Below are 72,089 nucleotides of genomic sequence, written 5' to 3'. Positions count from 1 at the left end.
TGCAACCCAGGACCTTTATGACAGCTTTGCTAGCCAACATAGGCTGCCCCATAAAAGTAATTAATTTTCACACAGCGTGGGCAGAAGTTGTGACAAAATCAATGCTGTTAATTACTTAATGAGTGGTGCAGAGGTGAATGACATAAGACCAGCCTGTCGGATATGCTTATCATCAGGCAACACTGGTAATTAAATTTATTTTTACAATTAAATTTCATCTTTGTATATATAGCAAAATATTAAGTAGAGTAAAACATAAAAATGTTCCAACTTGACAGTAAAAAGATCAGACCTAAGTTTCCATTAAACATGGGGAAAATGTCTCATCTTTACATTTTCCTAATTTCAGAGGTCCCAAGGTCAAACTCTGTAAACCAACAATTTTCATGTCTCAGTTTTGATATTCTATCTCTTTGATGACAAACTTATTGTAGACAATCTCTAGGAGTATAACGATACCCACAATAGTGAAACAATGGTGAATTTCCTATTCATTTTATCTCAAAGCTTTGTATCCTGTAGCAGTATGTGTGTATGTATACATGTATGTGTATGTGTTGAATATATACATACACACACACACATATATATATATCTGCACATGTATTTTGACCCTGATATTATCCCTCTCTGGGTAGTTTTCACAGATTAATATTGTCTAATTATCTTATGCAGAGGCCACTGCTGGATGTAATTAGGGACTTCTTATGTGCTCTGTAGCGCATATGTGCACCTGAGGTAATGTACAGTCATATCTGAGGGACATTGTGACACTGGCTTTTATAGATGTCTCTTAAATATCACTAAAGGCTTATAATCTCTGTTTCAATTTAAACATCCTCAAAATGTTATTCTAAGGTAGAAAACATATTTCTATTATTTTCCTTTAAAAGATTATTGTTTTTAAATATTAGTTGTTATGAATAAAATTATTCTATTTTTGTGGAACAATTATAAGCAATGTTCTTCTTCACAATCACAACCCCCCTGAATTAAGTGAGCGCTTAGAAGACAGGTGGTTTTACAAGTTTTCCTGACAGAGCACTCAGTTCTGAGGGGCCTCGCGAGAGGACACTGAGGCTGAGACAGAGCAGGCAGCCTGCCTGATGCCTAGCAATGAAGCAAGACAGAGCCCTCCCCACACACAGCTTCACGTTCACAGACTGTTCCAATTTTAGAGTGGTTTGTTTTTAAATTTAAAAAATGTATATTAATTATGTTAATTATTATTATGTGTGTGCATATATGTCTAAATGTAAGCTTGAGAGAAACTTATTCTGAGACACAGATGTATTACGTAGGTATTTCATGTTTGCTCAGAAGGATTATGAATATGTGTAGTATGTATATATACTTACATATATGTATATGCATATATATAAATATATATAGAGAGAGAGACAGACAGAGAGAGTGTGTATACTCATGCCTCAGCCTTAGAGAAATGGGTTTGCATTTAAAAAAACAGATTTCATTAGCATCATCATGGGAATTTGAGGGTACAAGGTGAAATGCACATTTTAGTCATTGACCCTAGTAGGATTGTGAACCAGTGCTTTTAGGTCTCCCAGAGAGAGTGCCCTCAGCACAGACATCAGTACCAATTTCAGGCACCAGTGACATTGGCACAGATGGCAGCCCAGGCAGCATCACGCTGGAGCCAATGCCCTTGCCAGGTATCAGTACCTTAGCAGTTACTGCAGGCATAGAAAATCACAGGTGGGATAGATGAGGAAATTGATAACTTGCCACAAAATGCCCACAGAGACTAATGTATGACTTGAAACAATTCCTGGAATTTCATGGATTTATTTGAGATGCGTTTGGTGGAGGCTGTAATCCTGATAAAGAAAATGGGAGTAGAACCAGAGAAATATATTTTTGTGTTTATAATTATCTATGTAGTTTTGTATATAATTTGACATTTTCCTGGTCATACCTTATTCTCTCCATAGTCTAGGAGTCTAAGAGGCCACACTCGTGTTGGAATCATTTTGTATGCATGTGTGTGTGTGTGACTATGGTCTATACAATTCTTCACATAGTGGCTATCTATAGAAGTCTAATCACAGTTTTGTTTATGTGTTGTCAATTTATTTTAAAAGGGATATCCATTAGATTTAAACAGAATAGCCACTAAGTTAACATTAAGGAAATGTTTTGTTTTTATTTTGGATTGATTGGAAAACAAGCATCTATTAAAAACACCTTTACTTTATGAATAACATACTGTATATTTCATATACAGTATTCCCCAATTTCTTGGTTCCCCAATTTTCTTGGTTTATGGTATCTTTTAACATCTTAATTTTTTTTTCAAAACCCTAGGCCAAAGGCAATACCTAACAGTTTCAATTATAGCAGTTAAGCCCAACAACTTAAGAAATAAGTATTTATTTATTAACAACGTAATGTCTATGGGTGCAGAACAATTTCTCAAACTTCCAAATCAGATTGGATCCTATCACTTGCATGTGCTTTTTTACACCGTTTTTCTCACAGTACTTGCCTTTTATCTTAGTCATCACTGAAAACCTAGTTTCACCATGATAAGACACCATAGAAAGGAATTTAGCGAGCTAATGAAGTACTTTGAGCTGGTAGTTTTTGTAGTTCCCGATAGATGCCATTGTGTTTCCCTTGAAAATTTAAAATAACTCGTCATTTAATATGACCCTTTAAAAAGTTTAAATAACTTTGTGTGGTTGCTGTGCTACCCGAAGGAGCCTTCTGTGCCTGGTTTGTGAAAAGCAGATATATTTGAAGGAAAATGACAAATACCAGAGTAAAAATACAGTAGTTCTAGATATAATGCTAAAATGTTTACCAAAATGGGAACACCGTTGACCGTAATACTTGTCATTATAGACAAAAGCAAATAAAAATTGTTCTTATCAAAGTAAATTAAATGTGCATTGAATAAAAACCTTATTTTCATATGTATAGTTCTAGGCTAACGTTTGCAAGACAAGCCTACGTTTTAAAGTTTTATCCTGTTCTCGGAAGACATTAATATATTATCTAAAACTGTTTATACAGTGAAAATGAATAAAAAACAAATAAAAAAAATATTTTCACTTTGGTATAAGAGAAACTTTTGTTTTGCCTAAGAATTATTTACTTAAGAATTGTTTTTCTAAGAATTGTTTCTCTATAGATTGAGATTTCATCAGCATAAAATTAAGCCACATTAATGATGTTCTATTTGTATGTAGCAGTAGTAAGAAATTTAATTAAAAACCCTAGCAAATAAAAGTTCAGTACAAGCAAAAAGCTATCGTTCTGTTTGTTTACAAGCAGGTGAGATAGCAAAAAATAAATAAAAAACAATATTTAATATTTCCTGAATAAGAATTAATTTGTGTATGCATTATTTTCTCTAATACCCTATTTTATGTTCCTAAAGTATTTCCAAATATCATCAGAAAGTTTCATCTTTTTATTATAGTGCTTCCTTTTATATAATGGGATGCTAAAATCAAACATGAATAAAATCATAAATGCATAGAATACATTATTGTGGTGCTAAAAATGAATAATAGTAGTATATGTGTGTGTGTGTGTGTGTGTGTGTGTGTGTGTATTTGTAGATACATATGTTTTCCCTCCTCTAAAATCATCCTTCTCTGTCTGCTTACTCTATCTGAACTCCCAAGCTCCCAAATCTTACAGCACTAAATCTTAACTGGGTATCTTGGGGCTCTTATCACTGGGAATTCTACAGACCTAGTTCCCACATTGGCAGGTAGGCTGGTCAAGGCCCAGCTGCCCCAGGTCCCTGTTCCCTCTAGCATCCCAGGAAGAGCTCAGTGGATGCACCAGCCTCGCGGTGATCATGGGACTCTAATTTAACTTCTTCAAGGTCCAGAATTCAGACTATACCTCTAGGTCCAGCAGAGGAAGTTTCATGGTACTTCCAACCAAATGATTTGAAGTGTCAGTTGTGTCTCCTAGTTTCTGTCCTGGAGCCCAGCAGTCCTGCTGCTCCAGGCCCAAACACAACTATGGATTTCTGTTCCAAGCCAGATCCATGGTAATGCACATCTTGTTTTTGAACACAATTGGTTCCTTTTTCTGTTTCACCTAAGTTTGGTGATTGAAGGATTGAAATGTGGTGGTCTACTACATTAAATAACGGCACCAACTTGACCAGATGTTTGCAGGGCAAGATAAAAAAACAATCTGGATTTTCAAGTATAAACAGAGTAAAATATGTCATAAGAAAGGCAATAAACTTGAGTTAATTTCTTATAGTTGTTCAAATAGGATAAATGAAAGCAATAAACTGGGTCTTAAATGTGGAAATGACATGAAGAAAAGAGAGGGAAGCGATAAACACAGCTTAAATATCAAGATGTAAGAGAAGGAAATTTCATATTCATAAATGACCTTCCCTCAGAATAATGATCAACAGAAAGCAAGTGCGTAGAAATTGGAAGCAGCTCAGTGAAAACTCAGGAAAATGTCTTTAATCCAATTAGAAATTGCCTGTCGTTAAAGCTTTACATCAGGCCTGGACAGAGACACGTGGGCATCTTCAGCAGGCTAATAATTTTGTCCTAATTTAAAACAAAGATAAAAAATAAATATTTGGTAGAAGAGGGAACTTCTTTCCATAAATGTTCATATTACATTAAATTTGAAATAAGAGATTAATAGCCAATAGAGAATGTGGTATTACAGTCTACCTTAACAGGCACTGTCTTGTTTTTGAGATTTTTTTCAACCACACAATGAAATGGAAAGAGTGTTACACTTTAGATAATAAAATAAGTCACTCTTTTCCAGTTAAATAGCACTCACTCTGCCACTTACTAACTCAATAACCTTTGGCATGCTGCTTCACACTCTGCCCTGGTTGCATCATCTGTAAAATGGGATGAGAATACAGTCATCTCATGGCATTGTTGTAGGAATTAAAGAGGTTAATATGTATAAATGTTTAGAACAATACATGACACATTTTTGCTAATGAATAAATATCTCCTTTTATTAATACCTGATCACAAAATTTCTCTAGCATCTTGTGTTTGATGGTCTGGACTACAGGAGCCCCTCACTACTTACACATAAACATTATAAAAATACTCAGGAGAAATCAGTCAATTCAGATGACAAGTGATTTTTATTTCTATGCTAAGGTTTTGTGGCCTGTTGCAAGAATGTGGCCAGTTATAGTTCATAGATTATATAAGGAGTCACATATAGACTCCTGAGATTCCAGGCACCATACTTCAAACTTTTTTAAAGACCTTATTTTTTTTATTTTGTTTTTGTTAACATAGTGTCTCCATTGACGGGACCTAGTTCCTGCGGCTCTGGTCGGGGTGGCTGATCTGGTTCTTGGCACCTCTTTGTGAGGGATTTGCAGCAGCTCAGCCTCTGTGTCCGCAGCCCATCTTCCTCCAGGGGCTTCTGGAGGCCGCCTCCCAACTCCGGGGCCCCCAGAGGACCCTGCCATCCAGGCCCTGCTGCCCACTTGGTGGGCGCCAGCCAGGGCTGCTGGTGAGACCTCAAAGACTATTTTTTAGAGCAGTTTTAGGTTTGAAATAAAATTGAGAGGAAGGTGCCGAGATTTCCCATATACCCCCACTTCCAAACACGTATAACCTCACTTATTATCAACATCACTCATCAGAATTTTACCTTTTTTTTTTTTTTAACAAGGATGAACCTACATTGAAACACATCATAATCACCCAAAGTCCATAGTTTACTTTAGGGTTCACTCTTAGAGTTGTACCTTCTGTGTGTTTAGACAAACGTATCATGACATCTATACCGCATTACACTATCAAACAGTATTTTCACTGCCCTAAAAGTTCTATGTGCTCTGCCTATTCATCTTTCTCCCCTCCAACCCCTGGAAACCACTGATCTTTTTATTGTCTTTATAGTTTTGCCTTTTCCAGAATGTCATATAGTTGAAATCATACAGTATATAGCCTTCTCTCAATGGCTTTTTTACTTAGTACTATGTGCACTCAGGATTCCTCCATATCTTTTCATGGTTTGATAGCTCATTTCTTTTCAACGTTGAGTAATATTTCATTGTCTGGCTATAGCACAGTTTATTTATCCATTCACCCACTGAGGGACATCTTTGTTGCTTCCAAGTTTGGGCAGTTATGAATAACGATTTAACTCCTTTGGGTAAATACCAAGGAGCACGATTCCTGAATTGTATGATAAAAGTATGTTTAGTTTTGTAAGAATCCACCAAACTGTCTTCCAAAGTGGCTGACCATTATGCATTCCGACCAGTAATGTATGAGAGCTTCTGTTGTTCTACACGCTCACTTACATTTGGTGTTGTCAGTGTTCTGGATTTTGGCCATTCTAATAGGTGTGTAGTGGTATCTCATTCTTTTAATTTACATTCCTCTGATGAGATATGATGTGGAGCATCTTTTCATATGCTTATTACCATCTGTATATCTTCTTTAGTAGGGTGTCTGTTAGGTCTTTGGCCCATTTTTTAATCAGGTTGTTTGTTATCTTATTGCTGAATTTTAAGAATGCTTTGTATATTTTAGAAGAGTCCTTTATCGGATCTGTCTTTTGCAAATATTTTCTCCCAGTCTGTGGTTTGTCTTATAATTTACTTGATATTGTCTTTCACACAGCAAACGTTTTCAATTTTAATGAAGTCCATCTTATCAATTATTTCTTTCATGGATTGTGTCTTTGGTGTTGTATCTAAAAAGGCACCACCATACCCAAGATCATCTAGGTTTTCTCCTGTGTTATCTTCTAGAGTTTTATAAGTTTGCATTTTACATTTAAGTCTATGATATATTTTGAGTTAATATTCATGAAGGGAGTAAAGTTTGTGTTTCGATTCATTTTTTTGAGTGTAGATGTCCAGTTGTTCCAGTACCATTTATTGAAAAGTCTATCTTTGCTCCGTTGTATTATCTTTGCTCCTTTGTGAAAGATCAGTTGCCTATATTTAAGTGGGTCTATTTCTGGGCTCTCTATTCTGTTCTATTGATCTACTTGTCTGTTATTTTGACAATACCAGACTGTCTTGATTACTTCAGCTGTATAGTAAGTCTTGAAGCTGAGTAGCATCATTCCTCCAACTTTGTTCTTCTCCTTCAATATTGTATCGGCTATTCTGGGCCTTTTGCCTCTTCACATAAATATTAGAATCATTTTGTTGATATCTATAAAATAATTTTCTGGGGCTTTGATTGGGATTGTATTGGATCTATAGACCAGGTTGGGAAGAATTGACATCTTGGCAATATTGAGTGTTCTCCATTATTCACATGTAGGCCAATGTTATTACAGTGTTGCTTCTACTTTGGTATCAAATAAGCTTCCCAGGCAGCCCGTTCATTAACCTGGCTCTGATTTTCATAGAGTTAGTGTGGTGCTGTGGAAAGCAAATTAGATTTGGAGTTAGGCAGATTGAGGTTTGGCTGTCTGAATTTGGGACAAGTCATTTAACTTGGCTGAGTTTCCTAACAGGATAAAAGTGATAAAACAGGGAACTTGTAATGTTTCTAAAACTTAAATGAGATAACATATGTAGAACAAACACTTTGGTGCTTGTCATATAGTATTTGGTGTTTCTACCTACCAAAATTCCATTGTCCCCTTTTTCTGGTAACAGTGTCTTGGTTTTTCTTTAAGAAACCACATCTTCACTCTCTGTTTATATGGCTCAAGTATATTGGGCTCATGATCTGGAACAATCCCTTGAAGTAACACATGTCTAGGCTGCCAGCTCAATGAGTACTATTCCTGTGACTTTTGCTAGAACTATCAGAGGAGGTGTTCCGTATGTCATGAGGTGGCCAAACTGGTAGAATGGTCATATTTTCCACCACTCTGGGAATCTTTCTGATAATGAAATCAACCCAGAGAATAAAATCAGTCTGAGCTACAAGACTAAGAATGATATCAATTATCTCTGAATGCAACTTTACCCCATGGTCTGAATGAGTTAATAAATTAATTTTTGTCAGTTTTTAAAAATGCTGTTACACTTGTGTAAGTCAGTTTTAGTTAGCTTTTACTTTTTGCAAACAGAAAGATTCTTGAAAAATACAGTAGATAATCAACAGGTGAGGGTTATCTCTCAAATATCAGAGTCCCAAAGAGCAGAATCAATATCTATTCATGGCAACAGATAATTACATATATAAATTAGAAAAAAAAATATATATATATATAACTGTAATTAAAAAAATAATGAAATCTGTGATTGTTAATTTTATGTCAACTGCACTTGGCCACAGAGTTCCAAGATATCTGGTCAAAACATTGTTCCCTGTGTTTCTGTAAGGGTGCTTTGGATGAGATTAACATTTAAATTTGTAGACTGAGTAAAGCAATGTAGGTGGGCCTCATCCAATCAGTTGAAGGCTTGAACAGAACAGAAAGGCTGACCCCCCCTCCCCTAACCAAGAGAGAGTTCTGAACTGTCTTCAAACTGGGAATTGGTTTTTTCCTGCCTTAAGACTTGAACTGAAACATTGGCTCATCCTGGGTCTTGAGCCTGCTAGCCTTCAAACTAGAACTACATCATCAGTCCTTCTGAGTCTCCAGGTTGCCAACTCACCATCTGGAGAACCCTGATTAATACAAAACCCCACTTCTCAGTGTGCATGTTCACTTAAAGTTTCTGCATAGTTTCTCCATATCTGCAAAGTTTCATTGTAAAAGAATGAGCTTCCAAAAAATAAATGTCGTGGGCATATGATGTACAGCATAGGGAATATAGTCAATAATATTGTAATAACTTAGCATGGTGACAGATGATAGCTAGATTTATGATGGTTATCATTTCATAATGTATATATATTGAATCACTATTATGTACACCTGAAATAAATAGGATATTGTATGTCAATTGTATTTCAATAAAATAATTAAATTAAATTTTTAAAAATCAAGGTTTTTAATTTTCTATACAAACATAGACCTCTTAAATAATGAATTTTTATTCACTTTGTTTCAACAATTGTTAACATCATTAAAGGTTTTTTTATTGTTAATGAAACTATAGTATGGCTAATAAAACCTTACATTAGAACAGACAGATTTACAATCCCCAGAGAAAAAGCACATATTGCCTGTAATAGGTTGAATTCTGTCCCCCAAGAAGATAAATTGAACCTTTAATTCCTGGTACCTGAGAATGTGACCTTATTTGGAAATAGGGTCTGTGATACTGTGATTTTTAATAAAAAATATATATTTGGTCTTTGTTTCTGGCACAGAGCTCCTAAAACTTTTGGAATATCATAAGTGATGACAGCCATAAAGACATTTTGTTATGTTAATGAGGTGACTTTTGGACAGACCACACCTAAGTTTGGGGGCTGGTTACCAGGAGAACCAACCATGTGATTAGAGAATTGGAACTTTCAGTGCCACCCTCTTGACTTCTGGGGAGGGGAAAAGGAAGAGGTCAGAAGTTGAATCCATCAACAATGGCCAATGAATTAATCAATCATGTCTATGTAATGAAGCGTTCATAAAAATCTACAAAGACAAGGTTCAGAGAACTTCTGGGTTGGTAAACACCTGGAGATTCAGGAAGAGTGGCATGCTCAGAGAGATCGTGGAAACTCTGTGCCCTTTCCCCATACCTTGCCCTATGTGTCTCTTCCATCTGGCTATTCTTGCATTACACCCTTTTATAATAAACTGGTAATCCAGTAAGTGAAATGTTTCTCTGAGTTTTGTGAGCCACTTTAGCAAATTAATTGAATCCGTGGAGGAAGTTGTGGGAACCTCCAATCTATAGCCCTTGGGTCAGAGGCACAGGTGACAACCTGGACTTAGAATTGGCATCTAAGTAGAGGGCAGTCTGTGGGTCTGAGCCCTTAACCTGTGGAGCCTGATGCTATCTCTGGGTAGATAGGGTCAGAATTGAGAAGAACTGTAGGACACCCAGCTGGTGTCTGAGAATTGCTTGGTGGTGGTGGGAGAAACCTGCACATTGTAATTGGAGTCAGAATCTTCGTTGGTGATCATAAGTGGAAATGGTGTCAGAATCTCAGAGTTGTTACAGATAATAATTGTATAAGTTAATATGAATTCATACTGGAGTAGGTTGGGCTCTTAATCCAATAGGACCAGAGTCCTTATAAGAAGAGGGAAGACAATCTAAAGGCAGACACACAAGGGAGTTGCCATGTGACGATAGAGGCAGAGGTTAAAGTGCTGTAAACCGGAAGCAGAACAATGCTACGGCCAGTCAGCAAACCCACAGAAGCTAGGAAGAGGCAACGGAAGGGTCTCTTTGGAGGGAGCATGGCCAGCTGACTCCCTGAGTTTGGACTTCTAGCCTCCAGAACTGTGAGGGAACACATTTCCACTATTTTAACCCACCCACTTTGTAGTCCTTTGTCACGGCAGCCCTAGGGAACTAAACACTGTGCAAATGTAAAGTGATTATTTTAATATTTGTCTATTTAATACTCTGCGTATTTTACATCCAAAGTTCTTCTATTTATACAGAAAAAGATTAGAGGACTTTTTAAAGTCATAGCTTATTTTTTAAAATTAATCTTAATATTTATTAAATTGAGGCAAAGGATAATTTTATTTAAAGCCAAAGTAAAGGTACACAAAAAAGTAAAAGTAATAATAGAGATCTAAACTATCATGCTAGTTTGTAAATTCGTAGTTCTCACAGAAAAATCGAAGCATGCCATTTTGAAAATAGTGATGCAAACATAATTACCTGCTGATTGTCTTTTCAGCCATAATTATCCTCTGAGATAAAGGAAATAACCAACTCAATTCAATTTAATTTTATATTGAGAGTTTTATACAAAGTATCCTAAAATATCTAAAAGAGAAATAAAGCAATGAGAAATACTTCATTTCATTGAACGCAGTCTTACATGAATGGAGAGAAGATCCTATCTGCAGATAAACCGACATGTAAGAAAAGAAAATCAGTACTGAAGACTGCTTATAATTTAAATAAATATTCTTGCATACTTTATTTGCAGAGGGAATATTTAGGGGGAAGAAAAGGGAATACATTTGTAACTGTAGTATGAAAGAAAAATTAAATAAAATGCATTTTGTGGGAGAGAAAGTCTTTCCAAAAATTCAGGAGTCATCCTTATTTTCCCTTTTTATTTCAAGTGCCACATACAGTTGAACAGTAATATCTTGTTGATTTCAAAATATATCCAGAATGGAGCCACCTCTGCACTGCACTTCTGTCCCAAGCCACTGTCATCTCTTATTGGATTGTCACTGTAGCCTCTTAACTGGTCTCCTGTTTCCTCTCTTACCCTCCTAAATTCTGTTAACAAAGCAGCTGGATCAATCTTGTTAAACTTAAGTCAGATCCTGTTACTCCTCAGCTGAAAACCTACAATATTTCCCCATTTCACTCAGAGGAAACACAAACACACTCCTGTGGCTTGCCACGTCCTACACAATCTGGCTCCGGGTCTCTTCTTTAAGCTCATCTCCTTCCAGGCCCCTATTCCTTTATTCTGCACAATGGTCTCCATTGTGTTTCTAGAACATGCCAGGCATAGTCCTACCAGGGTGCCACTGCATTGACTCTTTCCTCCAGATAGAATGCTCTTTTCCCATTTATCCACATGGCTAACTTCTTCTCTTCATTTGAATCGTTCAAAACTCAGTTTCGGTTATGGTTTGAATTGCGTCCCACCCAAAATCCATATGTTAAAGTCCTAACCCCCAACACCTCAGAATGTTACCTTATTTGGGAATAGGACCATTGCAGATGTGATTAGTTAAGATGAGGTCACATTGGAGTAGAGCGGGCCCCTAATCCAATTTGACTGGTATCCTTATAAAGGGAAATTTGGAGATAGACATTCACAGAGGGAAGACTATCTGAAGAGAAACAGGGAAAACACCACATGAAGGTAGAGAATAAAATGATGCATCTGCTATACAAAGAATATCATAAACCATCGGAAGTCAAGGGAAAGACATTAACAGCATTTCCCTTACAGCCCTCAGGAGGAACCAACCCTGCCAACTAGATCTCAGACTTCCAGCCTCCAGACATGTAAGACAATAAATTTCTATTGTTTAAACCATCTAGTTTGTGGTGTTTGGTTACAGCAGCCCTTAAAAACTAAGAAAGCTTCTCATTGATTTACCTTGACCTTCCTATTTTAAAATTTCTATATTGTACACCCCCACTCTCACACTGACCCTACTTAACCTGCTATGTTTTTCTACAACATTCAAAATAATTTACTCTTTTCACGTTAATTATTTGATGTCTGCTTTCTCCGACTAACATGTAAGCTCCACAAAGGCAGACTTTTTTGTTCCCTTCACAGATGTCTAGCAAGTGGTTTGAATAAGTAAGTGCTCAATATGTTTGTTAAAGGAATGAATAAATTAATACAATGTAATAGATTATTCTAGGTTTCTATATAGGGAACATTGTGAGATATTTAACCTTAGATATTTAACCATAGCTGTATAATATATCACCTTGACTTGTGAACTTGCTGTCATAATAGTTTGAAATGAGCATGAAATGCTATGGTGTAGGCATACATAAAAGGCAACAGGCTGAGGAAGAAATTCTTTTATAAAGGCTAAGTATAAAACTATCATATGTAGATAGTAAAAGAAAGTAAAATTCCTGACAGATTATTATGAGGTTGCACTATAATATTATCCATCAATAACCAACAAGTAATAATTAAATTCCTTCTAGTATCTGCCAATGCTGGTCTAGGATCTGAAGGGATAATTATAATATTAAGTCATGGTCCACGGAACCACATGTTTTTTGAGAGAAAATAACTAGTAATAAAGCAAATTACAGAGCAAATAATTGTGATAATAAGCACTAAAAGAGTTGAAACAAATGCATAATAAGGTTCAAAATCTGGGAAAAGTCATTATTGAGGAAGTAAAATTTGAAATTAATCTTGAAAAAAAGTCTAAAAGCTATGTCAAAGATGTGCTAGATTTGTTTATAATATTTTCATCCATTATATGGACCCAGAGTCATCCAGGATATTCAAGTTACACTGTATAGCTATAAAATATGACACTTTAAATGTCATATTTAAGAAAAAGGACTAAAATTGGAGAAACAAGAATTTTGAAAGCATAACATACAGTTGTGTGACATAAAATATTATACTGACCATTTGGAAATTGAGATAATATGAAAATATATATTATCATTATGTAAAAATATATTATATGTGTGTGTGCATGTGTGTGTACATGTGTATATATATGTGTCTATTCTGATCTGAACACCTCAGTGACAAAAAAGATATGTCTCTTTTGATCCATAGAGTCCATTATGTGTTCAAAAATGTATTTTGTGTGTGTGTGTGTAAGAGAAAGAGAGAGGCAGACTCTGTGACCATAAAATAGTTTTTATTCATTTATTTACTTTCATTTTGGTGTTTATGAAATAAATGGATGTAAAGACTGAGACATTAAATTCCGTCCTGGACTGAGAAGATTTCTGAAGCCAGGATCCAGGAGAAAAGATAATCCCACAGAAGTGAGCCTGGCATTTGGGGCCACTTCTCTTAAGAAAATTGCCAATTTTAATTGATGAACAAGAAGCTGAGAAGCTAAGCATGGAGCTTTAAGCAGCTATACGATACTAGTGCCACAAAAATAATGGAGTTAAGGACGCAACAAGGATACATTTTTCTGGTAAACACCAGAGTATCAACTGAGGCCCTTACTCATGCTCATTATAAATAAAGGTGAACACGGTGTAAATCAGTTTTTTCATAGACTAAAGCCCAGCTTGAAAAGATCTCAAACCCCAATTAGATTAAGGTGAATCTGAGATTACTAATGCCTTTAACCTCATTCCCTCCTTATAGCAAAAGTACATATTTCTTGAAAAAAATAAACATTATCTTGAGTCTCAATTTATCTACGTAATTTTCACATACTATCAAGCACTGAATCAAAAGTTATCAGACTTACCAGAAGATCAGAAGAAAATTGAAACCCACTAGGAAACATAGACTTAAAGAAAACAGATATTAAATATAGATTTTGATAAATGTGTTTATAAAAAGTAAACAAATATGTATTCAAGAACCAAAAAGAAAATGAACGTGAGAACTCAGTGTATGCATTTAACAGCAGATTAGACACAGGTGAAGAGAAAGTTAATGAACAGGAAGGTAGATGAGAAGTAAACATCCAGACAAAAGTACAAGGGGTAAAATGAAGGAAAATGTAGAATAGAGTGAAAGTGTATGTAGTAAGTGAAAAGTTCTAAGATATATTTAACTAGAGGAGGAGAGGTGAGACAGAATTATTAATAAGTAGTAGTCAAAGAGGTTATGTCTGAGAATTGTCAAAAACTGGAAATAACACAAAGCCAGATACAATAAATACAATAAATCCTAAGTAAGAAATTAAAAGAACACCAGATTTCAAAACAAAACAAAACAACAAGAAACAATAAAACTGTTAACAGAGATATAGAGAAAAACTTAAAAAGAGCTAGAGGTTGAGGCAGGGGGCATGGGGTGGGGCAGTAAAGGATATTTTACATGCAAAGTTACAGTCTTAGGACTTACAACTAACATTTCAACAGCAACAATGGAAGCCAGATGATAATGGAAAAATATTTTTAATTAATTCAAAGTAATTAAGTGCCAACCTAGAATTCTCTACCCTTCAAAAAATATCTTCATCCCTAACTTCTCTTGTCTTTGGAGTTAATTATTTGTGTCCCCGTTAGGCTTAATTCAAATATATTTATTGAGCTGATTTGTTTATATTCTTAATTCACCATGAAAAATCAGTTCTGTGTGTGTATTATATTTAGTGTGATCATCTATCACAAGGCCTAGCTCATCATAACATTATTGTTATTAATTATTGTATCATAACACCATTAATTGTTGTTAATCATATGTGTAAGTGCCCAACCATCTCTTAACAATGTTCCCTTTTAGAGGTTAATCTTCAAAATTCCTCTTTAAATAGGATTAAAAGGGAAATACTGATTACTTTCCGACAAGTATTTTTTTATATTAATAAATATGTACAGTAATTTAAATGAATGCATGTGTTACAGTCTTTCATTGAGTCACATTATTAGTGACCCAATCCCAGGAACATGAATGACACCTGATGTGTAGTAGCCACTCACAGATTCCCATATTCAGGAAATGGCATTACGTGTGTGACCACATAGTCTGCTTATTCAATTAGCTCCTTTCTCTAAATCCATCATCTCCACATTCTCTAAGTTCTCTACTTTCTTAATTCAATCAATGAAATCAAACTCTTGATATACATTTGTCACTTTCTAAAATTTAACTTCTATTTCTTTTTTTTTCATATTTTTATTTTTTAACTTTTCATTTTGAAATAATTTCATGCCCACAAAAGAGTTGCTAAAAAAGTACATAGCCCAGGGGCCCACCCGGTGGCACAAGCAGTTAAGTGCGCGCACTCCGCTATGGCGGCCCGGGGTTCGCCGGTTCGGATCCCGGGCGCACATGGATGCACTGCTTGGCAGGCCATGCTGTGGGGGCATCCCATATAAAGTTGAGGAAGATGGGCACAGATGTTAGCCCAGGGCCAGTCTTCCTCGGCAAAAAAAGAGGAGGATTGGCAGATGTTAGCACAGGGCTGATCTCCTCACAGAAAAAAAAAAACAAAAACGTACAGAGCCCATTTGCCTACCCAGCTTCCCAAGTGGCAATGCTTTACATAACCAAAGTACAATTATCAAAAAGAGCAAATTAACATTGATATAATACTACTAACCAATCTAGAGACTGTATTCAAATTTCACCAATTGTGTCATTAGCTTCCTTTCAGTCCCAGAATCCAATTCAGGATCACACATTACATTTAGTTGTCATGTCTCCATATTTTCCTCCAATTGGGGGTAATTTCTCAATCTGTCTCATGACTTTTAAATTATTAAATATTACTGGTCAATTATTGTGTAGAATTCCCATCAATTTGATTTTGTCTAATGTACACCATAGAAATTATGCTGTGTTCTCCCCAGTCCATCACATCAGGCAGTATCTGATGTTGATATTGTTACTGTGACATTTGTAAGGTAGGGTACTATTCCAAGGGCATGAGGTATATGAATAAAAGCATTTTGGAATGAACTCTGCAAGCTTTGGTATTCCCCCAAATTTAAGATATATTGATTATAAGATGCATCATTGATTTATACACGATTTTTAAGCAAAAAAAAAAAATCATGCTTCCAAATAAAATATGATACAATAACTCTCTATCACTTAGAAATGTTATATCAATTGAAAAATATATTTTGTGTCTTTTTAGATATTGGAGATGACGACAAAATATAAGCAGTTATAACCAAGTTCAACGACAGCAGTCAGGAAATTGTTTCACCACAACTGCTGCCAGACCAACTGTGAATGTGATTCTCCTCTCAGGTTCACGGATGCTAAAATGAGGGAAAAATATGTATCTTAGAATCAATGAAAAGGAGTAGATAATACATACCCTCCAATCAGAGTAAGAAGTCACACTTTGTATTGTAGGTGGTGGAAATCCATTAGAGCAGGGGAATAACATGATCAGAGTCAGGCTTTATGTACTGGAACATTCTACTCCCCAGGAATGGCAGTGAAGGGAAAAGTGTCTGCCTGAGTTTGGGGATCACATTGCTAAGAAAAGAAAAAGAGCACATCTATTTACATAGCTATACTATTTTACCCACAACCACAGGGCTCTACTAACAGTTCTCTGCCTTAATGTAAACATGGGGAAAAGCTGAGGCCATTTGAGAAAACAAACATAAAGAAGATCTTGAAGCCATGATTTTCAAAGCTGTAAATCATTTTCTCATCTCACAGTGTGTTGTTCCATGGATTTGCTTTTATTCCCGACACAATGATTGAATAATGAATACAATCACAATAGTAGGAAGTCTGACAAGACAATCAGAAACAATTTACAATTATGCATATTAGTTTACTAGAGTAACAGATTTTTTCCTCTGTAAAGTGAAAAGGTGCATTTTCAAAACTGTACTGTATACTATTAGAAAACTTGAATTATTTTAATTAGAGAATCTATCAATTTATGTCAAAAAAACAAATCCGTTCTATTGTATATGCATAGATTCATAACTAAGATGACTGGATAGCCCAGTTTGCCCAGGACAATCCTTATTTACACCTATTGTCCTAATATTATCAATACTTATCATAATTATCAATACTATCCCCTTTCACTCCAAATTGTCTCAGTTGGACAATAAGCTACATGGCCATTGAACTGATACATGAATTTATGTATCTCAGGGCCAGTTTTAAATTATTGGTTTAGTATATGCAACATCAAAAAACATATTCATTTTCATATTAATTCCATCCAAGTATAAAGGGCAAGAACCTAAAATTATGGGTGTTCTATCATAAGCTTCTAAAATTTATTTTTAATTTCAAATATGCATTTACATGATAAGTTTCTTATGTTAGTTTTATTTGTCATGGTTGTTTGAAGTGTATGGGATGCCTAGGAAATTTTCTAAATAATTTGAACAAATACAAAGGGCATAGGGTATATAAAGTAAGTTAACAGCGTGGACTTTCCCAAAGCATCTGAAATTTAGCTGAGTAACCCTGGTGAGTCACTCAAAGTGTTTTGTTCCTATTTTATAATCTATAAATTAAGGATCATTACTGTGCTTACCTTAAAGCATTGCTATAAGAACTAAATAAAGTGATAAAGCTTTATATATGTTAGATACAATAACTAGCATTTTGTAAGCATGATGTGTTTAAATAAAGATGCATAAAGAGGAAGAGATAATGATAAAAAGGAATTTGTATTTGTTACTAAATCTCCCATACAAGTTAAAATTTTCCTAGGGGAAAGGGGAAGGCTGCTGGGTTCACAACCACAGCCCTCTGAGAGGACACCCTTAAGGAGTATAAACAAAAACTTGACCAGGGAAGAGATAATGGACATTTAACCCTATTCAGGTCTCAGCATGCACAGGTCTAAGATAACTTGTAGGAATGTGACATGGGTACAACTTCCAAGAGCTTTGAATACATTTCTAAAAGAGCTGAAAATTAAAGTAGGAACAAGCAAATTTTAGCTTCCCTCTCTTTTCTCTGTATCTCTTATTTCATGTCTCATACGTCAGCAAATCCTATCATTACCTTTAACATATTCTGAAAACGTGCCCATATGTGATCACTTCCATCTTTACCACCCTGCTCCATGCCACCATCATCTTTATTTCAATTGCCTCCTAGTTGGTCTCTCTGCTCTGCCCTCATTCTCCGGTTATTCTCTCCCAATAGCAAGAATTATTCAGTTAAGGCAGAAGACATATTTTGTCTCTCAGAACCATTCAATGGTTTCCCAACCATACATAGGTAACAGTCAAAGTCCTTGTGATTATGCACAAAGTCCTATAAGATCTGATCCCTGTTACCTCTTTTTAACTTATTCTCTCTAGTACTGTCTCCCCTCCTTATTTTTTCAGAAGCCACACTGACTCCATTCTTGTACCCAACAGGCACATGTCTGCCTCGGTTTTGAGCTTGGTTTTCCTTGTATATGAAAACTCTCCTCTCACATTGCCATGTGGCTCAAAGGTTCATCTCCTTCGGGTCTTGGCTAAATTTTCTTCTTTCAGTAAAACTTTGCTTGACTCTTGTGAGAGAAGGAATTTCTGTGTTTTCATCCCTGGTACACGGCCACTGTCTGGGATGGTTTCTGACACATATTAAGCCCTCAATAAATATGTGGTGAATAAATAAGCATTGCATTAGCTATTTTATTAGCTACCTTTTGATAACTAGATGATAGCCATGTTAATCATGATTTAGGTTAAGAGTCAAGTCTTCATTTCAAATGGAAATCCAATATCAAGTTTCCTTTTACTATGTAACACATTCAGCTAAAATATAATTGCAGAAACTGGAATAAATCGGATTGAAATCCTAATATTATCTGGGCATTTAATATATATTAGTAGCTCTTAATGCTAATATCAAAAGAATAATAGAAAATATTCTATGTAATCCACTAGTAAAATATAACACAATAGTAAAATGCTTTGTAAACTGCTATTGAAAAAACAAATGGCTAACTATAAAACAATGACTATTGAGCTGCACATTTGAGTGCTTTCATTTCAGCAAGTGATTATTACCATCACAGAACCTGTAATGACCCTGTACATTCTCAACATGTAAAGGAAGAGCAAAATGCATCTGCATTACTTTTATTGAGTATGAAATTGTTTATCTATTAAAATAAGCATTATATCCATTAACTACAAATTTCTTTTCATGGGCGCTTCTCATGCAAGAACATCTTCGCTTACTAAGTACCCAAGAAGACATTTTCTTTTATTTTTCCCTGTAGATTAACAGCATTTCAAGACATGTAGAATAAATATATGTTTCTGATTCTGCCTTGAGGCTTCTTAAACTTGGGTCATGTTTTTTTGTGATTAAAAACTATAAAACACTAAAAACACAGGAATTCTGAGGAATGCAGCTATATAGAATAAATAATTGAGTTTTCCAGTTTTCTAGACCTAATTTAGTATTTGGGGTTGGAGAAGAAGTGCAGGTTTCCCATAGGTTAGAGGTCCTCTGTTCCTTCAAGTATAGTCCTCTTCCTGGCAGCGCTCTACAAAGTAAGCCAGACATTCTCAAGAATTATTCTCTCCTTTCCAAAAATGCCTCTTCTCAAGAACACTTGATCAGTGCCCACTTAGTATACAGCATGCTGTAGATTGAACACATGAACATGCTTATCCAGAATGTGCTGTCAGCTTTCTTTGCATTAGAAGATTTATTTTATCCAAAAGAAGGAAGACAATATCATAATTTAAAAATAATAATAATTATCTAGAGAACATGTTTATATCCAAAATATAGCCAAAATTTTGACTAAGCTCCTTAAAGGGTGATTGCTATATAATTATAGCATGATTTCATAAATAATTAACATGATCAATAGATGTGCCTCCTCAAAATCTCATAAAATAATATTCCAAAATATACTTTGCAGAACAGAAGGATCATAGATACTAATTCAAAATTTGCTAAATAAAAGGAGAAACCTATGTGTATTCATTAACATATTGGTATTTCATGAATTAATATGTTTTTGGCCTTTATTTCAAGGTTGTTTCTATTTCTCTGGCTATATAAAATGATTACATACCACTCTCAGATGCCATGGGTTGAATCTGAGATAAGAGTTGCCAAAGGATATTGAAACGGAATCAGATATTCTAGGAAGTCAGCCGCCTCTTTAGTGATAGCTCCAAGCATCAAATATCTTGATACTGAATTTTCTGCATTTCCACCAGAAAAAATAAAGAAATATCTATGTTAGCCATGGAACTTATCATTAATAATTACTTTGGAATTTTAATTTATCTTCTGTGTTTGCATTCAAGAGATTCAGTGACTTAATATGCTTTATTTTGGAAGATACAAACATGTTTATTGCAGCAAAACTTGCTCTAGTAAGAATGTAAATAACATAGTGCAAATTCAACTCAGTGCACTGCATTCATCTTCTAGATTCATTATCAAAGCATCCTTTAAGTCTAATTTTCTTCATTTAAGAAACAAAGACAAATACACTAGAGGAGCATTTTACTTCCCAAAAGTAATACTCTGGAAATTCTTAGGTAGCATTTAAGTAGGTAAAATGTCTTCAAGCGAATAATTGGTTAACTCACCAGATGATTTCTGAATTGTTTCTCTGAAGACAGACCTACTACATTTTCATCTTCAGGTACCAAAGGGTAACATATTTTATTAATGACTCTGATGAAACTGTTCTGCCTCCATAGGCATAGTTTCAAACAGACAGCTCATCGAATAAAATTGATCCTCTTTTATCAGTTGTCCAATAAAGGATTTTATACATAGTTATACATTTTTTTAAAAATAGGTTTCCATTTTTTATGGAGAAATTTGAATACACTTAATCATTTGCTTGCTAGAAGATAACCAATTTTAAGCAGTTATTACTGGGAAAATATCAGGTATGATTATTTTATAGAAAACTACTGAATAAGTAGCATTAGATATCTGTCATAAGTGAATTTTGCATTATTTTTTATAAGGCTCAGGCTCTTTTCCTATAAATAAATTCAATAATAGCTTAATTTTATTGTGAATTTGACCTACCTAATATGTATTGTTTGGCATACAAATATATCCATGTATTCCTATTCCAATTCATATAATTTATAAATTGTAACATTGATAGATTAACCTACTTTTCCTTAAATATCAGTGCCAAGAAGACAATGCTGTCAAGTCGTAACTTAATTCGTTATCTATATTCTATCTAGTCTATAGGCTGAAGACATCTATATGATGTCTTCAAAAAATTACAGAAGTTTGTATATCCATGAAAATTACATGTCTGTACACCAGAATATATATCCAATTTACAGCATCCATAAATTAGTTTATAGGTAGGATAAAATCTTAGACTCTTCACAGTTTTGACAATTTTGACAATGAACATGTGATATTGATAGACACATGGCTTTCTGGAAGAGGAAGGATGAAGGCCTTGCAAACTGATTAAGAGGATTTGAGGGAAATCTGTGGAAATCAATGGTGAAAATGACAAAGGTAAAAATATAGTATGGTCAACAGAGAGATTAAATGGTCCTTCACTATATTGCCTACAACTGAGGAGGAGTGGGACAGATGGTTGCAAGCTGAGCACCATGAAGCAGAAGCAAAGACTTATCAGTGTCTTGGGTTTGCTTCCTCTCCTCTGAGGAGGGAGCCCTACTCACCAACTGAAGATCTTCCTCTGGCCTACCACATGGTAACAATTAACACTAAGATCTGTCCAGAGTAGGCAGAAAATCTGGACACTTTCAGCTGCAGTTACAGAGATGCACATCTACACTGAACATAAAAGGGGGGAATTCAAGACTGCTATGTGCAGAAACCAGGCAAGTGTTCAAACTTGTACCAGCTCTTTTGGGAGAAGAGGGACAAAGTGTGTAATGTTTATAAAGGAAAAATGGCAGCAGCTGGGACTCCTTAGGGCTCAAGCCCTCCCACACTCCATAGATTTATTGGGAGGTGACACTTAAAGGTCCCAGATTTTCTGTACAGTACATCCTGGCTGTTATAAGTGTGCGTTGGTTCTCTTGGGGAGGTTTCCCTAAAAGAGACAAATTCTCATGGGAAAATTATAGATGAGGCAATGACTGGTATTCAAGTTCGTACAGCCTCAGATTGGGTGTATAATGACAGTAATGGTGACCCATTGGAGAATGTTCAACAGAGCAATCTAGACATAGTCTTATGTTCATCCATATTTACCCTGGAAAACTCCCCAGGAGTTTTCCCCAGGAAAAATCTTATGTAGAAACCTGGCAAGGATTTAGAAGATGTTATCTTAGTAAGAGGACAGCAGATGCTCCAGATTAACGTAGACTCCTAGAAAAAGATCACAGCTGTGTGAGCCAAACTGAGTCACCCAGAGGGAGCACACTCCCTGATCTCAAGCCAGAAAGCAGTGTGGCTGTCATTGTTGAATCAAGGAATCCTCAAACCTGAAATAAGCAGTGTCAATAATGATGTCCTCAAGTCTGATATAGGGCTTCTGGTGGGCACATTAGGAGGCTGTTTGAATGAGACGTTGGAAACTGAAAGTAAATGCACCTTGCTTTCTTGCTGCAAGCCACCCTCTACCACTGCGTTAACCCTCTACCCCAACCTCAGATGCTTTAAGAAAAAAGGTGATTGGAATGAGCCCAAGATCTCGCTGACCCCAAAGGAGACCAAAAGCTGTATGCACATTTTCAAGTATGCTGGGAAACTCTTATCTTGGAAACAATAAACTGAAGGTAAGCTACAGCAGACCCTAGAGTGAACTACACAGGAATAATGTCAGTGAACTGTGTGAGTGTTTATACACGTGTATGTCTGGTGCAAGCAATGGTTTAGCCCATTTCCTAAGCTGGCCATGTTGAGTCAGAGTAAAAGTTGTAGGAAGGGCATAACTCAAATCAGCTGAAGAAAGATTAGGTATCATGAGCTGGAGAGATACTCAAGAAAAAAGCAGCAAACTGTTACAGGCGGTTCAAGCAGGCAACAAGCCTGTAGATGGAGATGAAACATAAAGAACCAGCAAGTCTCAGAATTCACCGTGGCAGAGGTGGGAAATTAGGGAGAGACTAAAAGAGCAGGAATGAGAACTTTAGGCAAAGCATCAAGCAGTAGGATACATATGACAAGTAAATAGGACTGCTACAATGAAATAATTCCTACAGAGCTAAGAAAAATGATTCTTTGGAGCCTTCAAAGCTTATCTCCATCCTTATTATGTTATAAACTTGGTCTCAGTCCCAATTCCTAAACACCATGATACCTATGCCTCCCTTAATTGTGGCTTCTGACCTCCTTTCCAGGATTGGGACTACTTTATGTGTAATTCTGTAGTTTCCACCCTTTCTTAGCTGATGTAGATATTGCTGGTGCCCTTTTCTCTGTCCCCTAATCCTAATACTAAGCTCACATTTAATTCATTGACTTGGCATATCATTGCCAACAGAAAAGGTACAAATAGAGTCTCCTTCTACCATCTCTCCCTTCTACCACAGAAACAGTTCCTCTAGTTGTCCCCCAAGGTAAAATTGTCAAAATATGAGCAGCAGAAACAAAGTATGACAGCAGAAGTAGACCATGTTAATAAAGAGACAACATTTGACTCAGTCAATTTCACTTTACGTGCCTTTTGTGAGGATATTTACCAACATTGTTTAGACCAAAGTTTAGGCCAAAAATGTAAGTACTTGGTTGGAATTATAGCTAGGGGGGAACTACGTAGGATAATGTATAACACTCTGGGAGGGAAAAATGGAAGATGCTTGTTTTTATTATATTTTAAAACTCCAATCATGGACATAAAAACTCTCAGTTCACCTATTCCATGAACAATTACTGAATTATGCATTTGGATAGCATCTGTTTCCATGGAATCTAAGTAGTAAATGTTATCTACAGAATATATAAATGCAGATTTTGGTATACAAAACATCTTTTACAAATACATTTTCTTTCCATTTAGGTAATAGCCCCAAACTCAGCCAGATATGTGATACTATTTTGACTGAGGGTCTGTTTGATGTAGAAAAACAGTGCTATTTTCCTCCTGTTCAAAATATAATATGCTTTTTCTTCCATCTAATTCACAGGGTGCTTCATTTTTAATGAATATTCTTCATTCTCCAGTGCTCTGCTATATCATTCTATGGGAATGATGTTTATTTCTTCAGGGAATATACTTTTCATTCAGATCCATTTAATTTGCCGATAACCAACTCAAGCTAAGGCAAAAAAAGAAGTCTGATGATATTTAGAAGTAGATAAACTTCACTTAATTTGTAGAAACCCCACTTAGTTTAATGTGATAGATGGTAATAAAGAAAAAATTCTTATTGATTGTCAGCTTGTTTGGACACGTCTGCAATGAATTTCAGAAATAAACAAACATCAAGTTGTTAGTGTTGACTGTGTAATGTGTTGGAGAATACCTCATTTGGGTGTAATTTCTCTACTAAATCTAGAAACCAAAAGGGCTGTTCTGTACATTGGCTCCTATTAGAGAAGGAATTTTAAAAATCTATAGTGTTCACTAAACTTCACTTTTAAATGCTCTGCGAAGTGACTCTTTTTCTTACCAGGCCATTAAACTAACATTCACAGGAAAATATAAGCAGAAAAGCAGGCCATTCATGACTTAAAAATTCAATAAAAAATGAAATATCTCCCAGAAAAAGAAAAAAACTAGAATACACAAAGAGACTTTGAAAAGCAAGAGAGGCATCTTCTTTATTTCTCTTGAAGTCCAATCTCTTGAATTTGCCTATAATTCGTTTGATAGCAGCCAAGAGGAATTTTTCTAAAATATTAAGTTGTTGTTCATGGTACTGAACCCTTACCCTAATTCTAAATGCTTTATCAAATGAATAGAGAGCTTATTTGTTCTTAGATCCAAGTTGCTTTAAAAAGAAAAGAAAAACTAATAAACTGAGAGGATTGAGTTGAGGTATAAAGACATTGATACTAGAGATTTCAAATAACACTAACTTAATTTTAGTAAAATCTCCAGAAGGTTTCTACTTGTCCTAAGCAAGGACATTCTATTGCAAAAAGAAATGTAGGGACAAACATGGTGGTTAAGGCAAAGTAGCTGAGAAACAAGATCTTAAATGTTCTCACCACAAGAAAGAAACGATAATTACCTGACATGATCCAGCTGTAGCTAACACTCAGGTGGTAATCATGTTGCAACATATAAATGGATGAAACCAACATGTCGTATGCCTTACCCTTACACAATGTTATATGTCAATTATATCTCATTTAAAAAAAACTAAACACATAGAACTCAGAGTCTACCAGTGCAATGTCATCACAGGGTAATAATTATCACAAACCTGTCACCATGGGTTACATTAACAAAAGATTACAAGTGATTAGACTCAAAGTTCCATACATACAGGCAATAACATGAGTCCAAATATAAGTTAAGAGAGTAGGGAGATCTAATATCAACAAAAAGCCAATAGTATGTGGTGACTTTGAAACATGATTGCAAATTACTTGGCAGTCTTCTCATTAAGAGTGCCTTTTCCTAACACCTGTGGGCTAGTAACTGCTTGAACCAACTGAGCATAACAGAAGTTAAGCCAAGTTCCTAGATTAGTATTCTAGGGCTGTCATAACAAAATATGCCATGTGGTGTGGCTTTGATAGCAGGAATTTATTTTCCTCAGTTTTGGAGGCTGGAAGTCCAGAATCAAGGTGGCAGCAGGGTTGATTTTTGCTGAGGCTCCTCTCCTTAGCTCACAGACAGCTGCTTTCCCTCTGTGTCCTCGCGTGGCCTTTGCTCTGTGTTCAGGCACCCCTGATGTCTCTTCCTCTTCTTATAAGAACACCATCATATTGGAGCAGTATTGGATTAGGGTCCCATCCTTATAACCTCATTTAACTTTAATTAACTCTTTAAAGGCCCCGTCTCCAGATTTAGTCATATTAGGTGTCAGGGCTTCAACATACGAATTTGGGGGGAGGGGGCACAATTCAGTCCACAACAGTGACTTTTGAGGCTAGGTTGTAATAGGCTATGCAGCTTCCACCTTTATTGCTGGAAAATTTTATTTTTAGCCTGGAGTTGTCATTTAGGAAATTGAGCTACCAAAAACTGTGTAGGGGCATTGCAGAAAGCAGTCATTTCAAATTTTAAATAAGACTCTAGGCGTCCATATAGGTAGACAGATAGATTTCATGGATGTGAAAATGTTGCAGCTTAATGTCATTGACCTTTGGACTTTCTATCTGCTAGGACTATAGTTGGAATGCCTGGATCGGAGAAGTTAGAAAATGTAAGGCTGAATTTGAAAATGAATACATGAAAAACTAAAACTGTGAATTCTATAATGTCCCAAGATTGGGTTCTGGACCTCTTATTTATCTACTTTTGTTTTCTAGATGATGTCATCCAGTGATGCGGCTTTAAAACACTTTCTATCCTGATGACATCCAGAATTCTATCTCCAGCACGACCTTACCTCTACACTTCTAACTCGTATTTCAAATTCCCAGCTCATATACTGTTCCTCACCCAATTGTCTTTATTAGGTAAATGGCAACACCCTCAAATCATTCTTTAAGAGACCCCGCGCCCTCCAACCAGTGAGAAAGCTTGTGCAGACTCACTCTAAGATATGTGGCTTCTTACCATCTGTATGATGACAGCATTAGCCCAACACATGATCGTTTCTCACCTTGGACACCGCAATGTCATCCAGATTTGTCTTTCCTACTTTATTTCTTGCCCCTCTATCATCCACTATCCACTAAGTACTCAAGGAAGCTTAAACACACACACACACACACCCCTTATGTCATTTCCACTTCAGTGTCTGCCTATTGCAGTGAAAACAAACTCTAGATCCATTACTTTGTTCTATGACGTCTTACTTGATTTGGTTCCTGACTTTCCCACCACCCCACCCTCATCTCCACAATCTTTCCTTTTACTACACATTTGTGGTTTTTTCCACCCTTATCATGCTAAGCTGTGTCTGCTTTAGGCAGTTATATCCCAGAAAAACCCTTTCCAAGATCTGTACAAGGCAAGCTGCTTCTAGTTATGTAGGTCTCATCTTGAAAGTCCCTTTTTAATGCAAGCCTTATCTAAAAATGCAATCAGACACTCCATTTATTGCCCTATTAAATCATCCTGCCTTACCTTCACAGTGGCATTTATGTATCACACTTCTTAGTATTCTTTTATTTATTTATATGTTCATTATCTCTCTGCCCTCCACCACCACCAATAGGATATAATTTTCATGAAAGTAAGGCCCCTGACTTCCCTCTTTATCACTATTGCAACCATATCTGTAATCATGTCCAATCCATAGGAGGTAATCAATAAATATATGTTGAATAAATTAACATTTGAGGAATATAAGCCACTTTTTAAAATTAAGTACGAACCACTAATCTACCTTCTAATGTTCTCTAAAATTATATCCCTAATATTCTTTTTTTTTTTTTTTTTTTTGGTGAGGAAGATCAGCCTTGCACTAACATCTGCCAATCCTCCTCTTTTTTTGCTGAGGAAGACTGGCCCTGGTGCCCAGCTTCCTCCACTTTATATGGGATGCTGCCACAGCATGGCCTGCCAAGCGGTGCGTTGGTGCGCGCCCGGGATCCGAACCGGCGAACCCCAGGCTGCTGCAGCGGAGCACCAGGCCGGCCCCCTAATATTCTTTTTTGTACTAAAAAGAAGGATGGCCAAAACATATTCTCACTTACCTGATATTAGCTTTTAAAAAATTAATGAATTTTAACATTTAAAAGGTAATAACTTGTTAGTGCGAGTTCAAAATAGAAAATCTTATTCTCACATTTAATCCTCAATGCCTCTTTTATTCATCAAGAGAAAAAGTTAATAACTACAAGAACTATAGTTTGGAAATGTAGTTATTGTTATTAAAATTTCTACTTCTCTTTACAGTTTTTGTCAAATATAGAGTAATAATCTCACAGTGGCCATATTTGTAGTTAAACATGACAAATATTTTAAAAATAGTAATTTTCCACGTGGAAATACTTCTCCATAACTCTCTTACCCACAGCAGGAATCAGGGACAAATACACGGTAGCTATACATTTAACATCCTAAGGATGCTGTAAGGCCCAATTACAACCACCCCAGGTCCTTTTATATAGGAAGAATATATGGCTCACCCTTGCGTCTTTCCCTAGAAATCTTACTCATCATTTTTCAAAAAGCAAAGCAAAACTGAATTTGTCTCTTCTCCCTTTTTTTCTTGAAGTGGGTTTAGCCTCACTAAAACCTAGGGGAGGTAGGGTGGAAATGTTAAATATTAACCGTGTCATTCCCTGCACCTAGAAGATAGCCTAGCATATAGCAAATGCTTCAAGAAATATTTGTTTTAAAAATGAATGAGCAAATTGTAATAAATACAGTTGCACATTTTCTTCCAAATCTGTTAGCCATACTGTTTGAGTCCATGATGTTACCTATATAGTCTTTTAATCTAATTTTTTTCTATGAATGTTATAGATTGAATTGTGGGTCCCCCAAATTCATGTTCAAGTCCTAACCCCCAACAAGACTGTACTGGGAGATAGGACCTTTAAGGAGGTAATTAGGATTAAAAGACGTTTTAAAGGTGGGGTCCTAATGCTCTAGAACTGGTATCCTTCTAAGGAGAGGAAGAGACACCAGAGATCTTTCTGTCTCTACCTGCACAACAGAGGAAAAAGCATGTGAGGACACAGTGAGAAGGTGCTGTCTGCAAGCCAGGAAGAGAGGCCTCACCACAAACCAACCTTGCTGGCACCTTGATCTTGACTCCCACCCCCCAGAACTGTGAGAAAATGCATTTCTGTTGCTTAAGCCATCCAGTCTGTGGTATTTGGTTATGGCAGCCTGAGCAGACTAATATAATGAATCTCAGGATAATCACAATTATCCAATCATACTATATTATGTTTTTGCCACCAGAGATGGATAAGCAATAAAATTAATAAAATAAGAATAACTGCAAAGTATTTCATTATTATCCTCAATTATTTAACTTGTGCTGGATCATTTAGCTGGAAGTAATTGAGCCAAATTGGAAACACATCTGTTGCATCCCAAAACTCACTCTCTGATCCACTATATCAGACAATATCCCCTCCCCCTTGTTTTTTTTTTGGTGAGGAAGATTAGCCCTGAGCTAACTTTGTTGCCAATCTTCCTGTATTTTGTACGTGGGACACCGCCACAGCATGGCTTGATGAGCAGTGTGTATGTCCACACTCAGGATCCAAACCCACAAACCTTGGGCTGCCAAAGCAGAGTGTGCGAGTTTAACCACTATGCCACTGGGCTGGCCCTTCCCATTTTTTAACATATTTCCAAATGGACTAATATAGAAGCAATATATCTGTGAACATATTGTAAAATATATAGGCGACGTGGGGCCAGACCCGTGGAGTAGCGGTTAAGTGCATGCGCTCTGCTGCTGGTGGCCTGGGTTTGGATTCCAGGCACGCACCGACACATCACTTGTCAGGCCATGCTGAGGTGGCGTCCTACATAAAGTGGAGGAAGATGGGCACGGACGTTAGCTCAGGGCCAGTCTTCCTCGGCAAAAAAGAAAAAAAAAAGAGAGAGGAGGATTGGCATGGACGTTAGCTCAGTACTGATCTTCCTCACTATATATATATATAAAGTGACTTTTGGAAGCAATCAAGGCTATAAGAAAAGATAGTTTCACGTGCTAGTTTTACCACATATTTGCTATGTGGCCTTGAGGTTCTTTGTACATTGGTTCCTGTATATGTAAAATGACTAATATCTTCCTAGCAGATTGATAAAGGATTTAAATAGAAGTGGATTAAATATATGAGAAAGCATCCTAGAATCTATTGCGTTATGTGCAAATATAGTATATTTTCATTATTTTAAGAACACTAATGCAGTATAATTTTGTTGACTATTTTTTGGAAAGTACGAGCAAATAAAATCAGTGTTTAAATGGTTTCAATAACTCTCATAATAATGTATCTCTCTTTTTTTTTTTTTTTTGGTGAGGAAGATTAGCCCTGAGCTAACATTTGACACCAACCCTCCTCTTTTTTTGCATAGGAAGATTGGCCCTGGGCTAACATCCATGCTCACCTCCCTCTACTTTATATGGGATGCTGCCACAGCATAGCTTGACAAGCGGCGCATCTGTACTCACCTGGGATCTGAACCCCTGAACCTTGGGCCACTGAAGAGAAGCACGCGAACTTAACCACTATGCCACCAGGCAGGCCCCATAATAATGTATCTTAAAACATGTAAATGATTTGTTCAGCATGCTTCATATTTTATTGCATTTTATGCATTTCGTTGCATCAATTTTTGCAATTTTAATTTAGTTGCATCAATCAGAAAAAACAAAAGCTTATTAAATAACACATATATGCTATATATAACATTTATATTTTTACCATTTATATTTATTAAAAAATAGTATTTGAACTAACTTTACAATAGTATTTAAACTTCCTAATATATTTCTGCATTATCTATTATTTATAGAAACCACATAAAAAATATTGGATAGTATATTGTTTGGTTTGCTGTAATATCAGTTGAAATTCTCAGATTTTTTTTTTTAATTTGGTTAGGGCAATAAGAATGGCAATTCTACTTGCAAATTTATTTTTAATAATCAGCTCTACCTTTTCTATATCCTGACATATGGTACAGAAAATATTATTTTACCAAAATAGCCTATACAAAACAGATATCAAGGAATAAAGATTAGAAACATAATCGTTTTTTTCTGCAATCAAAAGTAGTAAAATTCTCTTGTAATACTACACATAAATATTCATGGAATTCCTAAGCACAAACTTATATTCCATTTATTTTTATGAGTAACAATTTAGGAGGAATATTACATATGTACAACTTCAACTATCTAAAAGCAAATGATTTCTATGTAATATCATTCAAATGAACAATTTTTAACCTTATTTCATAAAAAGCACTCTCTGTCCCTTAGACGAATCTTTAAATACCACCACATGAAATAAACTTGCCTGTGCCAAACGTGTAGGGTCAGGAGTGTAAAACACTATCTAACGGAATAAAGTAGGAGACAAGTCTTCTTCTGTTCCCCTTCTCTGTGTTTTTCTTTACCAAGAGAAATGATACATTTTACTCAACAGTACTCACTAAGAATAATTGGCTTAGCCAAAAATAAGAAAAAAAAAGGAGTTTAGAACAGCAACACAGAAGGACTTCATCTAACTTAAAATGCTTACAAAATGTTAATTGCAATGTACAAAAACCAGCTAAAGATTATTCAGCTCCATGTGCTAACTGGTCCCAGAGATCAATTCATTTGCCTCTTTTCAGCAGCCATTTTAAAAAAATCATTTTTGACCAATATGGGCATTTTAAAATCTTAATACTTGCAAATCCAGCCCACAAATAATACTTCCTTTATATAGGTAAACAATTTATAAAATAGAATATGTAAATTTGTATACACTATTAAAGAAAGTTGAAAAATATAATATTTACTGTCATTATATTTATATTTTCTTAGAAATTCCCTTTTACCTCGGTCATCTTTAAATGACCAACCTACACAGGTCCCTTGTTGATTGCACCTTCTTCTATCCCATGTACCCAACCACGTCTCATCTTAAATAAGCAGCCAAATGCCCTTGTTTCACTAAATGTTCATGTAGTCTTGCCTTAAGTAATAAGCATGTTTACGCATGTGTGTGTGCACGTGTGTGCATAATTATATTTCAATCAGTATTTTTGGAGGGAAAAGCTTCTGCTGCAATCTGTGCTAGTAGCTGGGTGTAATAGATCACTACTCTCATAGGTATAAAACTAACAAGATCCTACTCCCATTGAAAATATAGTCATACATATATACATATATAGATATATGACCTACGCTAACACTGCTCCCCTACAGCTGTCAAAATTCTGCACAATGCCATCTCCTTCCACCCTCAGGGTCTCTGCACAGGTAGTTCCCTAGGCTATTTTTATACCTTCTCCCTGTCCTTAATTCCTTGATTTGTTATCCTTGACTCAATAACCACCTTCTCAGGTGATCATCTATAACTCCACAGGCAATAGAGAACCACAAGACTTATATTTTTATCCTTTATCACATTTATAATTATGCATTTACCTTTCTGATGAATATATTAGGGATTACTTATTGAAGTGTTATCAACTTTTCCAAGAAGGATGATAATTAGCATTTAAGGAATGACTACAAGTATAACAATTTAAATGCATCATCTTTTTTAATCCTCACAATGACACACTAGGAATTGCAGAGCTCGAGTTTGATCTGAGATAGTCTTAAGTCCAGAAATCACAGTCCTGTATTGCTGATAAACCTCCCTCTTTGTCTTCTTTGTATGAATATATTTGTTTACTTCACTGAGATGTTGATAGGACAAAAGGAGGGATTGGTTTTCTTTCAGTACCAGATATGGTTGATATGACATGTGATGCGATTGTACTCACCTCCAGTCTCCATATTCTTGTATCCACTTCCTCTGTTGATAATTGGCTGCTTCACACATATACATGTTCCCTGCTTTTAAAGCCTCATAGTTGCAGATCTCTTATTCTTCATGAGGATAGTAGCTTGTGTCTTGTTTGCTATGTTTTGTTATCTTTATCTATTACTCCATCCATGACTCCTTCTTTGTGGCTTTTTGTAAGAGAAACTTCTGGTTTTCATGAGGCCCTTTGCTCCAAAAATATCAGTGGTGAAATTAATTTGGGGAAAAAAATTCCTAAGATATCGTTTTTCTTTTCCTTCATATGTGACCTTCTTTTTTAATGTATTTTTCCAGCTTTAATGAGATATAATTGACAACATTGTGTAAGTTTATGGTGTACAATATGATGATTTGGTATATGCATCTATTGTGAAATAGTTACCACAGTAAAGTTAGTTAATACATCTATCACCTTACATAGTTACTTTTTTGTGTAGTGAGAATGCTTAAGATCTACTCTCTCAGCAAATTTCAAACATATGATACAGCGTTATCAACTACATTCATCAGGCTGTGTATTAGATCCCAAGAACTTTTCTTATAACTGGAAGTTTGTATCCTTTGACCAACATCTCCCAATTTCCCCTACCACCCAGTCCCTGGCAACCACCAATCTTCTCTCTGTTTCTGTGAGTTTGACATTTTAGATTCCACATATAAATGAGATCATACAGTAATTGTCTTTCTGTCTGACATGTTTCACTTAGCATAATGCCTATTCACGTTGTTACAAATGGCAGGATTTCCTTCTTTTTTATGACTGGGTAATATATTGTATTATATCTATCACATTTTCTTTCTCCATTCATCTGGTGATGGACACTTGAGTTTCCATGTCTTGGCTATTGTGTATAATGCTGCAATGAACATGGAGAGGTGCCGATTATCTCTTGAGAAAGTGATTTCATTTCCTTCAGATATATACTCAGAAGTGGGATTGCTGGATCAAACGGTAGTTCCATTTCTAAATTTTGAGGAAGCTCCATATTGTTTTCCATAGTGGTTGTACCAATTTACATTCCCACCAACAACACAGAAGGATTGCCTTTACTAAACAGCCTTCTCAACTCTTGTTATCTCTTGTCTTTTTGATAATAGCCACTTTGACAGTTATGTGGGGTACCTTGTTGTGGTTTTGATTTGCATTTCCCTGATGATAAGTGATGTTGAGCACCTTTTCATGTACCTGTTGGCCAACTGTATGCCTTGTTTGGAAAAATGTCTATTTCAGTCCTTTGCCCACTTTTAATCAGGTTATTTGTTTTTTGCTATTGAGTTGTATCAGTTCCTTATACATTTTGAATATTAACCCCTCATAAGATATATAGTTTGCAAATATTTTCTCCCATTCTGTAGGTTGCCCTTTCATTTTGTTGAGGGATTCTTTTGCTATGTGGAAGCTTTTTAATTTGATTTACTCCTACTGTTGATTTTTCCATTTGTTGTCTTTGCTTTTGGTGTCATAGCCAAAATATCACTGCCAAGATCAATGTCAAAGAACTTCTTCTTTATGTTTTCTTCTAGCAATTTTATGGTTTCAACTCTAGCATTTAAGTCTTTAATTCATTTTGAGTATGTTTTTTAAGTGGTATAAGATAGGGGTCCAATATCATTCTTTTGCACGTGAATTTCTAGTTTTCCCGAGACCATTTAATGAAGAGACTATCTTTCCAACACTGAGTATTCTTGGCTCCCTTGTCAAATATTAGTTGATTATCTATGCTTGGGCTTATTTCTGGGCTCTTGATTATATTCCTGGTTAATGTGTCTGTTTTTGATGCCAGGAACCATGCTGTTTAATTAATATAGCTTTGCAATATAGTTTGAAATCATGAAGTGTGATGCCTCCAACTTTGTTTTTCTTTCTCAAGATTGTGTTGTATTGTGGTGCTGTTGGATAGAATGTTTTTATATGTCTGTTAAGTCCATTTGGTCTAAAATGTTATTCAAGTCTGCTGTTTTCTTATTGATTTTCCTTCTGGATGATCTATCCAAGGTTGAAAGTGTGTTATTGAAGTCTCCTACTTCAGGGTCCACAGCCAAGACCAAGGTTTGTGTGCCTATTACTCAAGGCATGAGGGGGTATGACTCCTTCCAGGTCTCCTGGGATATGGCGTTGGTGACAGGTCCAAGGCCAAACAGGGCTATAGCTGAGTCTTCAGAGATGCAAAGCTATTTCCAGGTCTGTAGCTGGGACCATAGTCAGCAAGTCAACCAGCTGAGTGCAGACCTAGCTTCTGAAAATGGCTCTTCTCAGTCTTGAACTCCACCAAAATTTCACAGTCCCCTACCTGGATCCCAAAGCACCCACAAAGTTACTCTCATCAATGGATGGCTGCCATATTACTGTTGCTGTTGGAGGATACAAGTGGAGAACCTCTTATTCCTCCGTCTTGTTGATGTCACTCTCTATAAGCAACCTTCTCATGATTCATAGTTATCAGCTCTGGTGTGTGTGTGTAGAGTAGGGCTGTACTTACAGACTAGCAGAAACAATACAGAGAGAAACATTCCTGCTAATTTTATCTTCTCTTGACTAGGTAATAAAATTTAGCAAATTCATGGTGCTTTTTCTTTTTTTCCACATAGTATTTTCTTAAGAAGGAGTTCTTGACATCATTTTTACTGCTTGACTCTTTAAAGCTTGCGTCACCACATTACGAGTAAGACAATTACAAATTATTATTTAAACATAGCCTTTATAGCCCTTCATAGAATTAAAGACATTAGTATTCAAATGTAAGTTGATAAAAAGTTCCTATATAAAACGTTAAACAAATTTATCATTTTTGAGGCTTCGGGCACAAGAAACAAAACCCCAAATCAAAGTGACCTAAAAAACAAATTATTTACTATCTCACTTATTAAGAGATTTCTAGGTAGAGCAATCCCAGAGCTCTTTAATATATTATCTTAATGACATAAAAAATGTTACTTCTAACTTACTGTTTGTCATTTTCAGTATGTTGGCTTGGCCTAAAATGTGTCACTGTCTTCCAATGAATGTTCATTTATCAGTGAGTAGACCATTCTCAGAAGCATCCAATGGGTTTCCCTCCCTGAAAATGTGTTATACTTAGAGTTTTGCTGTTTTATCTTTAAATCAAAAATAGTTATGGAGGATGTGCTATCAGTAATATAGTAGTAATATAGTTATATTTTAGCCAATATAACATTTAAAAAGTGCCCAAATGAAAGTAAAACATAAGTCATTCATTAGCAAACCGTGAGTTGGTTGAATGTACCAGCCACTCTCAAGGAATGAGACACTCTGGATATAGGGGAATAAGACCCAGACTCTGCCCTTGGGGTGCTTGGTTTAGTGGGAGTTGGTATTATATTAATAAAAGACTCTTCAAGCTGTTATGTACAAGATGTACATAAAAATATCAAAGAATGCTTTTTGGAGGAGGTACTATTAGAAGAACAACAAGAGAAAAGACTTTAATAATAAATCTAAATTGTATTCTGCCTCCTAGGGAAATAAAAAGGGCTCCTGTAATCTGAATATTGAAGTGAAAAAAGTGTTTTCAGCACCAAGAAAAACTTATGTTCTGATATTGTTATCTCAAGATATTAGATTCACATTCAGCAGATGAATTGTCCATATTCAGTTTAGGCAGAAAGTATACAGTAAAATTGCCATAATTAGCTACCCAAATCAACATTGAATGAAATGATAATTTTTGGACAAAAAATGATTTGTATAATCAAGTTTAACTTAAAAATCGACTCATATAACAAAGCTCACAAACAGCTGTCACATCTAAATCTCTGTTCTAGGATCTGTTGGGTTGCTTGTCATACCATGGAACATTGTGTTTGACCACTTGACTCTCTTCAGGAGACATCAGATTCTGCAGGAGACAAAACCAAATGGTAAATGAACACACAAAAACCAAAAAATTACAGAACCGTTTTTTTCTCCAGAAACTCTCGTACATTTGGTATCAGATATCCTGTTGCTAACATTTTGTCCGGAATTAAATATGTCCATAAATACTCAAGGAGGAATGCAGCAAATCTACATTAAAAAAATTCAATGTTGATTGCTGATATAAATATTTATCTGGGAGCTAGAAGTGTTATATATATAAATAAATAAAAAACACATCATCCAATGTTTAGAATTACCTCTTCCATTCAAATACCATAAAATGCACACTATATTTTTTCAGATTAGTGTGACTGTCAAAAAATAGGAATAAGTCAGACTGTCAAAAACAAGTGAGTTGTCCATCCCAAGATGTACTATATTGACTCTCCCAGGCCCCAGGAGAATAAGACCTTGTTCTACAGTCTCTCACTGTCCACTTCATCTAATTCCATGTGTATTTGTGTGGGTTCGAATTTCTCTGAAAAAGGCCAAAAGAGTAAGTCACGATCCACCTATTTTTCTATACTCCTTCTACAGCTGGTCTATCAGAAGGACGTACAGACTCAATTTTACATAAAGAAACATAATAATCTTAACTTTTGAAATAAGTAAAGACTGGTGCCAATTTGAAGCACAAGTGGAACTACCTCTGGAAACACTTCCCTGTGATGCCAAACCATACAATAGCATACTGTAATGCAAAGTGCTTTTTTTAATAACACACCAATGTTCCTAACATTTCCATTAGAGTTTTCGATTAATGTAATGTGGTTTCAAGTTGCAATTATCTTAAAGTGTATGGGGAAGGGAATTGTGGCTAATTGTGATCAGCTTTATTTTTCTCTATTCTTTAGTCAAAGGCAAAGCACTCTGTAATAAAAGCAGCAATACTCCCTGAGATGTGAAAATGAGTATTAATTCTATGGACAATTGCAAATTCAATTTGAAAAAAGCACATGCTTTCGTATCTCTTGTTTAATGACTGGGAGTATTTGTGTCCAGTTTAAAATAAATGAAATTTCATTCCAACCAAGTGTTTGAGGTTTCTCTTTTGATAACATCAGTTAATATAGAACTGCTTTTTTACTAAAGAATGTAAATTTTATGATTTCTTGTAATTTTATATAGGACCCTTAAATTTCAAAAAGGTGAATTTAAACCTTGAATATTTTAATATTTTTGTAATTGTTCCAGGTTTCATTACAGGCAAAATACATTGTGTGCAATTGTATAAAATATGAGCTAAGAAACTACAAACATCCAAGGGATTGTTGTACTCTATTTTACAGGCTATAGTTAACATCTGCTCTTACAAGATCTATCTTTTGGAATGCATTATTTAATACCTTGGATCCTCAGGCAAAACTGAAACTAAAATAGCTCTTTTTAAATATCTTATTGCAGTATAGTGTTGTTTTCAAGACATGATCATATAAAAATACGTGGAGCTTCAGGGCTGACCTGGTGGCGTAGTGGTTAAGTTTGTGCTCTCTGCTTTGGCGGCCTGGGGTTCACAGGTTCAAATCCTGGGCGTGGACATACGTACCATTTATCAAGCCATGCTGTGGCAAGCGTCCCACATATAAAGTAGAGGAAGATGGGCATGGCTGTTAGCCCAGGACCAATCTTCCTCATCAAAAAGAGGAGGATTGGCAACAGATGTTAGCTCAGGGCTAATCTTCCTTACCAAATAAAGAAAAAGAGAAAAATATGTGGACCTTCACAATGTAGTAAATGAGGCTAATATAACTCAGATATCAAAATCCAAAAAGGCCAGCCCAAAAAATGCAAAATGGGGAATATCACTTTCTTAATAGAATATTAGCAAATAGAATTCAGCATTGTACTAAAAAGAATAATACGTCAGTGGGGTTTTTCAAAGAAAAATGGTGAAAATCTATTATCTGTTCAATATATTAATAGCTTCAAGAGGAACGTCTACATGAGTCAATAGAGGCTAAATAAATAAATGAAATTTGATGCATGTTCATGACAAAATTACTTGTGAATTAGGAATAGAAGAAAACTTCTTTATCTTCATATTCTTGGAAAGATATATCAATAAAATCCTACACTAAACATGATAATTAGTTTGAAACGTGCTAAGCGTTCCTATTTAAAGACAGAGACGAGCATCAGAGCCCATTATGTCTCATCAACTCTTTATCTTTTACCAGATCTGAGTCAACAATACATAAAGGCAATAAATTATAAGCATGCATATTGGAAGAGAAAAACAAATCCTCATTATTTTCAGACAATAAGATTTACAAGCAAGAAAACTCCCAAATAATAAAAAAAAAATAGAACTAATAGAGAGTTTATCAAAATGTCCAAATAAAAGATTAATTTACAAGAAAACAGTTGCCTTACTATGTATCAGAAATAGCCTATTAGAAAAAGTTAATTAAAAAATCATTTAACTTGTAATGGCATCCTAATCAATAAACAGCTGGGAATACGTCTGTCTAGATATGCACATACTCTTTTAAAGAACATCTAATAGCCACCAATTATTTTGAGTCAGCTGGACATGGCAGTATGCCCCTCAGAAAAGGACTTTTGCCTCAGTTTTTGGAAGTGCCGTAGGCAGCCTTCAGCTGTCAGCTGCCTCAGCTGCAGAAAACCAATTTGTTAAAAGTCATGCCTTTCATAGGGTGGCCCACATCCAATTACCGGCAGTCATATAAAGGCTTGATTATCTTGGACCAATGTTGCACAACTATGACAGCAGTTTTAACTCCAGAGTTCCCAGTGCACTTTGCCAAGGCTGTTAGGGGGTCTTCGTGAAAGCTTGACTTCTCCTTCTGCCCAATCCTTTCTTTCCCCACCCTTCCACATGTTCAAATCTCAAAGGCACTACCTAATAAATATCCTGCACACTAACCATCATCTCAGTGTCTTCTCCCTAGAGAATTCAACCTACAACACTGAGTACCAAGAGTGGTCTAAGAAACCAGGCGATATGATGAATTTTTAGATCTGGATCATGTGGTGCCTGGCTGGCAATAAGAACTCCATCATGGCTGGTAGATGGAGCACAAGTTGCCTCTGGCAAATGCTGGCTTCCCCATTGTTCAGGTGGTGATTTGACTTGGTTTTTGTGGAAATAAATGCACCAGTCGGGGGAAATATCAGGTCTTTGAGAGATTTGGGTGGGGAGGAGGCAGTAATTATGAAGACGATGAATCGGATGACTATTGCTAACCTCCAGGGACTGCTCTGGAACAGTGAGTCTCAGAGTATGGATCAAGGACATTGTTAGAAATGCCCATAATCAAGCTTCACTCCAGACATGCTGAATAAAAAACTGTGAACACGGGGCCTATGATTTATTTTTGAGAAAGGCTCGCCCAATTATTCTGATTCGCTGCTTTAAAACATAATTAACACGCAACTGAATGCCAAGTATGAAAGCTAGAAGTAGCCTAAAATGAATCTATCACCTCCTGTAGCAGGAAACAGAAAAAACAGATGAGAGGCCCAGTGTTTATTATCAGTATAGCCAAGCAAGCTAAACTGTCATTCAAGGCAGTTCTGCTATTACAATGTCTGAATCTAGTTTGGGAGTGGGACATCTGGGTTGATGCCCCTGAAAATATTGGATCCTTAGATTCCCCCCAACCCTCTGAACCTGCAGAAGCGGTGTGTTTCTGTTAAGAGCTAACACTCCTTTGTCAAGCACACAAGACAAGGCCAAGATCTGACAGATACACCAATAAAGAAATAAGGAGTCTTTTTAAGATCAGACACTGTATTACTGACATAGACAGTGAAAGAAAGAATACCCAAAGTTGCTGGCCCACCCCGGCCCTTGTCCAGAATAACATTGAAAAAAAAGGGGTGAAATAAATTCAACATGAGTGATAGGATGCAGTTTTGCTGAAGTGCCCATTCTAGATTGTAACCAAGTGGTTTTGTAGCCTGTATCTGTACCTTGAGGGGGAATGGCAGAAATCCTCATACTTCATCAGAAACCGGGAAGCAATGAAAATCTTTCTCAGGGCAGTCTCCTTGCTCGATAGTGAAGCAGGCAAGAAAATGGCCTCACAGCAGCTTCTCATAAACCTCATATGCTCTCCTTCCAGGAAGATCAAAACGAGTTCCACCAAGACTCAGATCAGCTATGGCTCAAGCCTCGTCCATGTGACCTTGTCCATCAGACATTGATATGAAGCTCTTCCTCTACATCACCACCACTCCTTGTTGAAGACAATGCAAAGGCTTTGCATGTCTTTGCATGTCAATGCAAATCCTTTATATGTTCTATCATATTTAATCCCTATACAACTCTTTTCATGAGCTCACAGAGATTTTAAGTGACGGAACTCACATTTATAAAACAAGTAATGACAGAGAAGGAGAATCATGATGAAGTGCCTGCTTGTAACCAAAATGCTATGATGCCTCACTACATGAGAGATCTGTACACCAAAAACAGTAAATATTATTCAATGAAAATTTTGTCAATAAAAAAAGGAATAAAAATAAATAAGTGAATAGAATGAGAGAAGGTAAGTTCTTGGGGGTAAAATATGAAATAAGGAAGGTGAGTTGACAATAACTGAGGCTGAATGATGGGCAAAAGTGTCATCATACTCTTTTGTCTGTTTGTGTATCTGGCTGAAATTTTCCATAATAAAGAGTTTCTTAAAAATCCAATAAATTGCTTTTTATAGTATTCTCTTGTAATCTTTTGTATTTATGAGGTATCCATTGTAATTTCTCCTCTTTCATTTCTAATTCTTTTTATTTGAGCCTTCTCTCTTTTTTTCTTGGTGAGTCTGGCTAAGGGTTTGTCAATTTTGTTTATCTTCTCAAAGAACCAGCTCTTAATTTCATTGATCCTTTCTACTTTTTTTCAGTCTCTATTTCATTTATTTCTGCTCTAATTTTTATTATTTCCGTATTTCCGCTGACTTTGGGCTTTCTTCATTCTTCTTTTTCTAGTTCTGTTAGGAGCAGTTTAAGATTACTTATGTGAGACTTTTCTTGTTTGTTAAGTTGGGCCTATACTGCTATGAATTTCCCTCTTATAACCGCTTTTACGGCATCTCTTAAGAGTTGGTATGTTGTATTGTCATTTTCATTTTTCTCCAGGTATTTTTTTTATTTCTCCTTTGATTTCTTCATTGATCTAATGATTGTTCAGTAGTATGTTGGTTAGTCTCCACATATTTGTGACTTTCCCAGTTTTTTACTTGTAGTTGATTTCTAGTTTCATGGCACTGTGGTCAGAAAAGATGCTTGAGATGATTTCAATCTTCTTAAACTTATTGAGGCTTCCCTTGTTTCCCAATATATGATCTATCTTTGAGAATTATCCATGTGCACTTGAGAAATATAAAGGATTATAAGAGAATATTTTAAAAAACTACATGTCCACAAATTGGATAACCTAGAAGGAATGGAGAAATTCCTAGATTCATACAGCCTACCAAAACTGAATCAAGAAGACAAAGAGAATCTGAATAGACCAATCACAAGTAAAGAGACTGAAAAAGTAATCTTAAATCTCTGAAAAAACAAAAGTCCAGGACAAGATATCTTCTCTGGAGAATTCTACCAAACATTCAAAGAAGATTTAATACCTATCCTTCTCAAACTATTCCAAAAAATTGAAGAAGAGAGAATTCTTCCTAACTCATTCTATGATGCCAACATTACCCTGATACCAAACCAAACAAGGACAACACAAAGAATAAAAATTACAGGCCAATATTGCTGATGAACATAGATGCAAAAATCCTCAATAAAATATTGGCAAATCAAACACAGCAATACGTTAAAAGGATCATACACCATGATCAAGTGGGATTTATTCCAGGGATGCAAGGATATTTCAACATCTACAAATCAATCAATGGGATACACCACATTAACAAAAGGAGGAATAAAAATCACATGATAATCTCAATAGATGCAGAGAAAGCATTTGACAAGGTCTAACATCCATTTAGGATAAAAACTCTCAATAAAATGAGGACAGAAGGAAAGTACTTCAACATAACAAAGTCCATATAAGACAAACCCACAGCCAACATCATATTCAACAGTGAAAAACTGAAAACCATCCCTCTGAGAACAGGAACAAGACAAGGGTGCCCACTCTCAGCACACCTATTCAACATAGTACTGGAGATTTTGGCCAGAGCAATTAGACAAGAAAAAGAAATAAAAGGAATTCAAATTGGAAAGGAAGAAATTAAATTCTTGCTGTTTGCAGATGTGATGATTCTATATATAGAAAACCCTAAAGAATCTATCAGAAAACTATTAGAATTAATCAACAACTACAGCAAAGTTGCAGGGTACAAAATCAACTTACAAAAGTCAGTTGCATTTCTATACACTAGCAATGAACTAGCAGAAAGAGAAGTCAAGAATACAATCTCATTTATAATCGAAACAAAAAGAATAAAATATCTAGGAGTAAACTTAATCAAAGAGGTGAAAGACCTGTACACTGAAAACTATAAGACATTAGTGAAAGAAATTGAAAAAGACATAAAGAAATGAAAAGATATTCCATGCTCATGGATTGGAAGAATAAACATAGTTAAAATGTCCACATTACCTAAAGCAATCTGCAGATTCAATGCAATCCTTATCAGAATCCCAATGACATTCTTCATGGAAAGAGAACAAAGAATCCTAAAATTCATATGGGGCAAAAAAAGACCCTGAATAGCTAAAGCAATCCTTAGAAAAAAGAAACAAAGCTGGAGGCATCACAATCCCTAACTTCAAAATATACTACAAGGCTATAGTAATCAAAACAGCATGATACTGGCACAAAAACAGACACACAGATCAATAGAAAAGAATTGAAAGCCCAGAAATAAAAGTACACATCTATGGACAGTTAATATTCAACAAAGCAGCCAAGAACATACAATGGAGAAAGGAAAGTCTCTTCAATAAATGGAGCTGGGAAAACTGGACAGCCACGTGCAAAAGAATGAAAGTAGACCATTATCTTGCACCATACACAAAAATTAACTCAAAATCGATTAAAGACTTGAATGTAAGACCTGAAACCATAAAAAGCCTAGAAGAAAATATAGGCAGTACACTCTTTGACATTGGTCTTAGAAGGATCTTTTTGAATAACATGTTTACTTGGGCAAAGGAAACAAAAAAATAAATAAACAAATGAGACTCTATCAGACTAAAGAGCTTCTGCAACGCAAAGGAAACCAGGAAGAAAATGAAAAGACGACCCACTAACCAGGAGAAAATATTTGCAAATCACGCATTTGACAAGAGGTTAATCTCCAAAATACATAAAGAAATCAAACAACTCAACAAAAAAACAAACAACTCAATCAATAAATGGGCAGAGGATATGAACAGACATTTTTCCAAAGAAGATGTACAGATGGCCAACAGGCACATGAAAAGATGTTCAACATCAGTAATGATTAGGGAAATGCAAATCAAAGAGATATCACCTTACAGATATCACCGGTCAGAATGGCTAAATTACCAAGATAAAAAATAATAAATGTTGGGGCTGGCCCTGTGGCTTAGCGGTTAAGTGCGCGCGCTCAGCTATGGGCGGTCCAGGTGTGGATCCCGGGTGCGCACCAATGCACCGTTTCTCCGGCCGTGTTGAGGCCGCATCCCACGTACAGCAACTAGAAGGATGTGCACCTATGATATACAACTATCTGCTGGGCCTTGGGGAAAAAAAGGAGGAGGATTGGCAATAGATGTTAGCTCAGAGCCGGTCTTCCTCAGCAAAAAGAGGAGGATTAGCATGGATGTTAGCTCAGGGCTGATCTTCCTCACACACAAAAAATAATAATAATAAATGTTAGAGAGAATGTGGAGAAAAGAGAACCCTCATACACTGCTGGTGAGAATGCAAACTGGTGCAGTCACTATGGAAAACAGTATGGAGATTTCTCAAAAAATTAACAATAGAAATACCATACAATCCAGCTATCCCACCACTGGGGATTTATCCAAAGAACTTGAAATCAACAATGCAAAGAGATTTATGTACCTCTGTGTTCATTGCAGCATTATTCACAATAGCTGAGATGTGGAAGCAACCCAAGTGCCCCTCTATGAATGAATGGATAAAGAAGATGTGGGGGCCAGCCCCATGGCATAGTGGTTAAGTTCGGCATGCTCCACTTTGGCAGCTCGAGTTTGTGGGTTCAGATCCCAGGTGCGGGCCTACACCACTGGTCAGCTATGCTGTGGCAGCTACCCACATACAGAAAAGAGGAAGATTGACAACAGATGTTAGCTCAGGCAAGTCTTCCTCAGGAAAAAAAAAAAAAAGGAAGATGTGGTATATATATACAATGGAACACTACTCAGCCGTAAAAAAAAAGACAAAATTGTACCATTTGCAGCAACATGGATGGACCTTGAGGGTATGATGTTAAGTGAAATAAGAGAGACAGAGAAAGACAAATACTGCATTATTTCACTCATATGTGGAAGATAAACAAATACATGTAAAAAGAGAACAGATTAGTGGTCACTAGAGGAGAAGGGGGTTGTGGATGGGTGAAAGGGGTAAAGGGGCACATACGTATGGTGACAGATAAAAATTAGACTACTGGTGGTGAGCATGATGAAGTCTATACACAAATTGATTACGTGTACCCAAAATTAAAAAAAACAACAGCAACTGACTTTATATAAATTAAGTGGCATGTAGATTTAAATAAATAAATAAAGTCTATTTTTAAAAAATCCAACAAATTGCAAGCTATTAAAGTCAAGATGTATAAAATAGATAGCTAGCTACATAGATATATACAACTGTAATAATTTTAAGTAAAAAAAAAATTATAGAAAAATATAGTTTTTCCTTGGTTTAGAAATTTCTTAAAAATATAATGAAAACAAAAGGATGACAGGGTGATAAAATTCACTTCTTTAAAATTTTAAGCTACTTTATCAAAAGAAAGTATAAGCAACAATTATGAGAATTGACATCTGGAGGAAAAACTTGCTTCATATATATATAAGATATTCAAGATTCAAAGATTAGAAATCTTTTATTCATAATAAAAGATTTTTTATTAGATTAAAAGATTTTTCTTTTATTCTGAATAAAAGATTTCTAAAAACCAATAAGAATATGATGCTCACTGGAGGAAACTTTTGGAGGTGATGGATATGTTTATGGCATATACTGTCTGGGTGGTTTCACGGATGTATATTTATCTCCAAACTCATCAAGTTGTAGAGATTAAATATATATAGCTTTTTATATGTCAATCATACCTCAATAAGTTAGTTTTTTAAAAAAGAGAATATGACACCCAATTACAAAAATGCTCACTAAATATTGAACAGAAAATATCTAGAATATATTTAAATTTATATATATGTAAGGGTATAGAAAAAAAATCTAGAAAGAGATATACCAAAGCCATGACAGTGGCAAATTCTGAGAAAGGGACAAGAATACACAGCAAAGTTAAAGGACATATTAGTCTCTTCTTCAACTAAAAAAAAGTTTTCAAAAAATATCATATTAATCTCCTTATTAAAATAGCTTAAGAAAAAAATTAAAGAAATAATATAGGTATACAATTTTTTAGAAAGATGGTTTAAAATTACATGCTTTTTAAAAAGTGTACCAGTCTATGAAGATAATTTTGAAAAAATCAATGATGAAGCACAGTTACTGTGTATTTGTAAAACGCAAATTATGGACACTGGCTGATCTATTTAGATAAAGTGGAAAATCTAAATTTTACTGAAAAATAAAAATGTAATAGAGAAACATATATCCATATAAAACAAAAGTCAAAGGAATAGCTCCACTCCACACCCATTCAGGTCCAGACATTCTTATGTGAGTATTTAAAAGTTAATAAGAAAGGAAAAATATTCATGTATTCAGGTATTTAATGATCCTAGGATTAGAAGATATAAATCTGCCCCATTTACTTTTCTAAACTAAACCCAAAGACAAAAATTTACAATAATATCATATTAAAATGTCTAGATTAATTCAATTTATTAGAGACATGCCAACACCTGACATAACATGTTATCAAATTTGGTTGAAGTATGCATATTAAAAGGACAAGCCATACTGATGAGAAAGATTTACTCTAGGAATGTAAAAATGATTTAATGTTAGAAAAATCAGAAATATAATGATGCGTGAAGTTAAGTGTGACTATTAGGAGTTAAAATGAAAGGGATAGCCCAATTCTGATGCTGGTACCTAGAAATTCAAATTGTTGTACAATCAGTAATTCCAGATTCCACTTGTTTGTAGGCTTAAGTATCTAAATATTTTCAGAATTAATAAAAATAAGTTTTAAGTTTCGGGTCTTCATAAATGACAGATACAGAAAGAAGGTACTAATATTGGCAAATAGCTAGGGTAAAGAAAGTGATCATTGAAATTATCGAAGCATGTCAATATGTAAATGCTTTTTCCATACTCACAATATTCTTGCATTCCACCTGAAAATCCCTTGAGTCAAACTACACAGGTTTAGATAAGTGGCCAACACAATCTTTTTGATATCCTAACAATAATTTAAAGAATTAAAGCCACTTGGAAAAAAAGTCATAGGCAGTTCATTCTGGAAGAAAGCAAAGCCAGCTATTAAAACCCATAATCAAAAAGATGCCAAGAAAATTACTCAAAACGTAGGTCGGTTAACTATTACCCTCAAACCAAATTAGGCTCGTCAAAAATAGTGAAGGTTCTGAGAGTTTACCCTACTTCCATACTAACAAATTAGCTTGCCACAGTTTTATAGACACAGGCAGACCACACAAGAGTTTCTTACAACACTAGCAGTATCTGGAGTAACATCATTGTGTGGGTTCACCGAGCCCCAGTTTCCACACGATGAGGGCCAGATGCTGCTAGCATATGCAGTGAGGTGCGTTACAAGAGACGAACACTGATATTTGGAATCAGTGATTTTATAAAGGAGGCTGCCAGAAAACCTACCCAATCTCTACGGAGGGAGACATTATCTTTATTACCCTGGAAGATAATCAAACCTTCTCCAGAGGGAGACGTTACCTTTCTCTTCAAAGACTTCCAGTTTTACCAATATCATAGAAAAGATATTCTGGAGAAAATTAGCTGCTGAAGATTTTGCTCACAAGATCCTGCAGAAATGTAAGAGATCCATGGTGAATGGTGTCACAAAACAGCCCATTACTTGAATTTATTAATAAGAATTTATTGGAATACAGCCATGTCTATTCCTCTATGCTTCGTCCATGGCTGCTTTTGCACTTCAATAGCAGAGTTGAAGCTGCAGCACACGAAAGCTAAAATATTACTAGCTGAATCTTTATAAATAAAATTTGTTGAACCCTACTTAGAAAGCTGATAAATATAGGTAAGATCACCTGTAATATAGAAAGGCTTTACATGTCCCAATGAGGTTTGATTCTTTCCCGGTAATATCAGTTGAATTAAAACATACAAGCAATTCTTACATATATAATAAAACTCATGAAGGAGTTTAGACTATACCATCCCAAAATATGCTGCTGTGGCATACTGATTATTTTGAGTTAAAGGCATTTGGAAAACAGCAGATGAAACAAAGGCACTCTTCTTTCCTTTTTCTTCCCCAAAGCAGGAGATGATACCCCTATATGGAAGATGTCCTCCCTACACCAGAGGAAAGTAACATTCTTATCACCAGGGCTGGGGAATTGAGGCTGAGAGAAATCTGTACAAACAGATCTTGTTAAACAAATCCTGTCTTCCTAGTCATGTCTCCATGATTAACTACCCTAGCCCACGCCCCTCTGCCTTGTCACATTTCCACGGTTTACAACTCTTTGTCTAACTTTGTGTGTAAGCATCGACTCTAACTGCTTCACCGGGTCTTCATTTTTCCTGTGAAGGCTCCCATATACACATAAAAAAACATAATTAGAACTTATATTATTTTTTCCTAATGATTTGTCTTATGTCAGTTTAATTCTTAGACCCAACTGTAGACCACAAAAAGGCAGAAGAGAAATTTTTCCTCCCCTACACTCACAATATCAAATAAAACTTTATGTTTTATGGAAGCCACAATCCTGATTTGTGTGAAAATGAATATGGAAATAACATATATTTTTTGTATACTTTTCATAGCAAAAAATGCATTTAATTTATATTTCTAAATCTAAGCATACTTTAATATCTATTATCATTAATTAACATAAACTACATCTATAATTATAACTTCATACTTCTTACTGCCTGATTTAATAAATGGCTATAGTCTTTAAAAAATAAGTAAAATGCAGTAGACAAAGTTTCTTAGGATAAGAGCTATAGCTAATTTATCTTAGATCTTCCTTGCAGAACCGCTGTCCATTAGGCCAAGTCAATAATGGTTTTGCGATGCCTCTAAATGGGCATTTGGAAGTGTTTATTAAACAAATTCATGTGTGTAACATAGGGTGACAGAGAGTGTATTCATTTCAAAATGATTTTGACCATATATCTATATAAATGAAAAATTAAAACTAATTTAACAACCAATGTATGTATATTTTTTATAAATATTGCACATGTATAAATTCTTTATTATATATTATAAAATATGCCCCAAATTTAGATTTAAAGTAATAATAAGATAAAGATTAATTTTTTTACTATTTATGTAAAAAATTATACCCTTTATTTGAAATAATTCATTAATTTTTTATTTTCCTTTATGATCCTGTCATTTGAAGTTCTGATTCTGAGTTCAGAATATTTCATAACTTTGTTTTATTAACCATCGTAACTGGAAAAAAACAAGCAAACAAATATGCAAAGATACAAAAGGAAAAACTCCCTCCTTGTCTGTGCTTACTAAATAATCATAGTTCATTTTCTGATTCTAGCTACCAGCTCTATAAATGATTTTGTTGAAGTTAGGAAATTAAATTTCAGTATTCTCTAAAGTCAACTGGATGCTATTTTAAAAAGAAAAGAAAATAAAAGCACAAATTATTTTTAAAGTATTTTTATCACATTAGGAAGTTTTTTTCAATATTAAAAATTTTAAGTTATGAGATTTTTATAGCTAATTCACTGTTGTATTCATGACAACTAAATGGTACAATTGGAAAAATATTTCCAAACATCAGTTTTGTTTTCAATTATTTTATTAAGTTCACATTGGTTTAAAGCCTTTTTCCTTATGATGAGTTTCTTTAAAGAAAGCAGTCACGGAGCAGGCCCAGTGGTATAGTGGTTAAGTGTGCACGCTCTGCTTTGGCAGCCCGGGGTTCACAGGTTCGGATCCCAGGCGCGGACAGACGCACCACTTGTCAAGCCATGCTGTGGCGGCGTCCCATATAAAGCAGAGGAAGATGGACACGGGTGTTAACCCAGGGCCAATCTTCCTCACAAAAAAAAAATAAATAAATAAAAGCAGTTATGTGCCAGCTTATTAAGATGTCAACCTGACCTTGAAGGTGCGATGTGTGTGTGTGCCTAAATGTCAGGTATGTATATATGTGTTTTAATATATGTAACTTAGCAAAATACTGATGGCCTTTTTTATTACAGAAATGGCCACAAAATTGGAACACTTGGGGTTTTCCTTTTTTTAATACATTTTTAAAATTGTGTGACTTTTTTAAGTTTAACAGCTTTAAACATTTTTGCTATTGGACAATTAGTGAACCTCTATGTAATATAATATATTTTTATACTCATCCTCCATCTTTTTACACTATATTTTAAAGAGTCTCCTATATAAAAGCTTGTATTTAAAACAATAAAATCACATCTATTCTATTCCGTAGTACTGAAACTGAAATTCATTGCAATATGTAGGAAGCTAATTAACATGTGAGAGTGTGACCCTGGCACTGTGGCTTTCCCATTTTTCCTCAGGAAACCCCCCTAAATATAGGCCATGTGACCACTTGACATCCAGATTGAGTGAGAGGGGCAGTGTCAGTCCCTATGCTGAATATTAGTAAAGTTTAATGCTTCAGTTTTTCCTCTTAGGCAAAAAATATATATGGAATTGTAATATTTTATTCTTCCAAACTATTGATTTCTGCACCAAATTCTCCTCTTTGGAGACCATTACGTTGGTACATCGTATAACTATCTACAGTACTATTTTAGAAACCACATTAGCAGCATTTAAATATTTCCATAAATATATGCATTCATAATCACAGGAATATATGTAATATATATACATATGTATATTCAATTACATATACATATTTATAATCATGTAAAAATATGTATATTTAGTATGTAATATATATGTATTGTGGTTTTTTACAGTGTTTCTTTCAAAATAGTGCCTTTTTTCTTTATGTGATTAGCTTTAATTTTAATTCATTTAAAAATACTACTTGACTAAATACAATGAATACTTTAGCTCAATAGTCCCCACTTTGAACTTTGTTGTTATGAGATGATAAGCATACAAGCATATACAATGATATTTATAAAAATGATATGTCAAGGCAGAAAATATACAAAAACCCTAAAAATAGCTTTTTAGTTGCTTGTCAATTTCATGTACTTGGTCTCTTTCCAAGCACTGAGCGGGGCCATAGCAATGTGCTCACATAGTCACATAGCTGTAATTTGATATGAAGCTCCCTCAGTGGTCTCATTGAAACCATTTCTCATTACTTCAGGATTGCAAGTTAGTGTCCCTAATCCCAGTACCGGAGTAGAATGGGGGTCTAGTATCTAAGTGTTCAACATAAGATTTCACTGGAGAAAAATCTCACACATCCCCTCTCCCTTTTTCAACCCAGTTATTTTATGAAAGAGGGTGAGGAGATTTGATATTGGAACCAGTTCTAGTTTCCTCTGAGAAATCATCACTGGGCATTCAGGTATCTCTCTTTGGAATGTAACATCCTTCATATTTTGATATATCACTTAAAATTTCCTTTTACTATCTTGTTAAATATATAAAACTAGAGATATGTCTCTGTGCCTCTCTGTCAATAACAGATATCTAGAAGAATGTTCCCCAAATAATGAATAATGTACCTCTGGTAGGGGAATTTTGTTGAGTTTTATATATTTTTTTACTCTTGTGTGTTAAATAAGATTTCTGGAATTTTATGTACTGCTCTTTTAACCACTATAAACAATGTGGCTCTTGAAAATAAAAACTGGCTTTAAAAGTGTGTGATATTCCTGGAAGAATTTTATAGCTGCTGAACAATTTCTCAGGTGTTGTTTCATTTAATTCTCACAATAGCCTAAAGGTAAACAAGATTAAATTTAACCAAACCTAATACATTTGAAACAAAAAATATCTGAAATTCCAAAGAATAATTATTGCCTGAAGTTACTTATCTATCATTCTATCTTTGGTTGATCTTGTTCTGGGACTACTACAGAAAAATTAAAACAAAGGCATGAACAATGACAGGACCATGATTAGAAACTTTGTCTCTTGGCCCTTCTAGAATCTAACTCTGATGAGACATTGCTGAAGGCTCATTGTACTTTATCGTCCCTAACATTTTTGTGACAGCCACATCCTAAGATTTAATAAGGAAAATTGATAGTGATCTAATATGATTCCAGCAGATTTTTTTTTCTGATATATAGTTCACTTCTTCTTGTCTTTGCATATTATCTCTTCATTGAGGAACAAAAAAATAGCAACTCCGAGAAATTATTTTTATTCCAAGTTAAAAATCAACTCTGTTGCTATCTGAATGATCAAGACAAAACGTACACCACCTTTGTTCCTCTTTCTTGTCTATTGTATGTGGAAAACTAAAAAATTGCTGAACTTTTGGCTATTTTAACTTTCCTGTCCACTGGCTAGACTAGAAAAAATAAAAATTTCAAGTAAACTCCTTTGGAAAAGTGTTCTTTAGTGAAATAGACGTTTTATTTTTTTTTAATTAAGAATATTGACTATTTAAACATCAAATTGTAAGGTTTTACCCTGAACATTTGTTTCAGGGGGGCCCGGCCTGGTGGAGCAAGCGGTTAAGTGCACGCACTCTGCTGTGGTGGCCACGGGTTCGCCGATTCGGATACCGGGTGCGCACTGGCGCACAGCTTGTCAAGCCATGTTGTGGTGGCGTCCCATATAAAGTAGAGGAAGATGGGCACGGGTGTTAGCCCAGGGCCAGTCCTCCTCAACAAAAAGAGGAAGATTGGCAGATGTTAGCTCAGGGCCCATCTTCCTCACAAAAAAAAAAAGTTAAGGGAGATTTAAAAAATGAGGTCATAGTATCCAAATCTAAGGTTGTAGTTTAACCACCTGTTTTGATTATTTTTATCATATAAATTACAAAATTAGACATTGTTGTGGAACTTTCAGAATGCACTGTTGATATATAATTGAAAGGCCAAAATAACATTAGGTGTTACTATGGAATATATCTATTTAGAAGACCATAAAACATCGGTGATAGTGTCAACTTCCTTTGCTCCAGCTGATCTCCAAAAATATGTGTCATTAAAACCAAAACAAGATCAATGAACTAATAGTCGGTTGTTATATATCCCTCATCTCCGTGATCACCTTCTTTTCCTCAGTTTCCCCTGCATTCATGTAAGGACAAGATTTCTGGAAACATCCTCTATTCCCATAATACCTTGACCATTTTTCCTGACTGAACCCTAACTGATGCACATCCCTGTTTCACAAATATAAAAAATGTTAACTAGTGTGCATCTGAGAATCAATGAAATTCAATTTTTTTAGATTCATCACTTAATACAACATTGTCTTTTAAAAATCTAATTTTATACATATATATATATATATATATATATACCTACATATTTATACATATATATATAATAACAAGAGGTTTTGGCAGCCTTGAGAAGTAAACTACACTTTCCAAGTCCTTCAAGAAATTAAAAGCTTAGCTAGAAAATGGTTCAAGGCTTGTGACTTGAGGGCAGTATTACCCAAATTGTGGTAAAAGAATCATAGATATCAAAATCCCCTTGGGTACTTGTTAAAATTACTGATTTCTGGCAATTACTCATTTAAATTACTGGGTTCTGTCCCAGATCTAATAAATTGGCGCCTTAGAGGGGTTGATGTCTGAAAACATCAATTCAGAACATCTGCCCAGATGATTTGCCAGATGTCTGAGGACTGAGGAACATTTAGATTTGTTGAGTCACCTCGGTTCTGTTCTCCATATTTTTAAGCAATGTATGCATAAGTATAAACACGACATGACACTTCTGTTTCCCATAGGTTCTAAGAACTTTGTATAGTTTAAAATATATCTAATTATTATTAACTAAAGAGTGGTGGGTAACACCCTTTTCTTCACACAAAGAGTAGCATCTCTACATAAATATTTTTTTTGCAAATACTGCTTGGTTAGTAAAAAGTGTGGGTGATAATCATGGTAATTCTTAGTAATGTTTGTTATGAGTGATCTTATTCAATTAATAACTTATTTTTACTTATGACACTTTAAAAAAATAAATATCATGTTACTGTAGAAAACTGTGTCAGTTCAAAGGTTATGGATATTTTCATCATCATTATTGTCATTTTCATGAGCAGGACCTTTATTTTTAAAATTGTTGAATTTGACTAGCAGAGTATTTTAGAAGTCAACCCTCACATTTTCATTAGGAGATGCTTAGTTGATCATTACATTCTTCATGAAGAACAAAGAAAATTTATATGGGAGGTAGAGTTCCAAGATGGCAGCCAAGATTTCTGCTCCCTAGTGTACATTCCTTGTATAATACCCTATCTGTGAATGTGCTGGAACTTGTGAATAAATGGGAGAGTCTGGCCATAAGTGTCCCCCATAGGCAGTTCACAACATGAGCGGGTGCTTTCTTCCAGGCCACAAGACTTGTAACACCCCGAGCAGAGAATCCAGCTAACCCATGCCTGGGTTTCTGAATCACAGAAACTTTGAGATAATAAATTTCTGTTGTTTGAATCTGCTAAATTTGTAATCATTTGTTATGTAGCAATAGAAAATTAATATACCTTATTCTAAAAATTATTTATAATATTTAATAAAATCATTTTCTTCAAAATGAAACTAAAGCCATTGTTTTGTTTTCAATATTCTCATAAGGATAACATTTTGTATCATTATAGATAATATGTCTTCCCAATCCTTTCAAGTGGACAGAAATTAAAGTTCACAATGTAGAACAAGATTTTAAAATAAGGAGACCATCTTAAAATAAGTGCAGTACACTTAAATGACTTTAAAAAACAGATTAGTTCCACCCAAAAAATCTGCATGTCTATAACTAAAATTTAAGTTTACAGACCATCACTTCTATAAAATCATTTAAAATTATTCTTGAAGAACAATACATTTGTATTGTTTTGATAATATAAAATTTAGAAATTTATTACACGAGCTATTCAACTCTGAAATATTATTTACTAGGAATCTACAATGTGACTAGTGTTACGAAGTTCATAATATACATGTGAAAAAGCAGTTAAATAATATTCACTTTCCCCCGTTTGATGAGCATTTAGAATTTGTACATGGCTGTGATTCTTTATGAGAATCACATACCTCTGATAAAAAAATTGAAGGAGGCCAAGGTCGCAACAACGATTTCTAGTTGGTCAGGAGGTGTGGGTATAAAGAAAATACAGTGTAGTTGGCTAGACAGTAGTATATATTTTTTAATACCTTAAATGGTTCATTTTCAAAATGTAATTGCCCTAAATTATTGTTATAGTCTATATCTCAGCATTTAAGTATCTTTAAATATATTTCTGTTATATAAAGCTTTTAGTAATACACTAAAATTTATTTAAATGGCCCTGTTGTTTTTTTGGTCAAAATACAGTCAAAGAATTAAAGCAGGTGAGGGGATCTAGAGCCACTCAGTGAGTACTTTGCAAAGGGAAACCATGTTCAGACAGCCTAAGCAGGTAAGGTTCATAAATAGAGTGTTTAATGAAATATATTGATTAAACGTCACTCAGCCATTTCTTAAAAGGAACGGCTATAATAGTGGAATTAAAGGAAAACAAAACTAAGCTGGAAAGTTGGATTTTTTTTTTTTTTTGGCAGGACATAATAACAGGTAAGAAAGGAGCAGTGGCTATGGCTACATATTTTTTCTTCCTTCCTTCCTTTCTTCCTTCCTTCCTTCCTTTCTTCCTGTCTTCCTTCCTTCCTTCCTTCCCTCCCTCCCTCTCTCCCTTCCTTCCTTCCTTTCTCTTTCTCTCTTTTTTTTTTTTTATTTTCCTTATGGAGAGCAGAGTCAAAAGATTAGAGATGCAAAAAGAATCATTAACTAGAAATAGTGGTTTAATGAGAAATGAGTGCTTCCCACAGAGAAGACTTCCCTGCCGTCTGTGACTCTTAATTATGTAGGTAAAAGTAACACCTAGTTGTGAAAAGAACAAAACATGAGGAAAAAACTCCAAGATTTTCAAAATTAGTGTCATGTGAATCCCAGAAATTTGTAACGGAATGCAAGCTCCTAAGGATGGCAGCTAAATACTAGTGGGAAATGTGCCTACTAGCAATGTTTTCTCAGCCTAAGGAGTGGAGAAACAACAATCACTGGTCACCCCACCTTCAACCAGCACCTGGGGGTCAGTGGTATTTAGTGAGGTAAGAATTAATAGTAGTTTACATTCATAAGAAGCTATGTAAGGGATTATTTTTCTTTCATTCTCAACTCTTATTAGATTTCTATCTTTAACCACATTTTATAAAGAAGAGTAAATTATTACTTTGGTTTAAAGAAACATTTCTATTCAGATCAGTAAAAAGTTTATTCAACATCACATATAAAAATGAGGCAAACCACGCTCGGAGAAAAGGTTGGAAAGCATTCCATTCATTAGAAGCTACTTAAAGCAAAGGCACTCTCTTTGTCAGCTCAAGCTGCCATAAGAAAATACCACAGACTGTGAGGCTTAAACAAAAGAAATACATTTCTCACAGTTATGAAGGCTGGGAAGTCCAAGATCAAGGTGACGGTAAGGTAGATTTCATTCGAGGCCTCTTCTCTTGGCTTGTAGGTAGTTGCTATCTCACTGTGTGCTCATATGACCTCTTCTTTGTGTGAGCTCAGAGAAAGAAAGAGAGACTAAGAGAAAGAGAGGAGCTCGCAAGTTCTCTGGTGTCTGTTCTTATAAGGGTACTAATCCCACTATGAGGGTCTCACTCTCATCACTTCATCTAATTACCTCCCACAGGTCCCATCTCCAAATACCATCACACTGAGGGTTAGGGCTTTGTGAGACCATAGGAAATATATATATTGGTCTCTGTCTCCAGTTCCTGGCACAGAGTTCCTGACACTCTTGTAGATTCCTGAGTGACAGTAGTGTCTTTCACTCTAATAAGGTGACTCTTGGTGGACTCTTGGATGGGGGCTGTTTACCAGAAAGACCAAGCCATGATTAGAAGCCTGGAACGTTCAGCTCCACGCCCCCACTCCCACAGAAGGGAGAGGGGCTGGGAATGGAGTTATGATTGATCATGCCTACATGATGAAGCCTCCATAAAAATCCCAAAATTACAGAGTGTGGAGAGCTTCTGGGTTGGTGAACACCTGGAGTTGCTGGGAGAGTGGTGTGCTCAGAGATATCAGGAAAGCTCCACACCCCTTCCCACATACCTTGCCCTGTACATCTCTTCCATCCGGATGTTCATCTTATCCTTTGTTATGTCCTTTTATAATAAGCTGGTAAACAGTGAGTATACTGTTTGCCTGAGTTCTGTGAGCCACTCTAATAAATTTGAACCTGAGGAGAGGGTTGTGGAGTCTCTGACTTATAGTGATGGGTCAGAAACACAGGTAACAACCTAGATTTGCAATTAGCATCTCAAGTGGTGGTAGGGTGGGGGAGGCAGTCTTGTAGGGCTAAACCTTAACCTATGGGATCTGATACTATCTTCAGGTTGATAGTGTAAGATTTGAGTTAAATTGTAGGACACCAGGCTAGGGTCGCAAAGAATTGCTTGGTATGGGAAAAACCACACATATTTGGTGAATAAAAGTGTCAGAAGTGAAGGGTTCTGGAGTGTTCTTTGTGAGCAGTAAAGGAGAAGGACATAAGAGGAAGGGTGAGTTTTTCTTACACAGGCTTCAACATATGAATTTTGAGGGGACACAAACCTTTAATCCATAACAGGCGCTGCATCTAGCAGAAGCTATTGAAACTCTAGAAGCACATTTCCTAAGATTAAAATTGTCATAAAATTATATATTTTTGGCATTTAAATAAAATTTTAATATCATTGTTTCAATCCACTTGATTCTGTCTATCCCATAGTCAGGATATTAAGGTCTGGAAAAGAAAGGAGGGTAGTGGGAGTGGCATCTCCCAATATTACACGTCCTAAACACCTCATGAGTTAACTGGATGTAAATTATACCTAGGAAAACCAATCCTAATTTCAAAGGTATGGATTTAGAGATCTTATTTATGTGCAATAGTGAAAAATAATTTAAAAATGGGATTAATAAATCTTTCTGTAGCGAAATAAAGTATCATTCTGGACTTCTGTAGAATTTATGTCATCGTCAAATCTCTGGACACAAAACAACTTCTTTTCTTTTAAAAGATAGAAACTATATCAGGTCATGAATTATTTACAAAATAATACCAACTAGCTTTAGATGGTAAAACTATTCATTGGTAGTTAAATATATTTTTAACAAGAGAAAAGTTTATCTCTCTCTCACAAAATAGAATCTGTGTTAGGTTGTTTACGCATCTTCATATACTCCATCTGTTGTTTGAAACAGCACTTCACAACATAGTCCAGGATGGCTGCTCTATTCCAGCCATTGCATTCACGTTTCAGCAGCACAAAAGGGTGAGAAATAGAAGAAAGGTGTGGCCTATCCTTTTTTTAAGTCTGCCTTTTTAAAACTAAAATGAGTGATATGCAGAAAAGTGCACAAGTTTGAGTGTGTGTTAACTGATGATTAAAAAAATAAACATACATGTGTAACTATTTCCAAGATTATTAATAAAATATTAATGGAAACAAAGAAGTTTTATTCATGCCCTCTCTCAAATGCTAATCTCTTTCAATTAAAAAAAAAAAACACCTCTAAATTTATTCTAACAGAGTGAATTAGTTTTGTCTGTTTTTCAATTTTGTGTGAATGGAATGATACAGTATATATTTTTCAGTATCTGGCTCATTTTACTGAAAATAATGTTTGTGAGATTCATCCAAATTTTGCTTATAGAAGCAGTATGCTCATTTAATAGATGTATTATCATGCAATATTATTAAATTGCATGAATATATTGGTCACTCTAATGTTACATAGTCATTCTAACATTGATGAATTGGATATCTGAAATTTTTCAGATTTGAATAATTACAAATAATGCCATTACAGATATTCTTGTACACATCTTCTGGTCAGAGATGCTTTCATTTCTTTTCAGTGCACACTTAAGGGTCAAATAGCTGGGTCATGGATTATGTGTATGTTTGATGTGAATAGATGCTGTCAATGAGTTTTTCAAAGGACTTGTACCAATTTCCACTCCCAGCAGTAGTGCATGAGAGTTTTAGTTGCTCTATATCCTCATAATTAGCAGACAAGAACTTTGTAGTATTCATTATAAATATATTCAAAGACTTAAAGACAAATATGCTCATAATAAGTGAACACATACAGAACACGAGCGGATAAATGGAAACTATATGAAAAGGCAAAAGTAAATTCTATAACTGAAAAGTACAATATCTCAAGTTAAAAATTCAGTAGAGAGGCGGAGTCAAGATGGCGGCGTAGGCAGACTCTGAGCTCACCTCCTCCCGTGGACACAGCCAATTTACAACTACTCGTGGAAAAATTACCCCTGAGACAGAACTGAAAACTGGATAAGAGGAACTCCTGCAACAACGGACAATCCTAACTGAGGTGGAGGAGGCAGAGACTCCCTTCTGGAGAGGAAAAACGCCGCCTTCACAAGCCGCCAGCGTCACGGCCGCCGGGAGCAGCTCACAGGTACGCACCCTCCCTGGAGGCGCGGGGCCCTGAGCCGGGGAGCGCCCCCGCTGGGGGCATTTTGTGGACCCAGCACAATCGACACCAGCGGCATAATATCTGACTTTGCCTGCTACTAAAGCATTGGGTAGCACCCCCAGAAAACCCGGTTCACAAAGAAACTAAAACTGGCTCTTAAAGGGCCCGTGCACAAACTCACCCGTTCCAGAAAGCATCCTAAAATCACCAGAAAGAAAGGTGCACAGTGCTGTGGTGAAAAGAGACTCACCTAATAGGCCCTGAGTGCATCACGGTGAGGGGTGAGACCTCTCCAGGGACTGGGACATTGGCGGCAGCCATTGTTGTGGCCTGGTGTGAGCGTGCTGACACAGACGCCATTGGAGTTCTCCCTGAGACCTGCTAGCCCAGGGTCTGCTCCACCCGCTAGAGCACCAATTTAATCCAGCTCAGCCAGGGCAGGCAGCCCACCCTAGAGACTGGCCCCACCCAACAACAAGCCCTCAGGCAACGTGTGGGCCTGCATAGATTGGTGACTGGATGCTCTGCAGCCTGGCAACTGAGCTGACTTGAGCGGGGCAGGGTGTGCACAAGGAGCAGGTGGAGAGTGTGGGGTGGTGGCAGAGTGTGTGGGGCTCCCGCCGTGGAGAGACTGGGTCCGCTTGGGGAGGTCAGGGCACTCACACGGGGCAGGACTGTGTTGACTGTGTGTGTGGACCTGTGGGCAACAGGGCTTGTCAGCTGCAGAAGACTTGTGCTTCTCAAAGACCCACATAGGAGGTTTGCCCCACCTTCCAAAGCCTGAAACAATTGGGTGCTCCTGTGCCTGAGGGCAGCCCCACCCAGCTGCAATCCCCAGAGAGCTGACAAGAGACCTAATAGGCTAGAGGTTTACAGCAATTGTAAGGCCCTGAGCCTAACAACCTGCCACACTGGGGGCCTACTCACTTAAAAGAAATACTGCAACACAAATGTGGTATTAGAACTTACAGCCAACTGTACTGGGGCTCCCCACACCTGATAAAGAGACTGAAGGGCCCACAACAACTACAAGCAGCTGAGCATTACAACAGCTGGCCAGGAGCATAACTCAGCCTCCCTGGGCGCCTATAGGGAGAGCTAATAGGCCACAATAGAAGGACACACGTAGCCCACATAGGGGCCACCCTGGAACATTGAGAACTGAGGGAAGCACACTGGAAGCATCCTAAGGCATCACTTACATAAGGTCACCTATCCAAGAGCAGGAGACGTAGCTGACCTACCTAATACGTAGACACAAGCACAGGGAAAGAGGCAAAATGAGGAGGCAAAAGAATACATTCCAAGTAAGGGAACAGGACAAAACCCCAGAAAAGGAACTAAGTGAAACAGAAATGAGCAATCTACCCGACAGAGAGTTCAAACTAAGAGTGTTAAGGATGCTCACTGATCTGGGGAGAAGAATAGATGAACTCAGTGAGAATGTCAACAAAGAAATGGAAGATATAAAAAAGAACCAATCAGAAATGAAGAATACAATACTGGAAATGAAAAATTCATTAGAGGGACTCAAAAGCAGAGTAGAGGATACAGAAGAACGGATCTGTGAGCTGGAAGAAAGACTAGAAGAAATTACCCAAGGTGAACAGGTAAAAGAGAAAAGAATTAAAAAGAGTGAGGACAGTCTAAGGGACCTCTGGGACAACATCAAGCGCACTAACATCCGTGTTATAGGTGTCCCGGAAGGAGAAGAGCGAGACAAGGGGGCAGAGAATCTATTTCAAGAAATAATAGATGAAAACTTCCCTAACCTAAGGAAGGAAACAGACATCCAGGTACAGGAGGCACAGAGAGCCCCAAACAAGATAAACCCAAAGAGGCCCACACCAAGACACATCATAATCAAAATGTCCAGAATTAAATATAAAGAGAGAATCCTAAAAGCCGCAAGAGAATGTCAAGTTACATACAAGGGAAACCCCATAAGGCTATCAGCTGACTTCTCAGCAGAAACCTTACAGGCTAGAAGAGAATGGCACGATATATTTAAAGTGCTAAAAGGAAAAAACTTACAGCCAAGAATACTCTACCCAGCAAGGTTATCGTTCAAAATGGAAGGAGAGATCAAAATATTCCCAGATAAGCAAAAATTAAAGGAGTTTGTCACCAAGAAACCAGTGTTACAAGAAATGTTAAAGGGACTGATTTAAGGGGAAAAGAGAAGACCACAAATAGGAAAAATTATCTATTTCCACGATTAGAACGTAATGGATACAAATGCACAAAAAAGAGGTTGGATATGATATCAAAAACATAAAAGGAGGGAGGAGGGTAGTTAAAGAGTACAGCTTTCAGACAGAGGTCAAACTAAAGTGACCATCAATTCTGTATAGAAGAAGTAAGGAACAGAGAAGGACTACTAAAACACTGAGGGCAAAAAAAAAATAAATAAAGTTAAAAAATGGCAGTAAGTACATACTTATCAATAGCTACTTTAAACGTCAATGGACTAAATGCTCCAATTAAAAGGCATAGGGTGGCTGACTGGATAAAAAAACAAGACCCATATATATGCTGCATACAAGAGACACACTTCAGACCTAAAGACACTCACAAACTGAAAGTGAAGGGATGGAAAAAGATACACCATGCAAATGGCAATGAAAAGAAAGCTGGGGTAGCAGTACTCATATCAGACAAAATAGACTTTAAAACAAAAACTGTAAAACGAGACAAAGAAGGGCATTACATAATGATCAAGGGAACAATCCAACAAGAAGATATAACACTTGTAAATATCTACGCACCCAATGTAGGTGCACCTAAATATATAAAGCAATTATTAACAGACATAAAAACAGAAATAGACAGTAACACAATAATAGTAGGGGACTTTAACACTCCACTTACACCAACGGATAGATCATCCAAACAGAAGATCAATAAGGAAACATTGGCCTTAAACGACACACTAGAACAGATGGACCTAGTAGATATATACAGAGCATTCCATCCAAAAACCGAAGAATACACATTCTTTTCAAATGCACATGGAACATTCTCCAGGATTGATCACATATTAGGCCACAAAACAAGTCTCCATAAATTTAAGAAGATTGAAATAATACCAAGCATCTTTTCTGACCACAACAGTATGAAACTAGAAATCAACTATAGGAAGAAAATCAGAAAAGCCACAAATACGTGGAGATTAAACAAAATGCTTCTGAACAACGACTGGGTTAACGAAGAAATCAAAGAAGAAATCAAAAAATACCTGGAGACAAATGAAAATGAAAATACGACATGCCAGAATTTATGGGATACAGCAAAAGCGGTTCTAAGAGGGAAGTTTATAGCGATACAGGCCTATCTCAACAAACAAGAAAAATCTCAAATAAACAATCTAACAATGCACCTAAAGGAACTGGAAAAAGAAGAACAAACAAAGCCCAAAATCAGTAGAAGAAGGGAAATAATAAAAATCAGAGCAGAAATAAATGAAATGGAGACCAAAAAAACAATAGAAAAAATTAATAAAACCAAGAGCTGGTTCTTTGAAAAGATCAACAAAATAGACAAACCTTTAGCTAGACTCACCAAGAAAAAAGAAAGAAGGCACAAATAAGTAAAATCAAAAATGAAAGAGGAGAGGTTACAACAGACACCTCAGAAATACAAAAGATTATAAGAGAATACTATGAAAAACTATATGCCAACCAATTCAACAATCTGGAAGAAATGGATAAATTCTTAGAATCATACAACCTTCCAAAACTGGATCAAGAAGAAGTAGAGAATTTGAATAGACCAATCACCAGTAAGGAGATCGAAACAGTAATCAAAAACCTCCCCAAAAATAAAAGTCCAGGACCAGACGGCTTCCCTGGTGAATTCTACCAAACATTCAAAGAAGACATAATACCTATCCTTCTCAAACTCTTCCAAAAAATTGAGGAGGTGGGGAAGCTCCCTAACTCATTCTACGAAGCTGACATTACCCTGATACCAAAACCAGACAAGGACAACACAAAAAAAGAAAATTACAGGCCAATATCACTGATGAACATCGATGCGAAAAATCCTCAACAAAATACTAGCAAATCGCATACAACAATACGTTAAAAAGATTATACACCATGATCAAGTGGGATTTATTCCAGGTATGCAGGGATGGTTTAACATTCGCAAATCAATCAACGTAATACACCACATTAATAAAATGAAGAACAAAAATCACATGATCATCTCAATAGATGCAGAGAAAGCATTTGACAAGATCCAGCATCCATTTATGATAAAAACTCTGAATAAAATGGGTATAGAAGGAAAGTACCTCAACATAATAAAGACCATATATGAGAAACCCACAGCTAATATTATCCTCAATGGTGAAAAACTGAAAGTTATCCCTCTAAGAACAGGAACTAGACAAGGATGCCCACTGTCACCACCCCTATTTAACATAGTATTGGAAGTCCTAGCCAGAGCAATCAGGCAAGAGAAAGAAATAAAAGGGATCCAAATTGGAAAGGAAGAAGTGAAACTGTCACTATTTGCAGATGACATGATTTTATATATAGAAAACCCTAAAGAATCCACCAGAAAACTTTTAGAAGTAATAAACGAATATGGTAAAGTTGCAGGATACAAAATCAACATACAAAAATCAGTTGCATTTCTGTACACTAACAACGAAGTAGCAGAAGGAGAAATTAAGAATACCATCCCATTTACAATTGCAACAAAAAGAATTAAATACCTAGGAATAAACTTAACCAAAGAGGTGAAAGATCTGTACACCGAAAACTATAAAACATTTCTGAAAGAAATTGAAGAAGACACAAAGAAATGGAAAGATATTCCGTGCTCTTGGATTGGAAGAATTAACATAGTTAAGATGTCCATACTTCCTAAAGCCATCTATAGATTCAATGCAATCCCTATCAAAGTTCCAACAACATTTTTCACAGAAATAGAACAAAGAATTCTAAAATTTATATGGAACAACAAAAGACCCCGAATAGCTAAAGGAATCCTGAGAACAAAGAACAAAGCTGGAGGTATCACACTCCCTGACTTCAAAATATACTACAAAGCTGTAGTAACCAAAACAGCATGGTACTGGCACAAAAACAGACACACAGATCAATGGAATAGAATCGAAAGCCCAGAAATAAACCCACACATCTATGGACAGCTAATCTTTGACAAAGGAGCCAAGAACATACAATGGGGAAAAGAAAGTCTCTTCAACAAATGGTGTTGGGAAAACTGGATAGCCATATGCAAAAAAATGAAAGTAGATCCTTACCTTACACCATACACAAAAATTAACTCCAAATGGATTAAAGACTTGAATGTAAGACCTGAAACTGTGAAAGTTCTAGAAGAAAACATAGGCAGTACGCTCTTCGACATCGGTCTTAGCAACATCTTTTCAAACACCACGTCTGACCGGGCAAGAGAAACAATAGAAAAAATAAACAAATGGGACTACATCAAACTAAAAAGCTTCTGCACAGCAAAGGAAACCATCAACAAAACGAAAAGACAACCTAAAAATTGGGAGAAGATATTTGCAAACCATACATCTGATAAGGGCTTAATCTCCAAAATATAGAAAGAACTCATGCATCTCAACAACAAAAAAACTACCAACCCAATTAAAAATGGGCAAAAGACCTCAACAGACTTTTCTCCAAAGTAGATATACAGATGGCCAACAGACACATGAAAAGATGTTCAAAATCACTAACTATCAGGAAATGCAAATCAAAACTACAATGAGATATCACCTCACGCCCGTCAGAATGGCTATTATTAACAAGACAGGAAACAACATGTGTTGGAGAGGATGTGGAGAGAAGGGAACTCTCATACACTGCTGGTGGGAGTGCAAACTGGTGCAGCCACTATGGAAAACAGTATGGAGATTCCTCAAAAAATCAAGGATAGAACTACCATATGATCCAGCTATTCCACTGTTGGGTATTTATCCAAAGAACTTGAAAACACCAATTTGCAAAGGTACATGCACCCCTGTGTTCATTGCAGCCTTATTCACGATAGCCAAGACTTGGAAGCAACCTAAGTGCCCATCAAGGGACAAATGGATAAAGAAGCTGTGGTATATATACACAATGGAATACTACTCAGCCATAAGAAATGACGAAATCTAGCCATTTGTGACAACATGGATGGACATTGAGCGTATAATGCAAAGTGAAATAAGTCAGAGGGAGAAGGTCAAATACCGTATGATTTCCTTCATTAAGTAGTAGATAGTGACAACAATGGACGGATACATAGGGACAGAGATTGGATTGGTGGTTGCCAGAGGGGAGGGGGGAGGGAGGAGGATGAAAGGGATAGTTCGGTGCATGTGTGTGGTGATGGGTTGTAATTAGTATTTTGGTGGTGAACATGATGTGGTCCATGCAGAAATAGAAGTACAATGATGTACACCTGAAATTTTTACAATGTTATAAACCAATGTTACTGCAATAAACAAAAAATTAAAAAAAAAAAATTCAGTAGATTGGCTTAACACCAGATTGGAGATGTCGGAAAATTGGTCTGGGAATTTGAAGATAGATCAACAGAAATCATCTAACCAGAAGAACGGATGGAAAAAATATATGAAGTAAATGAACAAACACTCTGTAATCTGAGGGACAATATCAAGAGATCTAACATATGCATAATTGAAGTTCCATAAAGGGGAGACAGAATGGGGAAGGGAAAAAAATATTTAAAGTAAGAGTGGCTAAAAATTCCCTAAATTTGAAAACAACTTACAGATTGAAGAAACCCAGCAAACCTCAAACAAAGAAAACTATACCTAGACCCATCATAGACAAACAGCTAAAAGACAAAGATAAGTAGAAAGTCTTGAAAAAAGCCAAAGTCAAACAACACATTACATAAAGGGATAAAAATAATTTCAGCTGACTTATAATAAACAATAGATACAAAAGACACTAGGACAAAATCTTTAAAGTTTTGGGAGAGGGAGGAAATAACTGTGGATGTCTGTAAACAATAAAAATATTCTTTAAAAATGAAAGGAAATAAATAATTTTCAGATATATAAAGAAAGGGAATTAGCAAAACTTCACTACAAAAAATGCCAAAGAAATATCTTCAGACTGACAGAAAATAAAAGAAAAATTCACATCTTAGATTTATAAAAACTGTCTAATTATTTCAGAATTTTTGTCTGTCAGGTTCATATGTTTGTTCTATTAGGTATTGGAAGTGCTTGACATAGAATGAAAAATTATATTCATAAATGCAGTTTATAAGGCCTAAGGGAATGTAATTAAGTTACAAAGGGTACAAATTGTTTAAGGGAATTTAATTATTTATAACTGCATTAATTTAATATTAATCAAAGAGATGTAAAGATCAATTAATTAAATAAGTAGAATAATAAAATATATATTCTGCCCTTAACAGTCCTATACAATCAAGATTATTTATAACTTTAATAAACTGAATGCTAATTTTAAATCCAAGCAATTCTAAATAAGCCTTTTCTTGCACAAATTGAACCTTGAAAACCTCACACCAACTCTACTATTAAAAAGATGACAAAAGTTTTCAGGGAAGTCAACAACAAAACTCCATTTTCTCCAAGCACCCAGCATTTACTGTACAATGTGGCACACAGATACAGGGGGAAAAAAAAACAGTAGGGCATCCTGTAGAATCCATTGTAAAAATATTCCATAAATTTGATCCTCAATTGCCACACTATTCTTGGTATTATCCACACATGACAGTCATTCATTTATGTGTTCAATAAATGGGAAAAATCACTTAACTAGACACTCCAGCACATTCCCAGTTTGTTTTCTGGGCATGCTGTGTTGGACAAGAAGGAATATGTCCACATGGATTGAATAAAAAGAAAGATGACCAGACTAGGTCCAAGTGGTGATTCTGCCATCGTACTCTTTGGCTCACTTATGGTACTTTTGAGGTTACTATGAGATGGTCATGTAATTATTTCTTATCACACTGATTGAAAGTTTCAAGAAATGACATTGGTGTGTGGGCCAGTTTATACTCTTAGGAGACACAGTCTTTATGTAGACCATATTTGCCTTGAGAAAATTTCCAGGCAGTTCTATCTGCTCTTCTACTGCAGTGCCCCATTTCCACCCAAACACTTATGTTTCCTTTTACCAGTCCACTCTGTTCTGTGACTCCATCTATGTCTACAATACTCTTTTATCCTTACATAAACATATTTTCAGTCATCCTTGTCCTTCTGTCTTTCAGGAGCCTGGTGAACACATTCTCCTTTTGTTTGTTTTTTTAATTGAAGTAACATTGGTAACATTATATAAATTCCACGTTTACATTTGAATACCAGTTTCAGTGATAATCAGGATCGTATTTTGCATTCCCACTTATTACCTATACATCAAGCAAGAGCTATAGTGATATACCCCAAACATTCTATAAATACATATGGTAGCTTTACTGGTTGAGTGTCCTTTAAATAACCACACATAGGGGATAGGAAATATTCAGGACTATAAGATCAGCTATAAATAAGCCTGATTAGAGAGAAGACTGTAGGAAACAAGCAGACAAAGTCGCTGCTGTTTCGTTTATTTCATACAGCACATTTGTTGGCATTACCCCGGATGGAGAAAACTAAGAATTCTTCTAAAAAACAAGTTGGTCTATTTGACGAGTTAAGTTAAACACTTATCATGAGAGTATCACAAAAACAGATCAACTCTTTTGTTAAAAAAAAATATTTTTGATCATTATAATACCTATGAAAACTCTAAGGGCCTATGTATTATTCAACAAAGATAATGTAGTCTATGCTAAGTGTCATACTAACTATTGGCAACTCAAGGATCCCAGAAGTAAAACACATCTGCCTTCACTGAACCTACATTTTAATGTGTTTTGTGGTAACTTGAATCCTCACAGCCAAACAGGATAAAAAATTACAAAGATTGAAAGTAAAGTTCATAGACAGTAGGAACTCCATATGTTTGCTATCAAATAACAGAACACCAGAGAAGGCAATAAGTATAAGATTAAAATAGAATTTTTTTAATTTATGAATTTTAACAAAGGAGATATTTTGGATATTCTAAAAGTGAATTCATTTTTTGGTAGCCGTATTAGTTTTCTATGATTGTATAACAAATCATCCCAACACTTAATAGCATAAAACAGTAGTAATTTATTATTTGTCATAGTTTCTGTGAGTCAGGAAATTGGAAGCCACTCAGCTAGGAGTTTCTGGCTGGGAGTTGCATGAGATCCATCATGCTGCAGTCAGAATGTGGCTGGGGTTATGGCCACCCCGAAGACTTCTTCACTCATGTGTCTGGTGCTTGGTCCAAGAAGACTTGAACAGCTGGAGGTTGGAGCAGCCAGAGCTCCGTGGGCCTCTTTCTCTACCTCTGTGTGGTCTCTTCCATAGTCTCTACAGTCTGACTGTAGAGTAGCTGAACTACTTACGTGGAGGTTCACAATTCCAGAGGCGTGAGAGAGAAGGTAAAAGTAGTGTTGTCTCTTATGATCTAGCCTCAGAAAGGAAGCAGCATCACTTCCGTTTCATTCTTTTGATGGAAGCAGTTTCAAAGTTCTTCCCAGCTTCAAGGGAAGGGAACATAAATCTAATCTCTCAAAGGATGAGAGTCAACATTACATTGTAAGAAAAGCATGCAGAAGGGGATGTATACCATATCGGAGTGCTCATCTCTGGAAAATCATTCTGCCATAGTAGCCAATAATACCTTGAACTTCTCAGCACAACATTGCTAAGGTTTTTTAGGGTGTAAGTTGTTTAATGTGCAGAGAAATAAAATTACTTAAGAGAGATTGAGTGGATACTGTTATAGGAGCTAGAAAATACTTGGATCAACAAAAAGACATACATAATTGGTGTAGAGAAATGAAGATGATGAAGAGAAGAGCATGAGTTCTATTTCCAGTGATATAAGAACTCAAAGAATATCAGAAGAACTGTGGACTATCAAGCCTGGTAAATAAAATAAAAACAATTCTATTCAATAGGATGAGTCATGTGCAAGTATGTAGAGTGTCTCTGGAAGTCAAGGAGAAATCAGGAGTGAGACTTGTAACTCTATAGAATCAGAATTGCTTTTAGAGGCAGCTCCCATACTCTGACGAGGATTGTAGTTAGTGTCTGAAGTTTCTGGCATGGTTACTTTGTTCTGCTGCTCTTGCTGTGGAGAATCAGATTCCGAATCTTCCACACTTCATCACTACGGAATCTTTCCTCTAGATGTGTAAGAAAAAAGCCCAGAATTCAATACTTGAGGACATATATTAATATATATGTATATATTTTTTAAATTCATATTAAGGATTAGACAATTAAGATAGTAAGTGAATTTAAAATCCTACTATATGGATTTAAAAACTAGTAGTATTTTAGATTAATAGAGAAGGTACTCAGGGTGGTAACACAGCTCCCTTCAATGGGCTATTATTTAAAGACTGCATCATATTTGTTTTAAATGGCTGCAATTGAAACCAGTGGGTGGAGTCACAAGGAGACATATTTGAGAAATAAGTACGAATATGCACATAAACATGAATATGTGAATACACACACATGTATGTACACATACATTATACGTGTGTGATATGTGTGTATGTCTACTCCCAAGTTACTCAAAAAGAAAAGAAAAGGATAGTTTAAGAGAAAGTGAGTTCTGACCGGAAAGTGTTCGGTCTGTCCTTCCACCCATACATTGGAGTAACTAAGGTGAATCCAGTGAGTGAATCCACAACTGTCACTGTATGTCATTGATGAAATGCTTTGTGGGCTTAAGGAAATTAGTATATATAGTTACTCAGACAAAACTTATAAAGAGAAAATGTGTATTTATGGGCTAAAATCGATTGCACAAAGCAAAGGGGTTGATCCTTTCACACCTGGATTCTATGAAGCTCAGAGATCCAATCCATCCTTTGGCCTAAGCTTCAGCACAGCGATTTCTGTCCCAATTCTCTTTCGGTTACACTTTCATTCTCTAGGAGTCATTGTTCCCAAATTGTCCACATAAGTTGGGAGGAGGCAATTGGTTGGAGAAGATATGGCTATCACAATTTCACCTTGTAGTTCAAAATGATATAAATGTGAAACCTGTTAGGTTTAAAAGAACTTAATTCAAAAGAAGTAGTGGGCATTTCATCAAATATTAAAAAGTCAAATAGTGTGACATTCCTACATTAGGAAAATTTATTTAAGAAAACTCAATGCACTGAGAACTCTTATCTTTGAAATGCTATAAAAGTCATTGAGCAAATTTTTTAAAAGCATTGAAAAAGAAGCAGTTACGTAAAATCCACTAATATTTTGGAGACTTATCTTTCCTGCCCTCTTTTTTTACCATATAGATACGCCTCCATACACAATATCTCTCCCACTGCAGTGAAATCACATTTCAAAGATAATCAGTAACCTATTTACTCAGTATAACATCCTCTTTAACTTCTCATCCAGCTCAGTCGCTTTGCAGTATTTGAGACTATTTGCTATCACTTTCTCTTTGAAGATCTTACATCTTTGGCTTTTTGATTATCTTTCTGATCTCTGAAATGTTTCAGTATATTTGCTGCAACTTCCAAATTCAGCTTCTGAAACCTCCTGGTGTGTACTCAATGATCTAGACACACAAATTGTCTCATTGTCCCCTCTTAATAATTCTGAGCCATTTTAAAATCTCTTGATCTCCCTGAAATCTACTCTTCCCCTTTTCCATCCATATACACTTTTGCTGACCTTGTTTGCCAGTAAAATTCCTAGTCATTCTTCAAGATCTAGATGATAATTTTTCTTCTCTATGCTGTCTTCCGCTCTGAATATAGGTAGAATTCTAGCACAGAACCTTATTCCCAAGACACAAGAAAGTCCTGGCAAATAAGAGACATTCAATTTATGAAGTAGATCAAACAAGGGCTTTAAACGCAGAAGTCCTATATTTAAATTTTAGCTCTCTCATATATTTGAAATTAAACTAATAAATTCTTCTCTGGAAGCATTTGTTGCTTCATAGGAAAGAGAACTAATACAACTTCCCTGCAGGAGTTGCATGAGATAACTCCTAGTGACATCACCTAGGACAAAGTCTGGCACTTAGTAGAAGTTCTATAAGTGGCTGCTACTTCTGCCACTACTGTTATTATTTCTCTGTTCTTCCATCTCTTCTTAATAGTAATCAATAGCTGAATAAATGAAAATATTGAAATGTCCTTTCTTTGTGAAGCTACAAATCAAGATAATCTCTTCTCTATCTAGAGAGATACATGGGTATAATGCATTCTCTGAAATCTACTTGGAATTTGTTTCTTTCCTGTTAGAGGAGGTCGTCAAGAGGACATGATAGCCAGTTGATCCTCGAGCTAGAACCAGGCAATCAAAGGATCCTCATCCCCTCCACTGTCCTTGGAATATACATTCTGCCCACTGTTCCCATAGGAGGAGCCATTTCAAGGATGCAGTCTTGTGAGAGCAGTGTATTGTTGAGACCATCTGGACCATATGCGTGACAGAACCCAGTTAAAGCTTCTATATAAACTTTTAAGATTCTGGTGGACAGGTGCAGAGATTGTCTTGCCTTGCAGCCACCCAAGACAAGCCTCATATTTATGTAAGTCCCCTTGCTTATTAAACCTGCCACTT

The 72,089-nt window shown here is 35.8% G+C and overlaps 1 long non-coding RNA gene across 1 annotated transcript; it reads right to left on the bottom strand.

Moving 5' to 3' along the window:
• Positions 1-19,020: 19,020 nt before the first annotated feature.
• On the bottom strand, positions 19,021-59,828 carry LOC147913444 (uncharacterized). Its single transcript, XR_015548670.1, has 4 exons — positions 59,685-59,828; positions 36,432-36,481; positions 20,170-20,302; positions 19,021-19,629 (listed from the first exon to the last, which is right to left on the bottom strand). It is a non-coding gene; the product is annotated as an uncharacterized LOC147913444 (long non-coding RNA).
• Positions 59,829-72,089: the final 12,261 nt, after the last annotated feature.

This window comes from Ceratotherium simum, chromosome 27 (genome assembly GCF_057802395.1).
Source record: "Ceratotherium simum simum isolate JZ-2026a chromosome 27, ASM5780239v1, whole genome shotgun sequence".
Taxonomy (NCBI): Eukaryota; Metazoa; Chordata; class Mammalia; order Perissodactyla; family Rhinocerotidae; genus Ceratotherium; species Ceratotherium simum.
The sequence above is the reverse complement of the archived record's forward strand: the minus strand, read 5'-3'. Positions and strand labels throughout refer to the sequence as shown.